General features: G+C 33.4%; 2 protein-coding genes, 1 long non-coding RNA gene and 1 other non-coding gene across 7 annotated transcripts; all 4 read right to left on the bottom strand.

Annotated features, from left to right (window-relative positions):
* Window positions 1-15,733: 15,733 nt before the first annotated feature.
* On the bottom strand, window positions 15,734-20,116 carry LOC139886509 (5-methyltetrahydropteroyltriglutamate--homocysteine methyltransferase-like). Its single transcript, XM_071870346.1, has 10 exons — window positions 19,630-20,116; window positions 18,749-19,102; window positions 18,546-18,633; window positions 18,333-18,460; window positions 17,788-18,179; window positions 17,513-17,676; window positions 17,334-17,414; window positions 17,072-17,238; window positions 16,870-16,975; window positions 15,734-16,789 (listed from the first exon to the last, which is right to left on the bottom strand). The coding sequence occupies exons 1-10, from the start codon at window positions 19,719-19,721 to the stop codon at window positions 15,968-15,970; spliced, it is 2,394 nt and encodes a 797-aa protein (XP_071726447.1). The 5' UTR covers window positions 19,722-20,116; the 3' UTR covers window positions 15,734-15,967.
* Window positions 20,117-21,115: 999 nt separating this feature from the next.
* LOC139886511 (uncharacterized) lies at window positions 21,116-32,350 on the bottom strand. Of its 4 annotated transcripts, none has more exons than XR_011772484.1 (10): window positions 32,164-32,350; window positions 31,476-31,532; window positions 31,257-31,315; window positions 31,071-31,155; window positions 23,778-24,326; window positions 23,583-23,697; window positions 23,223-23,297; window positions 22,267-22,387; window positions 21,726-21,968; window positions 21,116-21,601 (listed from the first exon to the last, which is right to left on the bottom strand). It is a non-coding gene; the product is annotated as an uncharacterized lncRNA (long non-coding RNA). The 4 variants fall into 4 exon arrangements; XR_011772487.1 differs by having other exon boundaries at window positions 21,726-21,757; XR_011772486.1 differs by lacking the exon at window positions 21,116-21,601 and having other exon boundaries at window positions 21,726-21,757; window positions 21,883-21,968.
* Window positions 32,351-37,362: 5,012 nt separating this feature from the next.
* On the bottom strand, window positions 37,363-37,469 carry LOC139887124 (small nucleolar RNA R71). The gene has a single exon (XR_011772968.1). It is a non-coding gene; the product is annotated as a small nucleolar RNA R71 (small nucleolar RNA).
* A 21,394-nt stretch (window positions 37,470-58,863) lies between these two features.
* LOC139865993 (quinolinate phosphoribosyltransferase [decarboxylating] 1a) lies at window positions 58,864-62,777 on the bottom strand. Its single transcript, XM_071854122.1, has 11 exons — window positions 62,707-62,777; window positions 62,462-62,563; window positions 62,193-62,359; window positions 61,794-61,927; window positions 61,637-61,700; window positions 61,459-61,541; window positions 60,891-60,974; window positions 60,650-60,802; window positions 60,401-60,577; window positions 60,252-60,319; window positions 58,864-59,162 (listed from the first exon to the last, which is right to left on the bottom strand). Exons 2-11 carry the CDS (start codon window positions 62,527-62,529, stop codon window positions 59,066-59,068), a joined length of 1,095 nt encoding a protein of 364 aa, XP_071710223.1. The 5' UTR covers window positions 62,530-62,563; window positions 62,707-62,777; the 3' UTR covers window positions 58,864-59,065.
* Between the last annotated feature and the right edge of the window lie 9,312 nt (window positions 62,778-72,089).

Here is a 72,089-nt window from a genome sequence, read left to right as displayed (position 1 = left end):
ATCCTTCTATGCAAAAGTACTTGCAGCTATTAAAGGAAACTGTAGCGCGGTTTGAGCATTTTGAGCTTGCGCAGGTGCCAAGAAGTCAAAACAAGAAAGCGGATGCTTTGAGCAAATTAGCCGCTTTAACTTTTTCGCATTTTCAAAAGCAAGTATGGGTCGAAGAATTACCAAGTAATTCGATAGAAAGTGACTTGATGGTCGCATCTGTTACAGAAGAATAGCCAAACTGGATGGAGTCAATAATAAAATATATCCACAGTAATATCTTTCCAGAGGATAGTCGTGAAGCTCGTTCAGTGCGAGAGCGGGCGCCAATGTATATCATTCAAGATGATATCTTATATCGCAAATCATACTGCGGACCAATGATGCGATGTGTTGGCCCAATCGAGGCAGAAATGATTGTAGAAGAAGTGCATAACGGTACTTGTGCACTGCATTCAGGTTACAAAACTATCGCAGCAAAAGTTATGCGGATGGGATAATTTTGGCCATCCCTATACCGCGATGTGGCGAAAATTGTTAAACGTTGTAAAAGTTGCCAAAGGCATGCTCCGCAGAACCGAATGCCGTGGCATGACATGATTCCTGTTAATTCGCCGTGGCCGTTTAATAAATGGGCTATCGATATTGTAGGGTCATTCCCTGCAGGGCCTGGCAATGTCAAATTCCTGATTGTCGCAATCGATTATTTTACTAAATGGGTTGAAGCTAAGGCGGTCCGCACTATTACTGGTGTGCAAGTGCAAAATTTTATTTGGGAGTACATTGTTTGCAAGTTTGGCATTCCGCGAGAATTGGTTAGCGATAACGGTGCACAAATAGCGAAAGATCCTTTTAAGACATGGTGCGCTGATTTAAATATAATACAAAACTTTACGTCAGTGGTGCACCCGCAAGCCAATGGATTGTGCGAAGTAACCAATCGCGATATTGTCAGCGGTATTAAAAAGAGGTTATGTGAAAGGAGAACTGGTTGGGTAGATGAATTACCCAATGTATTATGGGCACATCGCACTAATTTTAAAAAGAGTACAGGTGAAACACCTTTTAGTTTGGTGTATGGTTCTGAGGCAGTAATCCCCGCAGAAATTCTGGTACCAACGCATCGAATGGCTAACTTTGATGAAGAAGCAAATGATGCTGCGTTGAGCGAAAATCTCAATTTCATAGAAGAGCGGAGATTAATGGAGGCTATCAGAGAAGCGAATAATAAACAGCAAATCGCTAAATATTATAATAAAAGAGTGCGTGCTTTATCCTTCGCTATAGGTGAATGGGTGCTGCGAAATAATGAAGCAAGCAGGGCAGAAAAGCTTGACAAATTGGGTCCTAATTGGGAAGGCCCTTATCAGATTGTGGCAATTAATGCGGCAGGATCATATAAGCTCGCAGATATGGAAGGGCGAACTTTACCTAATGCATGGCATGCTGTTTTGTTAAAGCGATATTATGCATAGTTTTGCGGAAACTATCAGATATATATGTATAAAGTGTGAAATTGGATACAAGGCATATGGCTAATGTACTTATTAAGTGTTCTTGTTTTTAACTTTTTGCAAATCTTGATCACGCTTGTCGAAATTTTAAGTATAGTCACTTATAAAATTATGTGAATTGTTTACTTGCGAAATGCGAATAGTTATGAAATGTCTTACAATTTATTTCATATTTCTATAGTATCTTGCAGAGTTTAAAAAGCGAAGTGATGAAATTGCCCGCTTTAGCATACAAAATATTGCGAAAGGAATGTTATATCCTAAATATTTGATTTTGCCAATATTTAGATGCTTCGCAATGCTAATTAATAGCCTAAGTATCGTTTCGGTGGACTTAGAAGATTCATAACGTATACGCATATACGCATACAAATTGTTTCGCAAAAGTACGCGCTTATTATGTGCACAATAATAAGAGCTGGAAATTGCAAAGGACAAGTTTGTGTTATGAATATTGTTGATAAAAGCGTTATATAAATAAAGAGTACTCGCAAATAAATATGAAAAAATAAAAATTTCATTGATAACGGTGCAGAGATAGCTGCGCGCTAATGTCTACAATATTTTATTCTAGCTTAGACAAATCAAGATCAAAGATGTCTTTTAAAGTGGCATCATCTTGTTGACTTATTGCAGTAACTTTGTCGATTGGAATATCCGCTAAGCTTGCTTGTGCAGTAGCAGCTGCTTCGCGTGCATCTGCAATTGAACAAACGCGATCTCCAATGGCGGGAGGTAGTGGATCTGGTATGGTGCAATGTGGAGCAATTTCATCCAGAAACTCTACTCTCTCGCGCAGTCGTAAAGCAGCTGCATAAGTGGAAAACAGAACATTCACGGGACCTGAATTGAGAACCTTTTTAGCAAACTCCGGTAGGTGTTGGCGGAGTTGCGTGAACTCAAGCTTCGCGGAAGCTGCCGCGGCCACAGCGGTGTCTCTCTCTGCAGTAAGCCTTGAAACCTCCTCTTGCAATGAAGAGATTGTGGTTTCAAAATTCTTTTGTTTGTCAGCTACAGTAGACACCTGTAATTTCAATTCATCTACCGCGATTTTGGCCGCGGTAAGCTCGTAGAAGAGGTCAACACAGCGTTTCTCGCTGTTTTCAGCCTTGATCCTCTCAGCATTGTACTTTTGCTGTTCAGCTCCAAGCACATTGAAAAATTGTTCTTGCCGGCATATCATATCGTACGCCGATTTGAAGCACATATAGAAGTTTTGCACGAAACTGTTGTGCGCATCAAGCGCAGAAAGTTTGGAGAATTCGTGGCGAAGCTCACCGGGAATTGCTAATTTCATTTGCTGACGCTGATCCAGAGCAGCGCTAGCAGATGCATAGGTATAGCCGGATAGGCCGTCAATCCGCACTCCATAAGAATCAGGGGGAGTGCGGAGTAGCTCGGTGATTTGTGCCGCAGAATCTGGGCTAGGAAACACCGGGTTAAAGGGCGAGTCTCCTGCAAAAAATGCAAATGTTATATCAATAAACGTACATATTTCATAAAATGATATGCGCTAAACATGATTGATTCATACTAGTTTGCTGGCCTCCTTCATAATCCGTTATGACCTGATTATCGTATAAAGGAGTGCTTTGCTTGAGCTTCTTGCTCTGCGTTGATGGCGGTGTTTGAAATGGTCGTTTTGCAGAGCCTGTTTGTGATGACGGTGACTTTGTCGTCAAATCAACAAGGGGAATGGCCTGTTTCTCCTGTTTGATTTGATGACCGGAGGATGTCGCCGATTTAGCCTCCGGACTAGTTAGCAATTTGTTAATCAATGTCTTGGGGTCCACCTTGCGATCGACTTCGTCAATCTTCATTTCTAATTAAAGTGGAGAGGTTGTGATTGAAGAATTCGTAAGGGTTAAGCGTGAAGGTATGTAATTGCGAATTGTGGTGAGGAAAGCTGATGGAGAATTAAGTGATTATGAGGCACGATATATATAGGGGAAATAAGGACGGTAATTGATTGCGTTAATTAACCGTTGTGACAACTCAAACGGTAATATTGGCTGTAATGGATAAAAACGGTAACTTTTTCCTATAACGGTAACTAGGTTAATGCGAAATTCCTCAATGCGAATATTGGCTGCGATAACTGCGAATTTTTAGAGTTTATCATGATACATTTGTTTCGCAATATGTATCATAATAAACTGGGGGGACTTGATCATATACATAGCATTGTATATGTATATTTTATTGGCTAAATGTCAAAGGCAAAACTACGCGAATTATAATGCAAAGCTATGGAATATTCGCTGAAAGTAAGTACAGCGGTTATGTTTTCGCATTAATGCAAGACAGCGGTTTAATCCGCTGAGTTTTCGCGGATAGTTAATTAACTCGCAAACCGCGGATATTTCGAATCCTATAAATAGGGAGCTTGGCCTCTCATTTATAGGTTGTTGATTCTCTGTCATTTTGCCTAAGCCTTTGTAATTTCCACTTGTGATCTTGCCCAAGGGATTTTTACACCGCGCAAAGGTGAATTATGCTAATTAACAATCAAGACCGGGTCGGGGTGGTTGATCACTTGATAGTTAAAGTGAAAGACGATCATCGGGGCCCAAAATAATCATCAAACATTCCATCCTCCATTATAATCTTATTGCACTCAATCCGTAATTAAGTAACATCGCTAATTAAGGATTGATCAGTCTCCATAACAAGGACAACATCATATTCATTCGTTTATCCTCGACAAGTTATGTTGCTCCATACAACATATTCCAATGCATGTTATCAACAATTATAAACCCTAACTATGCATTACAACAATGATATATCATTTAGCACATCAGTAACTCAAGCATTAGTAGAAATAAGCAGTTATAACGCACACAATATTTTTGATAGATTAAACAATATTATACAATAATTAACATTAAAAGTTTGTAGTTTATCTCGTAATCAGTCATTGTTAATTGTATCGTCCTTCGAACGAATTTAGGAGTTTTGAAGTGATTTGGTGTGTTTGAACAATGTTTGGGTCGATTAGAGCACCAAATGGGTTGATTTATTGCTGTGTTTGAGTCTATAGGGTCCTTTGATGGTTCGATCGAGCGAAATATTGTCTGATCGAACAATATAGTGGTGGTTTCGATCGGAGGTTAGGGTTTGATCGTTTTGGTTTGAATTTTCTTAAAATGGCACGACATAACTGTAGTCTATATATTCAGCTGGGTTCGAAAAAAAGTTGTTCGAACCCAGAACACGAGAACGTGACACGTCTTTCGGCCACAACATCGTTTTTAGAGTTCGAAAATGCTTGCATGAGTTCGAACGAATGATGTAATCAAACAAATTTTTAAGAGTGTAAAAAGTAGTAAAAAATTAAAAAGGAAAAATATTTGAACTAATAACCCTTATAATTTAATTATAATTATAATTACGAACGATGAACGCGCATTTTTAAGTAATTTAGAAGCAATAGGCTTTTTTTGCAAGTTAAGGAGATAGGGACAATCGATGTAAATTTTAATAAATAAAAACGATTAGTGTAATTTCATAAAAACTACATAGACTAGACTATCAATGTGATTTTTAGGAGACAAGAACATTTGATATAATTTCATGTAAACTAGAAGGATTATCATCATTATGTCATTATTTAAATGTTAAAGAAGAGTCCTTTTTTGAACTTCAAACAAGAAGCAATATATTTTTTTATTATTATCTTTTTATTTTTATTTTTTTTGTAAAACTCCAATTATATAATAAAGTAAGAAAAAATTAGAAAAGTAAGCGGGAACTTTTTTTTTTCTTTTTTTTGGGAACGGCGATTTTTTGTCATCGGTATATCATTTACTTCAGCGACTCTCATCATTTGCAGGTAACACACACGTTCGGGCGAAAATCCGAACCTGATCGACGGTACCCGGGAATACATCCATTCGGGCAGTGATTCGGGTAGAGATCCGTGAACGAATCCGGTAAAACCTCCCTATAGGGTCAATATATACCAACATTATTGGTGTTCAATTGGTTTAAAGAAAATTATGTCATCCCCTAAGGATCAAACTCATGACCTCTTCATACCCCATGACACAAAGTACATGGGGAACCGTTCTGTTATGCCCGCAAGTTCTTTTATATTCTGACAAAGGCTTTAGAAGCAATCATCAAAAGAAGTACAGGTGACGAGCTGAGGATGATTTGGAACTTATAATCTTAACTCAAAGTGAGATAGATATGACCAAAATATAGAAGACGTACAAGCACATATATGGGATAGATTTAAGATACGCCATAACAGACAACGGTCCAATTGGGGACCTAAGAGACTTGCTCGATGTTTAACCGTGAAACCTAGTATCGATTGATGGTAAACTCTCTAAACTTGACATACATTCAACAAATATTCATACGATTATAGATTGATCCGTATTGCGAATAAATTTACGAGTATTAGAAAAGGATATTTTGTTACATACTCGAGTTTGATAATTATATAATAATAATAATAATGTTATTATTATCTTGGTTCATGAATGAACAATCAAAGAACCACAATGTCTTATTTTACATCAAGTGAATTGAGAAAAATACATAACGAACATTTAAATTCAAAACATCACAATTAAAGCCAAAACGACGATGATTGCCATGAGGACCTGATAGCTGAACTTGGTTGCGCTACTTGGCGCGGGTGCAGGCATCGCTCCTTCGACGTTGATGACCAACTTTTGGTTCATCTCAGCACAATGGTTAGCAACGCCACAAATGTACCACTTTTTACCCGGTAGCAACAAGGTCACGACATCATATCCAGATGTAAGGCCCGAGCCAGGGTCCGAAACGGTACAACTAGCGAAGTCGGTTGCGTTTACTTTGTTCACGTTGTGAACGCCTTGTGGGTACTTGAACACTAGATACAAAGAAAATTCATCATGTATAGAGTTGGAATATGTAATTAACTTACTGCCATTAATTAGAAAAAAAAATATATCCATTTACTTGTAGTCCTTGTAATTCTATTATGTACGAAATTTTTTCCCATAGTTTTATAAAGAGCAAACTCACACACTTCACATGAAATTATTTCATGTTTACCACAAGACTTAAACTCTTAATCTTTTAGTTGAAGAGCCATTTGGTATTTTCCAAACCTTTTAGCTAGGTTGCCGAGTAGAGCCGAGTTGAACTCGAGTTCGACTCGTCTAAAGTACAAAGAGCTTGAGTTCAACTATTATAGAAGCTCGAGATGGACTTGTTTATATTTATATACCTAATACTTAAAAGTATATAATTATAAATTATACTCTCTCCGTCCCATCTTAAGTGTCCACTGTTGACTTTTCAAAGTCGTTCTTTGTCAACTTTGACCGTAAATATTTTTAATTTTGCCATATAATATTTGATGGAAATTATATGAATGAATTGAGTTTTAAATGTGTTTTCATTCCATATAATTTTCATCAAATTTTATATGACACAAATAGAAATATTTAGGGTCAAAGTTGACAAAGAAAGACTTTAAAAAGTCAACAGTTGACACCTAAGAAGGGACGGAGGGAGTATCGTTGTAAAAATATTTTCTTGATCTCAAATAAAAAAAAAAGGTTCTAGCATTGAGAATTTTTATTGATTTTAAAACAAGTTTCACTTTCAGGTTTTTCATTTATATTCAAGGTAAGTTTGATAGAATTTAGTTAAGAAATACAGAGTAAATGATTGAGAGTTTTAATTTAGGTTGATTGAGAAGCTAAATGATATTCAAATGTTACTTTTTACAAATGAATAATTATAATTATTCTCAAACGAATATAAATGGTAAGATAGACAATTTTTTTTACCTAGAGTGTCTCCAACGTAGAAAACTTTGCCGTTGGTCCACGTTGTATAGTCGTAATTGGTTGTCCAACCTCGATCATCTCCCACAACATATTGAGTTGCCACAGTGGTCGACGGTAGTAACACTACAACTGAAATGGCCAAAGCAAGAACAATGTGGTTAAAAGTGGCCATCGTTTGTGTTTAAGATCTTGAAGATACAACTAACTGATAGAAATATATGTTTTTGGTTCTTGAGTTTGATAACTAAGATTATAAATTGTGTATTTATAATGATAAATGTTTCTTGGATATATCTACAATACTACTATGAGATTGTTATCCTCGGCAAATCAATTGCAATCATTTGGGGTTTTTTTCATTGTCGTGATTAGATTTTGCGGTACTAAAGGAAGATACCTAGATAACACAAGGCCTAAGTAGCCGAAACTTAATAATTAAAATTTAAAATAAAATGACAAAATCCGAGAATAATGTTATGTAGAAACGTAATAGACCAATAAGACCAAACGTAATAGAAACGTAATATATGGGCTTTTGTATCTGGTACGAAAAGAGGCTAGAAAATTATATTAGACCAATAAGACTTAAATTATTATTGTTATTACTATTTTTTTGCAAGAATTACAAAAACTTAACCATGGCCCCGTTTGACTCACGATGGTCAATAAGATTCTGACGAAATTTGAATTGAATTTAGACATAAAGCGTGTCTAAATTCAATTCCAATTTCGTCGGAATCTCATTGAATTTCGCGAGCCAAACGGCGGAGCCTAGAGAAAACACCTAACAAAACAATAACAAAAATAGCAGGCCTTGCAATCGGAAAACAAAACACAAAAGTCCAATAAAAAAATCATTATTTAGAAGCTAGTCAAGCCGAGAACAATTAAAAGCATTACAAGTACCACAAAGATCGACAAAACAAAACAACCATTGTTATTACTATTTGCAGCTTTTAACTCTGGTTGTGACGTGGAGGCAAATGATATATTTTGTTGATGAAAATGTGAGTTTTTGACTATGATATTAAAATATTATGGATTGAAGGTAAATAATGGTAAGTGTTAACGTTGAGTTAGTGAAAATGCTTGGGTGATATCGTAAAATATAATTGAAATTGAGAGGAGAAAAAATAAATTAAATAATATATATAAATGTGTTGCATTCTTATGGGCTGAAACAAATCAAACACCCTAATTTTCTTCCGTCAGAAAATTGACTGACGCCTCTTTTTCGTCACAATTAACGCCCCGTTTAAAGTGTCAAGGGCGTTATTATTCGTCCACCTCGGCAAATTGGGTGTGCGAAATTGTGAGTTACTTTGAGTTGTTTTTGGTCTTATCATCAAAGTATTTATTATTATTATTAATCATTCACAAAGTTGCTTCTCAGTTGAAGGGAGTGGTTAGTTGGATTTGATCAGAGGTGTAAACCAATCGAGTTTGATTAGGTTTTAGCTCGGTTCGTGTAATATTATACAACCTAGAACTTGGCCTACATTCAGACTGGGTTCAGGTCAAGTTCGGCTCGTTTATATATAGAAATTATTATTATTATATTATTTTAATATTAATATATGAGTAATTTATATAATAATAGGATTGTTAAACTCGCTAACTTGTTTGAGGTCTATAAAAGAAGTTTTAGTTCGAGCTCATTTAATAAACGATTTTCAAAATATGATCAAGCTCGAGCTTGAACTTGTTAAAGCTCGGCTTGAATCAATCTCTTAATTAGTCGAGCTCCAATAGCTCGCAAGTAGTTTGCAAGTTTAACATTTGTTCGTCTTAAGAGTTAAATTTCTATCACATTTGAATAAAGTGGAGTCCATCTCAAACTAATAACAGAGAATGCTCAAAAAACATGTGATCCAATGGTGTTTGAATTTGCGTTTTAAAAATCGATTATGTATTTTAATAAGCTATAATTAAATAATTAGTCGTAGCAAAACGTGTTATTTATTATTGATATGTGAATTTGATTATCCGGTTTGATAATGTAATAATTTTGTAAATTAGTTTTCAGGTGTCTGGAAAATCGATTAGTTGATGATTTGAAACATTGAATAATAAATAATTTGTCCATTCCTTTATTCGTGAAACATCAAAATAACCGATAACTAACCAACTTAAACCATCGACTGTTAACCGATCGAAAGCACCCCGATACGAAACGCGAGTCTTTTTTCCTCGTTAAAACATAACAATGATGTCTTTCTCTAGAATTTAAATCATTGAAGCGTATGCAATAGCCTTTAAGAAGTACACACCAACAATACGAACAAAAAAGCCCCAAGAACACAATTAAACAAAATACCATACTCATGAAAGATGGGACCAAATACAGATCCTAATCAAACACAGTTATTTCATCACTGTAGCATATGATATCTCCTCGTCACTCCCCTCCACGTGGACTACTTGACTCAAATTCCTCACTTGGCGCTTGCAAGAGCAGCACGGAGCTTCTTTGCGGCTGTAACCATGTTCTCGAGAGCGAGTTTGACCTCATTGTACTTACTGGTCTTAAGACCACAGTCGGGGTTCACTCACAAAATATTGGTCTCCAAAACCGCAAACATTTTGTTGACCCTGTCGTGGATTTCCTCCATTGATAGAATCCTTGGAGAGTGGATGTCATAGACACCAGGGCCGATACCAGCACCGTACTTGACTCCTTCACGAAACACGGACAAAAGCTTCTCATCAGATCGCGAGTTATTGATGGACATGACAACAGCATCCATGTTAATGATGGAGTGGATGATGTCATTGAAGTTGGAGTAGCACATGTGGGTGTGTATTTGGGTGGAGTCTTGAACACCGCCATTGGTGATTCTGAAAGAGTGAACAGCCTAGACGCCTAGTCTAAGTAAAAAGCATGTTCAGCTTTTCGTAGAGGCAAACCTTCTCTCAAAGCGACCTCGTCGATTTAAATAACAGTGATTTGCGCCTTTTTAAAAGTAGAGCTTATTTTAATTTCTAGAGCTTAAAATTTATGCTCCTCTTCCATAGCTTAAAAATGTAGAGCATAAAATTTCAGCTTCAGTTTCAAGCTAGTTTCATCGAAACACACCCTTAGAATGTATGATAATCATTATTACATATTGCAAGATATGTGATTGCATGAAACAATCAACAATGGTTTATTGGCGTCTTGACTGTCGTTTAGAGCCTAAATTGAATTCCGGACAGGATTAAAAACCTATGAAAATTTGATTCTACCATTTTCATGGCATCATAATTATATTTTTAATTTTATTTTACTATTTTTTTTTAAAAAAGTTTCCTACTTGTTAGTCGGAGATCCACTCAGAAGCAATCTCTCTATTCGTTGAATAGAGAGCGGGATGGCTTTCTCTACTTTTGAGAGTGTTTCACTCTTGGTGGAGAAATGACTTGTTTTTATTCTCGGATAGAAGAATCATTGTTTACATCTCACATCCTCATACACCACTCATGTGGTATTGAGTTTTGTTGTTGTTGTTGTAATCAACAACGGTTTACAAATAAAAGGTTTGGTGTAGGAAGTGTTATCACAAAGTATGGAAATTGTCTGATGATACTATGCAACCATGAACAACGGTTGTTTCATGGATCTAACCCTCACCTCACCTCACCTCAGTGAGAAACCAAATGGGATTGTAATTTTTTTTTTTTTTTTTTTTTTTTTTTTTTTTTACAAAGGGCATGTTTGGTAACAAAATTTTTGAAGGAGTTGTTTACCTTCAAAAACTATAAATCCTACAAATATATATCCTGTAGTTAATTTAGGCTTTCATTAAATTCATCACATACCACAACAAAAAGAAAGGAAGAAAAAAAAAAGTAAACACATCCATGGCATTTGATTAACATCGGATAAGTAAAATACCAAAACCAACTCCTCTCTTCTAATCCAAGATGCATGCATCCCCCATCGTCAACTTCAAGATTAGTAACGAGGAAGAAATCTATCTGCATATTCGCTCTCACTGCAATGAAATCATCGCCGTAGTCGATAATCAAAAAAAGTAAGTATAATCAGAAATTTTTTTAAAAAAAAAAAAAAAAGTATAATCAGAAATATATAAGAAAAGGTAGAAATAATAAAAACTGATTGAAAGAAAGAAAGAATACTCACTATCTCCTTAAATGAAAGTGTGCTTTTAGCCATTGTCGTCTACAATATTATATCAATTCGCAAGGATAACACAATTATGCAAGCAGGAAGGCAAGCTTTATATGTGTATTATGTAATTATGTAATGTAATAAAAATAGTTACCACAAAAGGTACCAAAAGAGTACAGTAGTAGAGTATAGTAAACTCACTTTTGTTTATCAAATAGAAGATGATAGTGATCGTATGTCAGTTTTAATATCTCAGGATTCCAATTATGGTTTACTTCTGCTACAATCAATCAAGTCAAGTTGTTATTAATAGCAAAATCCAAATATTAATTATTTATCAATTGGGATTAAATTATTAATTGAAGAAGAAGAAGAAGAAGAAGAAGAAGAAGAAGAAGAAGAAGAAGAAGAAGAAGAGAAGAGACGTACCTCTTTCCATTAAATATTTCAAGACTAATTCTCTCAACAATGGTCCATCAGTTGCTTCTATTTGTTTATCCCCATGTTTTATTATTATTATTATTATTATTATTATTATTATTATTATTATTATTATTATTTTAGCGAAAAAATAAGTATATTAGAAATAAAAGAGATACTTCACAAAGAAGTGAAGACACCAAATGCAACAAAAAGAACAATGTATGTGGGGGATACAATTGACTCATGCCCCATATTTTATTATGTTTTATTATGTCCTGGGAAGGTTTTACCGACCTATTCAGGACCCAGATCCGACCCGCCTGCTCCTCGAGATGGTTTAAGGTTCGGATCCCTGTAATATGGTTCGGGTTTCCTGCCCGAACTCGTGTGTATGTGCAAATGATGAGTGTCGTTGAAATAAATGATACGCTGATGCAAGCTTGCCGTTCAAAAAAAAAGTTGTTAAATAATACTCAGTAATAAATTCTTAAACCTCCTTTAATCAATTGGGATTAAATAATTAATTAATTAATTATTTAATAAATAATAATTTAATTTAATAAATGATATAATATAATGGGAGTTGATTCTCACATACTACTTTTTGATCAATGAACACTTAATTATCTTTTTTACCCTTAATTATACTTATAATAATAATATAAGTTCAACTACTTAGGAGCATAACTGTAATTTTATAAGAAAATTAATGTACATGAATAAAAAGTGGTGTAGAATACAGTAATAATAATAATAATAATAATAATAATAATAATAATAATAATAATAATAATAATAATAATAATAATAATAATAATAATAATAATAATAATAATAATAATATAATGATAAAAATGATAATGATAATAAAAATGATGCACCTTTTCTAGGGATTTTGTTAGGAGTTGGTTTCTTTGAATCATCATCATCATCAATTGCTGCTGTTATTCCTTAGTCATTTATTCCATCCAACATTTTTTCTTTTCTGCTACAATCAACCAATCAATTTGTTAATACATACAAAAATAAAGTCATAAACCATCTTTAATCAATCAAATGGGATTTGAATTGGTATATCAAAAAGACCGAAAAGAGAGTTTTCGGTCGTTCAAATAAATAAAAAAAAGAAAGAAAACTTAGGCCCTGTTTGTCTCGTGGAATTCCAAAGGAATTTGATGGAATTGGAATTGAATTCCTTAGACCGCTCCGTTTGGTTGACATAATTTGGAAGGAATTATATTCCTTGGAATCTTGAGATTCCTTCATCTATGGAATGTTCATTCCTTCAAGATGTTGATGGATTTGAATTCCTTTCAACATTGAATTTTTCGGGTCGCGACTCTAGAGCGCCTTTTTGGCGCTCATTTTCGAGGGAAGTTTTCAGGGAGCTATTCGGCGCGCGGTTTCGGGGCGCGTTTTCAGGGAGCATTTTCGACGCGCATTTTTGGGTCGCGTTTTGGGTTCGCGTTTCAGGGTCGCGTTTTCGGTCCGCATTTTCGGATCGCGTTTTTATGCCGCGTTATCGTGGCGCGTTTCGAGTCACGTTTTTGAGACGTTTATTCGCGGATCGGGTCACTTTTTTGGTGCGCGTTTTCGTGTCGCGTTTTCAAAGCGCGTTTAAGGAGCCGTCCGGAAACGCGCGTTTTCGCGGGCGTCCGGAAACGAGCGTTTTCGCAGGGCGACCGGACTCGCACGTTTTCGCAGGGCGTCCAACGCGTTTTCGCAGGGCGCCCCACCCGGAAACGTGCCTTTTCGCAGGGCGCCCGGAAACGCGCGTTTTCGCGGGCGTCCGGAAACGCGCGTTTTCGCGGGGCGCCCGGAAACGCGTTTTCGCGGGGCGCCCGGAAACGCGTTTTCGCGAGGCGCCCGGAAACGCGTATTTTCGCGGGCGCCCGGAAATGCGCGTTTTCGCGGGGAATCCGGAAACGCGCGTTTTCGCGGGGCGTCCGGAAACGCGCGTTATCGCGCGGCGCCCGGAAACGCGCGTTATCGCGCGGCGCCCGGAAACGCGCGTTTTCGCGGGGCGCCCGGAAAACGCGTTTTCGCGGGGCTCCCGGAAACGCGCCTTTTCGCGGGCGCCCGGAAACGCGCCTTTTCGCGGGCCGCCAGGAAACGCGCGTTTTCGCGGGCCGCCAGGAAACGCGCGTTTTCGCGGGCCGCCCGGAAACGCGCGTTTTCGCGGGCGCCGAAAACTTGCGTTTTCGCGGGTGCCCGGAAACGCACGTTTTCGCAGCGCGCCCGGAAACGCGCGTTTCTGGAACCCCTGCTGAAACGCGCGTTTTCGCAGGGCGTCCAGAAATGCGGATTTTCGGATCCCCAGCAAAAACGCACGTTTTCGCAGCGCGTCCGGAAAAACGCATTTTCGCAGCGCATACGAAACACGCGATCTCGCAGCGCCTCTGAAAATGCGCGATCTTGCAACGCGCCCGAAAACGCTCTTTTTCACAGCAGAAAACGCGCGTTTTCGACATGCGTTCTCAAATCGCGAATCTAAATTTTTATTTTATTTTTTGAAAAAGTGAGTCTGGAAATGAACACAAAATTTAAAAACTTAATTCTTTTTATAACTTTTTAATTATTTATAAAATGAAATTCAATTCCATTCCATATAAAATAGAACACATTTTTCACATTCTATGAAATTTATCAATTCCAATTCCTTCGAATTCCAATTCCTTTGACACATTTCATTCCATCCAAAAACATTCCACGAGTCAAACGGGGTCTTAATGTTTTGTGAAATCGATTTGATGTGTTTAGAAGAATTAAAGGAATGTACATGTCACTTGTGTCGATTTCCATAGGTGAAGAGTCTGTAAGGAACGATTTAGGGTTGGTGAATGACATAAGGTTGTTGAAGATGGTGACGTAAGATTGTGGCTGGAAATCGCTGGTCAGCTGAAAGACTCAAGGGCCAAGGCTAGGGTTTGTTTCTAATTGTGGGATGGCTTGTAAAAGAATTTCGGATATTGGGCTACGGAAGTTGTTGGGCTAAATTGGTTGTCTGGATGTAGATAATGATCATTTTGATCCAATTTGGTTGTCTGGGCCTTGTTTAGTCTTACACCCACGGATATAATTTTAAATAAAATTACAGTTGTTTACTAATATAACTAGTCCGGGTCAGGTCAGCGCAATGCGGCGGGAGTTTTCGGCCTGCGTGTTCATATTTAACGTAGATTTATGTATTTAGAGAAAGGAGAACGGGTCATGCGTTAATCGCCGTTGTAACTGTCATCGTCTTCAGTGTTTTTTAAAATATGTCCGGTTCGAACGTAGTTAGTTTTCTTTTGTTGATAAAATTATTTCGAGTCTAACGGTGCTGTCAAAAAAAATTAACTCGCAGTGAGGAGGAAGATATGGGCTGTCGTTGTGTCTAGCTTTTTTTAAAAAGTATCCGTTTTGAACGGGCTTTTTTTCGTTTTGTTCATAAAATTATTTCGAGTATGACTATGTTGTCGAAAAAATTTAACTCGCGGCGAGCGGGAAGATACGAGCTATCGTTGTGTCTATCGTTTAAAAAGTCCGTTTCGAACGTAGTTAGTCTGTTAATAAAAATATTTCGAGTTTAACGGTGTGGTCGATGGAATTTAACTCGAAGCGAGGAGGAAAATACGGACTGTTGAAGTGTTTGGGTGAAGTTTTTATTTTAATTGAGAGAATTTACGTTTTAACTCCCTGAAGTTTGGTGTAGGTTTTCTAAGTTGATTATAATTGAGGGGGTAAAAATGAAAATTGCAAGTGTGAAATGGCCTGGTTACTGTTGCCGTTTTTGCAATGAGGAATAAAACCCATGGGGTTATAGTATATAAAGTATTAATTAAGACCCATCAATATTCGATAATGTAGTACAACTTGTATATACTACTGAGTACTTATGTTAGGTTAATCTTCAAACATTAAAACAAAAAAATGATGTATTTCTCTAGAATTTGAATCGTTGAAGCCTTTAAGAAGTACACACCAATAATAAAAACAAAAAAAGCCCCAAGAACACAATTAAACAAACTACCATCCTCATGAAAGATGGGACCAAATACAAAACCTAATCAAACACAGTTATTTCATCACTGTAAACATATGAATTACCTCTTCATCACTCCCCTCCACGTGGACTACTTGACTCAAATTCCTCACTTGGCGCTTGCAAGAGCAGCACGGAGCTTCTTTGCGGCTGTAACCATGTTCTCAAGAGCGGGCTTAACCTCATTGTACTTACGGGTCTTAAGACCACAGTCAGGGTTCACCCACAAGATATTGGTCTCCAAAACCGCAAGCATTTTGTTGACCCTGTCATGGATTTCCTCCATTGATGGAATTCTTGGAGAGTGGATGTCGTAGACACCAGGGCCTATACCAGCAGCGTACTTCACACCTTCACGGAACACAGACAAAAGCTTCTCATCAGATCGCGAGTTCTCAATGGTGATGACGTCAGCATCCATGTTGATGATGGAGTGGATGATGTCATTGAAGTTGGAGTAGCACATGTGGGTATGGATTTGGGTTGAGTCCTGGACACCGACATTGGTGATTCTGAAAGAGTGAACAGCCCAGTCCAAGTAGAACGCATGCTCGGCTTTTCTTAGTGGCAAACCTTCTCTCAAAGCAGCCTCGTCGATTTGAATAACTGTAATTCCCGCCTTCTCAAGATCTTCAACTTCGTCCTTAATAGCCAAAGCGATTTGGTAGCAAGTTTCAAATCTGGGCTGGTCGTTACGGACAAAAGACCAGTTGAGAATGGTGACTGGACCGGTAAGCATACCCTTCATTGGTCGCTTGGTCATTTCTTGAGCCATGGTGGACCAGAAGACGGTCATGGCCTTGGGTCTGCTGACATCACCATAGATGATTGGTGGCTTCACACATCGAGAACCGTAAGATTGAACCCATCCGTTAGCAGTGAAGGCAAAACCGGACAACTGCTCACCGAAGTACTCAACCATATCGTTCCTCTTACAGCAATAAAATAACCATTAGCCTCGAATTTATTTGAATTTATTTATTATTTTTTAGGAAAAATATTAAAATGTACCTCTGGCTCTCCATGGACAAGCACATCAATGTCAAGTTCTTCTTGAAGTTGGACAACCTTGAAGATCTCCTCCTTGATCGCCTTGACGTACTCTTCCTCGGAGATCCTATACAGACATAAATTCATAAGAATGCAAGTTTTGCGATTTCATTAAAAAAAAAAAAAAAAAAAAAATTGTTTATTAATTTTTAGCATTACTCACTTCTTGGCCTTGTACTCACGACGGACTCTCCTGAGCTCGATGGTTTGTGGGAAAGAACCAATGGTGGTTGTTGGGAGGATTGGTAGGTTGAGCTTCTTCTGCTGGGCATCCAACCTGGCGCTCACGTTGGTTGCACGACGGTGGTCAGAACCCCTCAAAGCAGCAGCCTGAGAAACCGAACAAGTCAAGACTTTTGATCGTAAAAGCAAAAAAGTCGGCCCTTTCCTAACACCAATTAACAAATTGAACTTAATTGACTTACAGCCTTCTGGACGGATTCATTGTTCACTCTTGGGGAGCATTTCCTTGAGGCCTGGGCAGCAGCATTAGCAGCAAAGAACGCCTGAAAAGAAACATTCAGCATAATGAATCGGTATTATACTAGTGATCTAATATAGAAACGGATACATATACAAACACAAAGATAAATTAACTTGTTACCTCATCCTTTTGACCAGCAAGAGCCTTGGCCAAAGCAGAAACTTCAACGACCTTTTGGGCAGCAAATGCGAGCCATGATTTGATCTCGTCATCCAACTTAGTCTCGTTCACAAGATCAACAGCAGTGTGTTGAAGTGATGAGGAGGTAGACACGACAAGCTTATCTGCACAATTCACATTCATATCATAACCAACTCAAACTAGTTGTAGCAATAAACCAGCACTTGTATATTACATTATAATTAAATGTTACAATAAAAGATTATTCTAAATACCTTTGCCAACAATGGCCTCAAGGGACTCAAGAACAGCGAGTGATCCAGCAAGGTCGTTAGCCCAGATGTTCCTTCCATCAACAACTCCAGCGAACAGGTATTTGCCTGATGGGAAGCTGGTCTTGATTAAATCAAGAGTCTGCTCACCACGGACCAAATCAGAAGTGTAACCGCTAACTCCGGGAAGAGTGGTTAGGGTTTTGAATGCATCAGCGGGAATATCAGCGAAGTAGGTGGCAATAAGGACGTTAAGACCGGAGCAAGCTGGTTCAAGTGCTGTGTAAGCCTTGGTGAAAGCTTGCAATTGGTGGGCCTCAAGATCCTTAACAAGGGTAGCCTCATCGAATTGAATCCATGTTGCACCGGCTTCCTTCAACTCAGCAATAACTTCCCTGCAAAATTACACCCTTATCAGTTTCAAATTGGCCACAAAGATCCCAAACCCAAACTACCCATACAAAGAAAACCCAAACCCCGACCCAAACAACTCTAGTATAGTTCAAATTAAGGTTTAAAAAACAGTAAATTGTAAGTATGAATCTTACTTGTAAATGGGAAGGATCTTGTCAAGAAGGGATAGAAGATCAAAAGTCTTTTCAACACCCTTTGCAGGCTTAGATAGCAATAAGTAGCTAACTGGGCCAACAAATACTGGAACGGTATCGACTCCAAGCTGAAATAACAACAAATAGTTAGCAACCAACATAAGACTTCAATACGCATATCTAAATTCTTAAAATTCATATACAAACACATACAGCTTTAGCCTCCTTGTATTCATTCACAGCCTTGTGTGAAGCATATGAAAATGTAACTTCGGGGCCCAACTCTGGGACAATAAAATGGCTGCAGATTAAAAGACACAACACTTATTACTCATCCAACCCAATCGAATCACATTTTGATCAATATACACTGATAATTTGAAACATTAAGATCAACAAGCAAGTAACCAACTTACTAGTTGGTGTCGAACCACTTGGTCATTTCCATAGCAGGGACAGATGCATTTCCTCTGGCCATTGAAAAGTAAGTGTCGAAACCGATTTCCCCACCGTTCCAGTTGTACCTTGGTGGGACCGCACCGAGCATGGTGGTGGTGTCAAGAACTTGATCGTAGTACGAAAAAGTGTTGCTGGGAATATACTTGATACCAGCATCAGCCATCTGTTTCCAGATAGATGATCTGAGATCAGCAGCAACAGTCTGCAAATCCTCAGCACTGCTCTTACCATCCCAGAACGATTCAAGAGCGAATTTCAACTCTCTTTTGGGTCCCATACGGGGATAACCGACAATGTGAGATGCCATTGATCTATTCAACCACACCACAAACAAATTAATGAACTCGATCCTAAACCGTACATCTATAACTTGATCAGTTTAGATGATAATAAACGGTTGATGTGAGATGACATTGATCCGTTCAACGACAACTCATAGAGCTGAATAAACTTGATCTTAAACTGTATTCAACTTCAAAATGATTGATTTATAACAAACTAGTTGATTTGGATTGTAACAGAATACTTATGTTGTACAAATACAGATCAAATCAAGATACTCAATTCGATAAACTAAATATCTAATTAAATTACAGTATATTATTATTAAATTGTTTTCAGATTTCATAAGAGCAGTGCACCAACCCACCAACCATAAAAGGTATTTTTTTATTCACCAACCATGAAGGATGGTTGCTTGCATTACAAATAGTCATATTAGTCATACACAAATGATCAAATTAATCGAACATTTTGACTATAGTCAACTTCAATAACACCTAACTTTAATTTCACTAAAACAGTCTCAACAACCATACAAATATATATCATATCATACCTAATTGATAATCTAACTTTAGACATCTGAATCACGTTGTAGATTCTAGCTTTAACAGTGAAGCAGAGTCTAACTGATCCATACAAAATCATTCGATTTGTATTTAATAAAAATATGTTTGGATCTAAACGTAAAACCTAGATCCAATAATAGATCTACGTCTCACAAAACCCTAGCAACACCAGATCTTATCCTATGGTTTATATTTATCGAACATAAAAACGCCACATCATATCAGAAAAAAACAACAAACACATTTTCTTATTTCACATTTTTACTGAATTAATATTAATATTAATGTGAATAATTGAAATGTAATATAATAATCTACACTAGTATCAGGCTGCTAGCAGTGGGCCCTACCAAGCACTAATCAGAAAAAAGTTGGCATTATAGTGTGATAGGAAAATATATAGTTATATATAGATACATAGAAAATGAGGAATTGATTGAGATCACGGGCGAATTTATAACAGATCTAACGGTAACCAAGTTTAGCAGATTTTAAAAATTAATGATGATGATGATGATTGAAATGGAGGTCGGTAAACAGATCTAACGAAGTTGTAGGTATGAGATTATGAGGTGACGTGCGTACCTGTAAGGTTGCGAGATATAAGGATGATCCGAGTAGAATCGGGTCGGGTAAGATGGATAGATAAAGAGTAGAGGGAAGATAGAAAAGGTTGGGCACGAATCGGAATGAAGGGAGAAGAGGATTACTTATAGATGGAGCGGGGGTGGGTGAGATGATGATGATGGTCTATTTTTATCTCCTAGTTTAATTTCGTTAATTAAATCATTTTATTGATTAAATAACTAATTAACTTATTTATATATTAAATATTACTCTCTCCTTCCCAACGCCAAAATTTCCACATTTTTATTTTGGTATATCTCATTTTACGTGTCCACTTTGTGTTTCGACTATATAATTTTTTAAAGAGAAAATTTCTGATTGATGGAAAATAAAATTAATAAAATTTACTAAAACTATGTGCAAAAGTAAGTGAATACTTATAATATGATCGATGAATATATATATATATATATATATATATATATATATATATATATATATATATATATATTGAGAATACACAGAGATTCAAGGGTAGGAGAGGACCTATAGCACCATGTTCAATCTCCACTAAATTGAACTCAATCTGCACCAGATTGTACATAGTGTTATGGGTTCTCTCCCAACTTAAGTACTCTCTTGATCCTTTCACTATGTTATAGAGATGGCACCCGCGGGTCGCAGATGCGGATCCATTGGATTCATCGCCCGTACCCTCGGATTTTTTGTCAACCCGTCAACCCGCGGATCTTCATCATCGGATTTAATTTTGGATCCATCGCCGGTACTCGTGGATATACGGATTTACCCGCGGATCTTTTTCATAAATTAGTACTACATTTGTATCTAATTTTTTTTTTAAAAAGCTATTATAAAGATAAACAATATTTACAACGTATGATTCGCATTACATACAAACAGGCCTTTAAATTACATTTAGGCTAATATTGGAAAATGAAGAATGCAGAAAAGAGACTAAAACACGAGCCTAACACATTTTAATGACTTGACCAACCCCGGTTCTATTAGAAGCTACACCAATATAAGTTAAATTACTCAAAATACGTTATACTAGTAGTCTAGTACTACTTGCACGCATCAACCTACTGGAATTTAATAGTGATCGATCACCAAATTTCTATGTTATTGTTTGAAATTTTTTTAAAGTCAATGAAAATAAGAATAACTAGCCTTTAAGAGCTTGTGCGTTGCACGGAGGGCCCTATAAAGACCAAGTATAAGATTGGTAGAAACAGAATAAGTAGTAACTATATATATGTATGACCGTATCACTATTTTATGCAACATTTTGATCATTAGCTGGACCTTGTCATCATGTAATCCAGCATCCTCAAATGCTGAGAAAGCATCAGCAAACAGCACTTCAGCTCACTGAACAAGTTATTTTAACAACTAAAAAATTCCCATAAGAGATACGAACAACAAACAAACTGATACCAAACTCAAAAACAAACTTGAAAGAAATAATCAAGGCCATAAAAAGAGATAAAGATACCTTATAACTGTAATATGCAGCAGCATAGTCATCTGTTAATACCACACACGTCATCATGCGAATGTAATAAGGATATATCGTTATAGCAAATCATTTGGCTACAAACAATAAGGCTAAAACTCCGAAGGAACTTGTCCTCTGGAAGTGGAGGAATTACTTGAGTTTTTCTACAAAACCTCCTATCAACATCATAAATCGATTCAGGACTCCCAGGAACATACTTGGTATGCAGCTCCAGGTCCACTGTTGCACCACTTAGTTACATTACAACATATAAATTTAAAGGATTAACCTATTTACTTCTTTTGTGCAGTGACAAAGATCAGTGTTCCTTCAAGCGAAGGCGTACAACAACATGTAGTTGTAATGTATTCTAATGGTATGAAACAAATATAGACCAAATATTATTATGTTCAAAGGATTAATGTTATGTTCACCTGACGAAGACTGAGGCTGCCAGCACGGAAAGTTGTAGCAGCAAAAAGCAAGATATATATCTTTTGTACAATTTTTTTTTTTTAAAAAAAAAAAAAAAACTGACCTTAACATATGCAGCCTGAACAACGGATGAAAGCAAACCACAAACCTTTATATCGATAGGCAAACACTTTTCCCTCGAATCCATATTAACATCAAAATCAAACCATGATAACATCTGCAGCCTGAACAACTGATCAATGTAACGATACACGAAAAAGACAAAAATTTCATCATAATCCACCTAATAACATTCAGAAACACTGATAGATCACTCATTAAATAGTGAATTATGTAATTTTGCAAGTTCTTAGTCAGCGTATAGTTTATAATTTATTATATCATGTATATATTATCCTATCTTCACACAAAGTAAGCTAAAACAGATTCTAGGGCATGCATTCTATGTAACAATGATAATGTATCTAAACTTTACACAATTACATAATATTATTTATCAATAATTAGTATTAGTATTATGTATCAATTTATTATATCATGTATATATTATCCTATCTTCACACAAAGTAAGCTAAAACAGATCCAAGGGCATGCATTCTATGTAACAATGACAATGTATCTAATCTTTACACAATTACATAATATTATTTATCAATAATTAGTATTATTTATCAATTTATTATATCATGTATATATTATCCTATCTTCACACAAAGTAAGCTAAAACAGATCCTAGGGCATGCATTCTATGTAACAATGATAATGTATCTAATCTTTACACAATTACATAATATTATTTATCAATAATTAGTATTATTTATCAATATCAATAATTAGCATTAAGTGATTTAACAGGAGGTGTCAATGCTGATAAGTAGTAACTATATCAAATTCTATAACAACAAAAGTCAGCAAAAAAAGAAAGAAAGAAAACTAATGTTTCAAAAGGAGCAAAACTACAGAGTATTTCTTAAGTCATAAGGAGCAAACTAATTAGTGCATTAAACTTAAATAATGCAAGTACTAACGGCGAGTATTTCTTAAGTCAGATGAACTAACCGGTATTAAATGGCGATAATGGTTACTCGTATCGACGACGTGCTATGAAGCCCGCCCAGTTGCTCATTTAGCCACCTATAATGCCAACGTTCAACTTAGCAAATTTTGTGTGAAAACGAAAATGAAAGTGAACCTTTATGTGGGGGTTCTGCTCTTTAGGACATATTGTTGCAATCGTACCACAATATACCAATGCCAGAAACAAAAGCATCAATACTATTTTCTAAAAAAATCATCAATACTGCCATCTTAACCTTACCAAGTTTCCGGTCCAGTTGTTTCGTAATGAACCTTACCAAGTTGTTTTTACAAATAACAAAAATTGAAAAATAAAATAAATAAGATGCATAAAAAACAAACGGAGTATTTGTTGTCAACTGGAAATAATAACTACATAAAAAACTACTTTTGTGTCACTTGTAGCTTCTTCCTCCTCGTGACCGCTGTATTTTTTGTTTTCAACTGGAAATAATAACTACATAAAAAAACATGATTAAGTGTGCGCACACTGTTACACACATATATCAACCTCTTAAAGGTAGCTTTTTTAGAAACCTTTTTGAGATTATCGACTTCGGTAGCATAGTCGTGTTAGGGTTCACCATCACTGTGTTTATATAGCAAGTCAAGTCTTCAGTTAAATGCAAATTGTAAGTGATCACCGCAGGTCATCCTCTGAATCTGTAACAAAGTTAAATCGGTAACAAAGTACAGGTTTAATATGAAAATACCTATAATTAACTACAATCTCAATAAAAACACAAATAGAAAATAGAACAGACAACAACAGACATAAATAATTAAAAAAATATATTCGGGTATTCATACCTTCTTGGATAAATTATCCTTTGATTCAAGTGTATACATGAATATAAATGATAAAACAACAAAAGTATTGAAGTCGTGAGTCCACGTATTATTAAAGAAAATTGATAAAACAACAATTGACTATTATTTGTTATCCCCTAACCAAAAAAAAAAAAACAATTGACGACGACAACTATAAAGACCAAAAAATGATTAAAGAAAAAAAAGAACGACATAAAGTACGTCCCTGGAAGCAAAATCCGATGAACACCAATTGAAGATTCTTAATGCAGTTTCCTGAGATCAACATCTCAATTGTTGATTTTGTAACTGTGTTGCTGTTTAGCTAATTTTAGTTTTGGTGACTTTCTTCTTCCGATCTACTTCCATTATTTATCTGCTATTAGAATCATCCCGGTAATTTCATGTTTATTTATCTGCTATCAAAACTGTCTTTTACAGATCCATTATTATATTCATGTATGTGGATAAGGTAATGTTTGTACAGATCCAGATCTGATTCCTTTTTCTCTGATTAGTTCATTTCAATTCCTGTAAAATTCGTATTATTAAAATACAAATGAAATTAAGTTCGCACAATTTCCATTTCATCTTCTGCTAACTTTCATCCCCATTTCCAATTTCTTCTCACCAAATTCCCACCACCGTAAAACCACCCTAATCCACCCAACATCCACCACCAAAGTGTAAAAATGGAGTGTGTGAGAGAGAGTGAGAGGGGAGAGAGTGAGAGGAGAGAGAGTCATGCACACAGGTTTAGTACGACGGGGCAGAGAGATCGCGGAGAGGGAAAGCCTAGGGTTCCGACGACAACAAAGTTTTTCGGGCATCGTTTGACATCATTTATGTTCTTTAATTTCGGTGATCATTGGGCTATTTCTGATCTTTGGCGGGTCTTCAAGCAATTCGGCGATCTTAGGGACATCTACTTGGCAGGCAAACGACTAAGAAATGGACTCAAGTTCGCTTTTGCTAGGTTCCATGGTGTTGGAGATGAAGCACAGTTTCTTCGTCGACTAGAAAGCATAACGTTTGATTCAAGACCAATTAGGGTTTTTAGAGCTGTCAACCGTTCGCAAAACCCTGACTCAAATCGTTTCAATACCAGGCCTGTTTTTCAAGGCAACGGACCAAAAGGTAATACTGGTGGTGCTGTCTGGATACCAAAGGGGTCATCAAAGGTGGGCACTAGTCGTGGAGATGATTTTCCGGCTCTCAATGAGGTATTCGGTGAACCTAAATCTAGGTTATTCGGTGAACCTAAACCTCAGGAGGATTTAAGAACACTGCTGATCAAATCTAGATCGAGAAAGGCCTGGAAATCGGAAGAAGCTGAAAGGTTTCGTACGGTGGAGGTTGAAGATAACTCTCCATTGGTGGGGATGGAAGATTGTATTATTGTTGGTGAACTGAAAAACATTGGTCCACTTAACCTTATTACCACGATAGGGCTGGCTAACGGATACGATGGTATACATATTAAGTACATTGGTGGCCTACATGTGTTATTGATATGTGCTAACAGTGTTACGACCAAAAATATTGTATGTGATGCTAATTCGCCGGTGAAAAAGTGCTTTAATGAGTTAAAATTGTGGGATGGCCGTTCAGTCAATTCGGGTAGATTAACGTGGGTCGAGATCATAGGGGTTCCGTTTAAATATTGGTCTTGTAGTACCTTTAAATCAATTGCGGAGTGGTGGGGGCCAGCCCTGGATTTCAAGAATTGCAATATTATTCGTGGTAATCAAAATCTAATTTCGGGTAAAGTCTTGATTCATACTAAGAATGACGAACGCATCAATGGAATAGTAAAATTGGTCGCAGGCATCTGGTGCAAACATGTTGGTATTTCAGAATGTGATGATAAAATAGAACTTGATTTGGAAAATATTCCACAGTCGGATTGGGACAGCTCGGAAGATGAGGAAGAAATTCCGGATTCTTTGTCCGGTGATGACGCTTCCGATGAACTTGAAGATGGGGAGATTCGATCGGAAAAAGGTCAGGTGAATGGTGGCGGTCATGGCAGCTTACCATTGCAGGTGGAAGATGATGGGTCTTCCTGCATGGGAATTAAGCAACCTTTTGATAAAGATAATAATGATGATGCTTTTTTGTCCAATGTGCAAGAATCACCTATAGATGCAAATATCTCCAAGTCCAAGACTCCGGATACCAAGGTGAGGTCTGATGTCTCGAATAAAAAAGTAAATCCTGAGGGCTGTTATTCGGGTACTAGTGTTGGGTCAGCTCACTTCAACTTAAATGGGCTCAACTTTCATGTTGATAAATCTGGCCCAGTATCTCGTGATAATCCAGCAAAGGTGCTTAGTGTTGATGGGCCTATTAATCAAAATAAGTTTAATATCATTAGGTCGGCCGATCCAAGAGATAATGTGGTGATAGAGGATCTCGGTGATACCGATTGCTCATCGGATGAAGAAGAATGTAAAAGTCCAGTTAAGAACTACGGTGGTGACGGGGTGGAGAAGGCTAAGATTTCCGGTGATACATCCTCGTTGAATGTTATGGATACCGCTAACAACTATTTGCCTAAAAAAGCAAGTAAAGGGGTTGTTTATGCTTCTGATTCGTCCAATTGCTGCTGGAATTCCATCGGCAACTGGAAAGCTTCATCGAAAATTTTACATGCGAAAAAATCGACTAGGAAAGGGAAAGGCGTTGAGGATCCAAGTGGGATTAATTGTGTGACATGTGGTAGTAGAAGATCGAAACTGAGTAAGAAGCCATCGTCGTCTAGGAATAGCAAGAAGAAGGAGGTGAGCCAATTGATATCGGAAAACAGTATTGGAGTTGAGGAATTCGGCACCAATCTTGGTCTAAAATGGACCAAGAAAGATATGTAAGTGTCTTCTTTCTCTGTTCGTATCTTCTTTTTATTTATGAAGATTATTTCCTTAAACATTCGTGGGTTCGGGTCCGGGAAAGAAAGTAAGTTTGGTGATGTTAAAAGCTTATGTTTGGTCGAAAGGCCCTCTATTCTAGCATTTCAAGAAACTAAATGTCATAACCTTGTCGACAATTGGATATTCGGGCTTTGGGGTTCTAATGATTGTGGGTATGTTCAAAAAGAAATGATTGGTAAGTCGGGGGGACAATTAATAATTTGGGATAAAAACATCTTCGAGGTTTATAGTGAGCTAATTGGTGACTTTTTTATTGCTATACGGGGGAAATGGAAACAGTCGGGAAATGAATCGATTATTGTCAATGTGTACGGTCCGCATGATGACGCCAATAAATGTAAGTTTTGGGATTCGCTTGACAAGATCTTGTGTATTGATGGTGTGTCGTGGGTCATTTGTGGGGACTTTAATGAGGTTAGAGATAAGTCGGAAAGATTGAATTGTGAATTTTTTTATAACCGGGCTAGGAGGTTTAACGAGTTTATTGATAGAAATAGTTTAGTGGACATTCCTTTGGGTGGGAGGAAATTTACTAGGGTTAGTGATGATGGGTTGAAAATGAGTAAACTAGATAGATTCTTGGTTTCGGACGACTTTCTTAGCTTTTGGACCGATCTAAAAGTGGTGGCTTTAGATAGAACTGTATCGGATCATTGTCCTATTATGATGTCGGATGGTGAAGTGGATTTTGGGCCTAAACCGTTTAAAATCTTTGATGATTGGTTCGTGGTTGAGGGTATTGACAAGGTTATTGCCGATTCTTGGTCTGGTCCAATGGGGGGTAACCGGAAGGATTGCGTTTTTCGTAACAAGTTAAAAAGATTAAAAGGAGACCTTAAAGAATGGAGTAAAGTTCACTTTGGCAAGCTTGATTGTGAGATTGAGTCGGTTAAAAAGGTGGTAACGGATCTTGAAATGAAAGCAGAAGTAGGTAGTTTAAAGGATGAAGAGCGGACTAAATGGCTAAACTCAAGAAAAACATGGATGGAAAAGGAAAAAATCAAGACAGGGATGCTAAAACAGAAAGCTCGTGTTCGTTGGATGATCGATGGAGACGAAAACTCAAAATATTTTCATAATTCCTTAAAGAGGAAATATAATAAAAACAACATCCGGGGGATTAATGTTAATGGGTCTTGGTGTGAAAATCCTAATACAATCAAAGAAGTTGCTTTCAACCATTTTAAGAGCATATTCGAGGTACATAATTCGGATGGACCAAGCCTTGAAGGGCTTTTTTCTGAATTGATTACATCAGCGAACAACGAGCTCTTAGAAGCTCCTTTCACGGAAGGGGAAATTTGGGAATCGGTCAAATGTTGTGGTAGTTCGAAGGCCCCGGGACCGGATGGGTTCAACTTTGGTTTTTTCAAAAAGTTTTGGTCCATAATCAAAGATGATTTGGTAGGTGCTATCAACTGGTTTTGGGTTTTTGGCGAGTTTTCAAAGGGTTGCAATGCCTCTTTTGTTTCCCTTATTCCGAAGAAATCGGACCCGCTGAGTTTTAGTGATTATCGCCCGATTAGTCTTATTTGCAGTTATTATAAAATTATCGCGAAGATGTTGTCTTTGAGAATTTGTAAAGTGGTACCTAGTCTTGTAGGGAAGGAACAGAGTGCGTTTCTTGGGGGTAGATATATTCTAGACGGTGCGTTAGTTGCAAATGAAGTGGTCGAAGATCTTAAACGAAACAAAAAGCACGGCCTAATTTTTAAGGTAGACTTCGAGAAAGCCTTTGATTCGCTTAATTGGGATTATCTTCTTGAAGTGATGAAATGTATGGGGTTCGGTACCAAATGGTGTAAGTGGATTTCCTCGTGTCTTAAATCGGCTACAATCTCCATTCTCATAAACGGGTCTCCGACAAGTGAGTTTAATCTTAAAAGGGGCGTTCGCCAAGGTGATCCCTTATCACCTTTCCTTTTTATTATTGCAGCGGAGGGACTTAATATCCTAACGAAAAAGGCGGTTGAGAGAGGGATGTATAAAGGGGTGGAGGTGGGTAAAGATAAAGTCGTCATTTCTCATTTGCAATATGTGGATGATACGATTTTTTTTGGCGAATGGAGTAGACGTAATGCGCGAAATTTAATGTACTTGTTGGAATGTTTTGAACGGGCTTCGGGGTTGAAGGTTAATTATAATAAAAGTCAATTATTTGGGATAGGCATTAGTAATGATAACGTGGAAGCTCTTGCGTCTTGGTGTTCATGTCTTGCAGGTCGGTTGCCTTTCATGTATTTGGGTATTCCCGTGGGTAATAAGATGAAGAAATTGAATGATTGGTCCCCAGTGATCGAGAAATTTAACAAGAGGTTAGCGGACTGGAGAGCAAAAATGATTTCATTCGGTGGACGGTTAACTTTAGTTAAGTCGGTTCTCTCTAGCCTACCTCTCTATTACTTCTCGCTCTTTCGTGCCCCTACTTGTGTGCTAAATTCTCTCGAGAGTGTGAGACGGAAATTTTTTTGGGGCGGGACGGGTTCTAAATCTAAAATGTCATGGGTTAAGTGGGAAAAAATCCTTCTTCCTCACGAAGAAGGAGGTTTAAATATCATGTCCTTAAAAAGTAAAAATTTAGCTCTTCTTTGTAAGTGGTGGTGGAGGTTTAAAACCGAAACTAACACTTTGTGGGTCACCGTAATTCGTAGCATTTATGGTTCTAATGGAGGTCTTGTGCTTGGAAACGGGCTTGTCCGAAAACCAAACGCTAGCCTTTGGAATTCTATTTGTGTTGCAGGAAAACATGTGGACGGGTTAGGGATTTCTTTCTCTAAGTCTTTCTTACGCTTGCTCGGGGACGGGAAAAGCACCTCTTTTTGGAATGACATTTGGGTGGGGAACGCAAGCCTCAAAGACAAATTCAAAAGATTATACAGGCTCGAGATTGACAAAGATATCAACATCAGTAACAAAACCGAAGAATTTAAGGGAGATGGGCTCGGCAATTGGGCCTATCCACCTATGGGACGAACGAATAGTGAACTAATTGAATTGCGAGATACTGTTCGGAACTTGCAGCTGATCGAAGATAAAAAAGACTGTTGGAGCTGGAATCTCAATTCGAAGGGTACATATATGGTCAAGGACTGTTCGGTTCTAGTGGACAAAGTCATCCTACCACGTGCGGTTAATTCAATTGAGTCGTTGCGAAATGGTTTGGTTCCAAAAAAAGTAGAGGTGTTTATTTGGCGGGCGAGATTAGGTCGTATACCGGTAAGGTTCGAGTTAGATAAACGGGGCATCGATTTGAACAGCGTGAGATGTCCGATTTGTGATGGTGACATTGAGACGGTGGAACATATACTTTTTTCTTGTCAAATGGCCAAAGACATATGGGCGAAAGTCCTTAAATGGTGGGGGTATAATTCGGCTTTATTCGGGTATGAGGATATTTTTAATGGTACCTTCGGCTACGTAGCACATGATCACAAAAGGAACCAATGGCAAGCGGTTTGTTGGGTGGTTTGTTACATTATATGGAAGAATCGAAATGCAAAGGTGTTCAAGAATAAGCTCGAGACGGTCCCATCTTTATTTAGCGAGGTTCAAGTTCTTTCATATGATTGGATTTCACGACGTTGCAAGGATCATATTATGGATTGGCTTCAATGGTTCTCACAACCTTAGTTTCTCTCTTTTGTTAGTTGCAATCTTTGCAATTAGCTTAGGGCGGTGTAATTTGTTTTCTCTATTTCTTTCGTGATGTATTGTGTTGTTAAGGTTGCCCAGTCAACCATGTACTATTCGTGATTGTTTAATATAAGTCTTTCTTGCTTTTCAAAAAAAAAAATGCAGTTTCCTGAGATAAATAGAAATTACAAAATAACTTATCCCATTTGAACCCCAATTCATTCAGTAAACAGCAAAAATATTATAGAAAACAAATCGATCAAAATACGAATAGATTATATAAGCTAAAATCATATAAGCTAAAATCAGAGACTTTATTTAAATAGCAAAAATCAGAGACTTTATTTAAACAGCAAAAATCGATGAAAATACAAATAAATGTTGAATAACTTTATAACACCATTATAAATTAATACGGTATATATGTAAAAATATAGTAACATTCTTAGGAACTTGCCTGATGTGGTGTTTTTCAAGGTAGGAAGTCTTTATGAATCTCCTTCTAGTTAGTATTATACTTCATTAACCCTTGAGCTAATAATCTGCATGGTTATGTTCATATTCAGACTTAACATTTGTAAAAGATTTCACAAACTATTGTAACAAAAACTTCAAAACACCAAATGATGAACATCATACTTACATGATAAAACCATATGAAACACATAGGACTTTAACTGTAATATGATTGCTCAACAGAAACTATAAAGAAATAGAGAAGAAAAATGAGAAATATGAATTAAATATCTCGTTGTATAAGTGTTATTTAAAAAACTAAGGTATGTGCAGATTAGAACAGACACATGTGTAGAAACATGTGTATTCAACATTTAGAGAATGAACATTTTTATACTAATTATACCTCTGAAGTGAAATTACCAAACACGATGTGTAGAAAACTTCATACTGTTCCTGAAACCTATTGTGATAAAAATCATATTAGTTCAAACATAAAATTTAATTACAGCTCTCAAATATCCATTCAAGAGTTTAATCAAACAGTTTGTGTGCAGAAAAAATATCATCATTCAATCAATACATGTATACCTCAAACATACCTTATAAACATCAAATCACAACAACAGATGCTAAAATAAAACAATTCAACCATCTTAGAACAAATTATATCATAAATAAAATAAGATGATTATTTCCAAAATCTAACAAATAACGTAAACACTTGTAGTAAATATACGAAGACTAATGAATATCTACATAATTAAACATAATAAGTAAATGGATCTCAAAAATTGAAACTATCAACTAATCCTACTAACAAACCCATTTTATTTCACTTGCTTATTAGAAAAAAGTTTAAAATTTTGTAAAACATGAAACCTATAGCCTTCAAGTTCATATGATTGTAGGCAAAATAAATAAAAATTATCAACATCAATATGATTGAGCATTACAAACGCAATATTAGAATCTAAAAGAACTAACTCAAGCATAAATGAAAAAAATAAAGAACTGTAAAAATCGCAAACGTTTCCCATATAAACAATATGAATCGTTATTTGTGAAAAGAAAAACAGAAATTAAAGCCTTACCTTTCGCATATAGTTGTCGATCATCGACGAAATTGGCATCTAATCTCTGTAACCGGTTGATTGTATTCAACAAATTGAGTCTGAAATTATGGTATGTGAGTGGCGATGAAAGGAATTCGAATTTTTCTGCTGAATCGAAGAAGAACACGGAGGACAGGGGGGTGGGTGAAGCGGATTAGGGTTTTTGTGTAATATTTTGATAGGTTTTTTTTTTCCATTAAAAACTGAGATGCTAACCAGGACACGTGGCGTTTGATTAGGATAGTTAATGTGGATTAATCCAGATTAACATGTGAATTACCATAATTAATGGGTGATTAGTTGAGTGACACCTAGGATTAACCCTTGTACTTTATATGATGTAATAGATAGATAGATAGATGTAAGGATCCGCGGATATTTAATGGATATTTAACGGGTATATCAGATCCGCGGATCAGATTTTACCCGCAACAGATGTAATACATCCATCACCCGCCCGTGACCCGCTAGCGGGTACAAGATGAAATCCATCGCCCACCCGCGGGTAAAGATTTTTGATTTTATCCGTCCATCACGAGCGCGGTTACCGGCGGATCTCGGATTTTTTAAGATCCATTGCCATCCCTATGTTATATATTTATATTATCATATAAATCTTCAAAATGAAAATATAATAAATAATGATTATTCAAGTTTTAAAAAAATCAAAAATTAAAGAAAACATTTCTGAGCCCCTCATGATGATTTCATTCAAATAATTAATTATTTTTAATAAAAATATCAACATGTTAATTGTATATAAAGCATTATGTACAAATTTACGATAAAATACCCTCACGGCTATAAGTACAATTTTTTAAGCATTATATACAACGTTATGGTAAAACACACCATGATCATATGTACAATATTTTAAACATTATGTACAACCTTATGATAAAATACTCTCATGACCATATGTACAAACTTTAAAACAAATTGTACAATGATAATGCTAAAAACGAACATATATTTCATAGCATTATTCCTTAAGAAAGACAAGCTTTTAGTTGCAACTGTTCTATTTACAAGTGATATTCGTTTAAATAATAAAAGGTGAAGATAAAAGACAGATTCGACGAATTGAAGACGCAAACGACCAAAAAAACTCAAAAGTACAAAATACAATCAATTAGGTTCCAATTATTGATAAGAAACGTCTCAAAATTACAAGAGTACAAGATTCAAAACGTAAAGTACAAGATATTAAATTGTACGCAAGGACGTTCGAAAATCCGGAACCGGGACCAGAGTCAACTCTCAACGCTCGACGCAACGGACTAAAAATTACAAGTTAACTATGCACATAAATAAAATATAATATTTAAATAATTCTTATAATTATTTATATATTATATTATTATTTATAAACGTCGGCAAGAAAGAAAACAAAGAAATGTGACTTCTCCCAGCTGACCATGCGATCGCATGGCCTGGAGCGATCGCATGGCTCTGAAATCCAGCCCAGGTCCTATAAATTCAACGCGTTTTGGCCAAAATAAACACATCTTTCTTCTCTTCATCATACGTAAACTATATATATATATATATATATATATATATATATATATATATATATATATATATATATATATATATATATATATATATATTTTAATTTTAATTTTAATTTTAATTTCTAATAATAAGGGTGTGTTAGCGAATGTTGTAAGGGTGTAAGTCGAAATTCTGTCCGTGTAACGCTACGCTATTTTTAATCATTGTATGTTATGTTCAACCTTTTTACATTAATGTCTCGTAGCTAAGTTATTATTATGCTTATTTAATCCGAAGTAATCATGATGTTGGGCTAATTACTAAAATTGGGTAATTGGGCTTTGTACCATAATTGGGGTTTGGACAAAAGAACGACACTTGTGGAAATTAGACTATGGGCTATTAATGGGCTTTATATTTGTTTAACTAAATGATAGTTTGTTAATGTTAATATAAATATTTACAATTGGACGTCCCTATAAATAACCATATACACTCAATCGGACACGATGGGCGGGATATTTATATGTACGAATAATCGTTCATTTAACCGGACACGAGAATGGATTAATAGCCACTAGAATTATTAAAACATGGGTGAAATTATGTACAAGGACACTTGGCATAATTGATAACAAAGTATTAAAACCTTGAGTTACACTCAGTCGACATCCTGGTGTAATTATTAAACAAAGTATTAAAATCTTGTTACAGTTTAAGTCCCCAATTAGTTGGAATATTGAAACTTTGGGTATAAGGATAATTTGACGAGGACACTCGCACTTTATATTTATGACTGATGGACTGTTATGGACAAAAACCAGACGGACATATAAAATAATCCAGGACAAAGGACAATTAACCCATGGGCATAAAACTAAAATCAACACGTCAAACATCATGATTACAGAAGTTTAAATAAGCATAATTCTTTTATTTCATATTTAATTTCCTTTATTTTATATTTAATTGCACTTCTAATTATCGCATTTTTATTGTTATTGTATTTAATTGCACTTTTAATTATCGTACTTTTAATTATCGCAAGTTTATTTTATCGCACTTTTATTATTCGCAATTTCATTATCGTTATTTACTTTACGCTTTAAATTAAGTCTTTTATTTATTTAATATTTTACATTTTATTTTAACTGCAACTAAAGTTTTAAAATCGACAAACCGGTCATTAAATGGTAAAAACCCCCCTTTATAATAATAATATTACTTATATATATATATTTGTATTTTTATAAAAGTAAACTAATATAGCGTTAAGCTTTGTTTAAAGATTTTCCCTGTGGAACGAACCGGACTTACTAAAAACTATACTACTGTACGATTAGGTACACTGCCTATAAGTGTTGTAGCAAGGTTTAAGTATATCCATTCTATAAATAAATAAATATCTTGTGTAAAATTGTATCGTATTTAATAGTATTTCCTTGTAAAATTTAATAGTATTTTATACCCCTTAGCTTTAACTATTAAGTATTTTTGGCGCCGCTGCCGGGGAACGCCGAAGCGAAACGCCACACACATAAAAAAAAATATTTTTATTTTTAGTACGCTTTTATAAAAATACATTTTAAATATTCGAAAATATAAAAAAAAAAAAAAAATATAAATATTTTTAAGAGTTTGTAAGTTATATAAAAGTTTGTTTATCTTTATTTTATAAAAATATAAGTTTTATTTAATTTATAAATATATTTTACAGCAAAAACAGAAAATAAAAAAAAAAAATATATATATATATATATATATATATATATATATATATATATATATATATATATATTAAAACTCGAGTCTGGTACTGTAGCAGCCCACTCTGTGGCCCGAAACCCTAGCCCATGCGATCGCATGGCCGGGTAGCTTAGGACTCATGCGATCGCATGAGCCCGTCTGACACGCCACAGTTGACTGCAGCCTGCATTAATTACGGATAATTATTATTATTATTATATTTAAACCCTAATTAGGGTTATATATTATATAATTTAATTTAGTGTTATTTATTTAATTTGTATTTTTAGTTTAATTAGTTTATTTAAATTGTAAAATTAATAGTTTTATAAAATAATAATATAAAAATAATATTTTTATAAAAATTGTACTTTTTACAACTTTTAGTATATTTTTATATTTTATCCCTTTTTAATTGTTTTAGCGTAACTTTTGTATTTTTCGCTCGTATTTAGTTTTAATTCATAGTTTTTGCCATAGTTATTTTTATTTCTAGATTTTTAGGCTTTGCCGTAAAATCCCTTAAGTGCTTTTTCTTTAGACTAAGATTTAGGTACTTTAGAATTTTGCGACGCCTTTTTAAGTTTTAGTACCTTTTTAAGTTATTTCCATTTGGGATATAGTTTTACTTGTAAGCTTTAAGACGCAACTTTTAGTTTTAAATTTTTAGTTCCTTTTTAAGTTTAGACGCGCTATTTTCTTATTTCTCGACACCTTTTACCTATGTATCAATTATCATTCCAATTAGTAATCTCAATTTGCGATTATAATTTTAAGTTAGTGGTAGTAATAAGGTTGGGTTAGGCGAATGTTTTAAAGTTTTATAAGTCACTCTTTTTATTTCTTATTTTTCAACACCTTTTACAATTTTTCTTTTCTTTTTCGACCTTTTTCCGACGCACTCTTTTTCTTTCTTATTTCTCGCTATTCTAGTTTTTAGGACATAGATTTTTATTCTACTTCTTATCTAAATTTCTTAAAATTACGAAAATTTATTTTAAGTGGTTAAATTGATAGACATCAAAATTTTCTGGTTCGTAGTAATAGTTGGATTTGTACGTAGACCGGGTTATTAGAGTCAAACATTCCTCAATTATATTGAGACCAAACGAATCCTGCCCCTCTGCTGCATCTTTTGGCTATTCGAAACGTGGGCAAAATCAGAAAAGTCTATTGATTGGATAACTTATATAATTTTTCTTTCCTTTTAAAAACTAATAGGATATTCAGTGAATGCACCGAGCAAGACGTTCACCACCTTTTGTACGTTCACCACCTGTAACTAGATCAAGACATTTAGCAAATATTACCGCCGTTGATTTTTCTTTAGAATCGTCATCCAGTCGACCAAGTACTCCAGTTCAAATTTCCGATAATCCATTTTTTGAACCCGACCTCACAATTGAGAATCCGGAGAATATTCAGGGACGATTCATAGATCCTGAACCATTAAATTTTTCTCCGGAACCACCAATCATTCAAACAGAGATTGTTGAGGAACGAACCATTAAATCAGAATCCTCCAGTGATTCCGATTCAACAAATTCAATTATGGAGAAACTGGAACCTTTAAGTATGGAAGACCGAATGAGAGCTAAACGCACTGGCCAAGGTCACGCAATTACTCATCCAGACATTAATGCGCCAGATTATGAAATCAAAGGACAAATTCTACACATGGTGACTAATCAATGCCAATTTAGTGGTGCGCCGAAGGAAGATCCAAATGAACATCTTCGTACCTTTAATAGGATCTGCACACTATTTAAAATAAGAGAAGTTGAGGATGAACAGATATATCTCATGTTATTTCCCTAGAATTTAAAGGGAGAAGCCAAAGATTGGTTGGAATCGTTACCTGAAGGGGCGATCGATACATGGGATGTTTTAGTTGAAAATTTTCTTAAACAATTCTTTCCGGCATCTAAAGCCGTAAGACTTCAAGGAGAAATTGTTACTTTTACACAGAAGCCAAATGAAACTCTATATGAGGCGTGGACAAGATTTGGAAAGTTATTAAGAGGATGTCCGCAACATGGTTTAGATACCTGTCTAATAGTACAAATATTCTACCAAGGATGCGACATCGCTACAAGGAAAGACATAGATATAGCAGTTGGTGGTTCCATTATGAAGAAAACCGAAACTGATGCTTACAAAATTATTAATAACACTGCTTCCCACTCACATGAGTGGCACCAAGAAAAAGATATCGTTAGATCATCTAAAGCAGCTAGAGCCGATTCTAGCCATGACTTAGATTCCATTTCCGCAAAGATAGATGCTGTCGAGAGACGAATGAAAAAGATGACTAAAGATATTCACTCAATACGAATTAGTTGTGAGCAGTGTGGAGGACCACATATGACAAAAGATTGTCTCAGTATTGAACTAACAATGGAACAAAGAGAGAATATTTCACACATAAACCAAAGGCCTGGAAATAATTATCAGAATAATTATCAACCGCCAAGACCTATTTACAATCAAAATCAGAACTATAACCGAAATATTCCATACAACAACCAACAAGGTCCTAGCAATCAACAAGTATCCAACAATACTTACAATCAGCAATGTAACGACCCGGAAATTTCCGACCAAATTTAAACCTTAAACTCTATATGTTTCCGACACGATAAGCAAAAACCCTAATGTTGAGTCTAGAAAGTCTGAAATCTATATTTGGATGATTAGTTACCCTTTTGACCAAGCCTGATGATTCACTAACATTTATGTGCGTATACGATATATATTTATTATTTGATAACGATAACAAAGTATTAGATATGTAATATTTAGGTTTGGATATAAGAATAATATATTTATCGGCGAGAGTAAAAGATATTAGAATTTTATAAGTATTTGAAACTGTTTTGTCAAACTATTAACGAGTCTTTTTAATAAAACAAAGGTTTCAACGATATCTTAAAAATCGGAATTTTTCTAGAAACCTTTTGTCAAACGGTAAATGATAATGGTTCGGGATTTTAATAAAAATAAATATTTAAATAAAGTGTGTTTATTAAATATACATTTTGTATTTTATAAAATAATTACATATAGTATTTAACTAAATATAAAAGCGTTTTGATTTAAATATGTTTTGATAAATATCAAGACCACAATTTATATAAGTAAATGACCACAACACTCAAAAGATTATGATACATTTTGAGTGGGTTAGTTTTCCATAAATTTTAATCTAATTTTTAATAAAGGTACGAGTCACGGAACGTAAAGTGTTAATGTTCTTGATATACGAAACTTTGTTTGGAAAACTGGAACCGGGACTTTAGTCATGTGACAAGGTAAAAGTAATTTTTGTAAAAATTTTATTTTTACCCTTAACATAAATATAATATATTATTTAATTAATTATTAAAATTAAATATATTAAAATATAAATAAATTACATCGGATCCTTTATGAAAAGTGGGAGACAGCTGTCGCGGGCTATGTTTTCCAGTTTTCGCCTATAAATTCCAAATGCACTCTGATCTGTTTGACATCTATCCCTCTCTCTCTCGTACCTATCTATATCTATAAAACTAATATATATTTTTTTCCTCTAAGTTACAAACACACTACGTAGTATCAATCTTATTTTCAAGATTATATTATTATTATTATTATTATTATTATTATTATTATTATTATTATTAAAATTAAGATTAAGATTAATATTATTATTAATCTAGAATTTGGAGTATCACTAATACTAAAATTTTATGACGGGGTTCTGCCCAAATGTTTCAAAAATGGTGCCATGAGTGGGATAGAATTAAGGAGATTATGGGATATAACTATGGAAATTATGGGTATGGATCGGGGGTTTTGCTCGTGAGTCAACTAGTGTTTATCGTCTTCGGAGTGTTTATATATCTATCCTACAATATTGAATCGCAATATTGATACGTGAGCACTCTAAACTTAATTTTTATTTACTTTTAGTGTGTCCCTGACTAGTGCTCGAGAATTTAGGATCAAGCATGTTTATTTACTTATTTTTGTCAAAATATTCATTAGGATAGAATCTGAATTAGCTACTCCTGCGGTTAAGATAAGATATATGAATTATATGTTTTTGGAAAGGTGGCGAAAAACTATAAACTTTTCATTTAGATGTCAAATGGATTCGACGGACGGATTTAAAGTTATAGCCAATTGAACTTCTGTACAAATTTTTAAAAATGAATATTTTTATTTTTACGTCGTCGTTAAAATCGTTATTATTATTTGATTATTATTATTATTTATTATTATCAAAATATTATTATGATTATTATTATCTAAAAACATTTAATATTTTAATCCAAAAACTATTAAATTACCATTTGATCATTATTATTGTCAACTTATAATTCTTATTATTATTAACATAAAAGTTATAATTTTTAACAAAAGTATTATTTTTTTTAATGAAAATATTAATATTATTATTATTATGATTATGATTATCATTATTAAAACAAATAATATTTTTATTAAAAATTATCAAATTATTATATTTGATCAATAAAACTGTTAAATTATTATTATTAATATATTTATTAGAAGTATTATTTTAATGAAATTATTATTTAGTAATTTATCATTTTGGTATTTTTTTTATAAAGTTTATTTAACAATAAATAAGTTATATTATTTACTAAATGAATTTTGACGATATTTAACTATATTTAATCATGCATAAAATTTTTGAAAATCATTTTAAGTTAAACCGATTTTTATTAACTTTTACATTTTAGTCTCGAGCATTAGGATTGAGGTACACTGTAAATTGACTTTATTTGTTAAATAGATGTTAACCAATATATAAATATATATAATTAATTAGGTTCGTGAATCGAAGGCCAACCTTATAAGTTACAAATGGTGTTATATGTATTTTTACTACAAAATACATTAGGTAAGTATATAGTCCCTTTTAAACTCTAAATATTTTTGGGCTGAGAATACATGCGCTGTTTTTATAAATGATTTACGTTATGGACACAAGTGATCAAAAATAAATTCTACGTTGAGTTGTACCATGGCATATCTCTTTATACTTGGTAACTGCTAATTACGTGAGGAGCGTAAACGCGAATCCTGTTGATAGATCTATCGGGCTGACATCCCCAACCGGGCTGGACGACCAGCATTTAACGGTTGCACAGTACTTCGTTTCGTTACTACACTTTGGTACGGTGTAGGGTTTATTTAAGAGTATGCTGCTGTGGCTTTTAGTTAAGTATGGTTACCAAGTGCTCAACGTCTTTTCATACACGAGGAGTGTATTATGTATAAACTTTAAATCTTGTGGTCCGTGGATTGTTATAACGCTGCTAGCATCAAACCTATATATCTCACCAACTTTATGTTGACATTTTAAAGCATGTTATTCTCAGGTACGAATTAAGTCTTCCGCTGTGCATTAGCTCATATTAAGGATACTAGTTGGGACCATTTAAGCCATGATACAAGAACGTTGCATTCGAGTCATTGAAGATCATTAAAGACTATTATTAAGTAAACGACAGATTAGGTCATTTGGATATTGTGAAATATTAGACGAACATATCAATTTTTGATGTAATGATAGATTGCCTTTTAAATGCAACGTTTGTAAAATGTATCATATAGAGGTCAAGTACCTCGCGATGTTATCAACTGTTGTAACTCGTTTGTAATCAATATGGACATCGTCTGGATGATTAGTTTCGGATTCTTACAAGCAAAGACCTAATTTTCAAAACAAACCACCACAACCCGATGATAAAAATCCGAATTTAGAAGATATGATGACAAAGCTAGTTAAAACTCAAACGCAGTTTTTCACATCTCAAAAATAAACCAATGAACAAAATGCTCAAGCATTTAGAAATCAACAAGCTTCTATTCAAAACCTGGAACAAGAAGTAAGTAACCTAGCAAGGTTAATAGGTGAAAGAAAACCGAGAAATTTACCTAGTGATACAAATGATAACCCCCGGAATGAAACAGCTAAAGCTATTACCACAATAAGTGGTACAACACTTAAACCACCTGAAATACCTGTAACTTCTGATGAAGCTATTCCTACTCCACAAGAACCACAACCTGAACAAGGTAAGGAAAAAGAACCGGTAGTTGAAAAGGTTAATTAAGATAACACAGTTAAGGCTAAACCTTATGTTAAACCATACCAACCACCACTTCCTTACCCGAGTAAAATGAAGAAAGAGAAACTTGAAGCCGAGCAATCCAAATTCTTGGATATGTTTAAACAAATAAATGTAAATCTTCCTTTCATTGATGTGATTTCAGGAATGCCTAGATATGCTAAATTCTTGAATGATCTAATCTCAAATAGAAAGAAAATGGAAGAACTCTCGGCTGTTACTATGAATGCTAATCGTTCAGCAGTGCTGTTGAATAAGATACCAGAAAAATTATCTGATCCAGGAAGTTTCACAATTCCATGTTTTCTGGGTAGTCTTAGTTCAATAGAAGCATTGGCAGACTTAGGTGCTAGTATAAATTTAATGCCGTTTTCACTATACACTAAACTAGACCTTGGAGAATTGAAACCAACAAGAATAAGCATACAACTAGCCGATCGATCAATAAAATATCCTAGAGGGATAATGGAGAATATGCTAGTTAAAGTTGGTACTTTAGTATTTCCAGTAGATTTTGTTGTTCTGGACATAGAAGAAGATTCTAAAGTTCCTCTCATATTAGGAAGACCATTCTTAAACACGGCTAAAGCAATGATAGACGTGTTCGGTAAGAAATTGACCCTAAGTATAGAGGACGAGAGTGTTACCTTTTCAGTTGATAGAGCAATGCAACAACCACAATCTGCAGATGATACATGTTATTATATTCAAACTATAGATGCACATGCAGAATTATTAGAAGAATTTCCAGAATTACAAGGAACAGGAGAATGTTCTTTAGGAGAAGGAACTGAACCAATTGATGAAGTTGAAATGTTAGCTACACTTATAGCTAATGGATATGAACCAACAACAGAAGAAATTCAAATGCTAAAAGAAGAAGACAGATATCGATATAAATCATCGATAGAAGAACCTCCGAAATTAGAGTTAAAGCCACTTCCAAACCATTTGGAATACTCTTATTTACATGGTGAATCTGAATTACCCGTAATAATATCGTCTTCTCTTACTGAAAATGAGAAATCACAACTCATTTATGTGTTGAAAGCTCATAAACCAGCCATTGCATGGAAGATTCATGATATTAAAGGAATAAGTCCTTCGTATTGCACACATAAAATCTTTATGGAAGAAGGTCATAAAACGTATGTGCAACGCCAACGAAGACTAAATCCGAATATGCAAGATGTAGTTAAGAAAGAAATTATTAAACTGCTAGACGCAGGTCTAATTTATCCAATTTCTGATAGTCCATGGGTAAGCCCAGTTCAATGCGTACCTAAGAAGGGTGGCATGACTGTCATTACAAATGAGAAAAATGAGCTTATTCCTACTAGGACTGTAACAGGATGGCGTGTATGTATTGATTATAGAAAATTAAATGACGCCACCAGAAAAGATCACTTTCCCTTACCTTTCATTAATCAAATGTTGGAAAGATTAGCCGGAAATAGTTATTATTGTTTTCTAGATGGATTTTCCGGATATTTTCAAATTCCAATAGCACCTGAAGATCAAGAGAAAACCACGTTCACGTGCCCTTATGGTACTTTTGCTTACAAACGCATGCCATTTGGACTTTGCAACGCCCCTTCAACCTTTCAAAGGTGTATGATGGCGATTTTTCACGACATGATAGAAGAATGCATGGAAGTTTTCATGGATGACTTTTCAGTCTTCGGTGATACATTTGAAACATGTCTAGCTAATCTTGAACGAATGCTTATTAGATGCGAACAATCAAATCTAGTTCTTAATTGGGAGAAATGCCATTTTATGGTTAAAGAAGGCATCATTCTTGGTCATAAAATTTCAAAAGAAGGAATTGAAGTGGATAGAGCTAAAGTAGATGTAATTGCTAAACTTCCACATCCCACCAATGTTAGAGGAGTTAGAATTTTCTAGGGCATGCCGGTTTTTACCGACGTTTCATAAAAGATTTTTCTAAAATTGCCACTCCTATGAATAAACTCCTAGAAAAGGATGCTCCATTCATCTTTTCAGATGAATGTATCAAATCTTTTAATATTCTTAAAGAAAAACTTACTAATGCGCCGATCATGATAACACCAAATTGGAATCTACCATTTGAACTAATGTGCGATGCAAGTGATTTTGCAATGGGAGCCGTTTTAGGACAAAGGATTGAAAAACGATTTCAACCTATATATTATGCTAGTAAGATGTTACAAGGAGCACAAACAAATTACACAACTACTGAAAAAGAACTCCTTGCTATTGTCTTTGCTTTTGACAAATTTCGTTCATATCTCGTTCTAGCTAAAACGGTGGTCTATACCGACCATTCTGCTCTTAGATACCTATTTTCGAAACAAGATGCTAAACCAAGATTAATCCGTTGGATCTTACTCTTACAAGAGTTCGATATTGAAATCCGAGATAAAAGAGGAGCAGAAAATCTCGCCGCTGATCATCTTTCTCATCTTGAAAATCCCGAATTAGAAGTTCTAAATGAATCGGCCATACAAGACAATTTTCTTGATGAATATCTATTGAAGATAGATTATAATGAAATTCCATGGTTTGCAGACTATGCAAACTACTTAGTTTGTGGATTCCTTGAAAAAGGATTATCTTACCAAAAACGAAAGAAATTCTTCAGTGATATAAAACACTATTTCTGGGAAGATCCACATTTGTTTAAAAGTTGTCCAGATGGAATAATACGCCGATGTGTATTCGGAGATGAAGCTAGTAAAATTTTAAACCATTGTCACACAGGACCAACAGGAGGGCATTATGGGCCTCAACTAACAGCAAGAAAAGTTTACGATGCTGGCTTCTATTGGCCTACAATTTACAAAGACGCACACCTTCTTTGCAAATCCTGTGATGCTTGTCAAAGGGCCGAAAAAATAAGTCAACGTGATGAAATGCCACAAAATGTCATCCAAGTATGTGAAGTATTTGAAATTTGGGGTATTGACTTTATGGGTCCATTTCCAAAATCTCATAATAATATCTATATTCTCGTAGCCATTGATTATGTATCTAAATGGGCGGAAGCACAAGCTTTCCCAACTAACGATGCACGAGTTGTAGTTAACTTTTTAAAACGTCTTTTTGCACGGTTTGGAACACCGAAAGCTTTAATAAGTGATCGGGGTACTCATTTCTGTAATAATCAACTTGAGAAAGTTCTCAAAAGATATGGAGTAACTCATAAAATCTCCACTGCATATCATCCACAAATAAGTGGACAAGTTGAAAATACCAATCGAGCTTTAAAACGTATTCTAGAGAAAACCGTAGGATCAAATCTGAAGGAATGGTCCATTAAATTGGAGGATGCACTCTGGGCTTTTAGAACAGCCTACAAAACTCCAATTGGAACCACACCTTTTAGACTTGTTTATGGAAAAGCATGTCATCTTCCAGTAGAAATTGAACACAAAGCATTTTGGGCTTTGAAGACATGTAATCTTGATATACATGAAGCTGGACGTCTACGATTAAGTCAACTAAACGAATTAGAAGAGTTAAGACATGAAGCATACGAAAATTCATTAATCTATAAAGAAAGAACGAAGAAATGGCATGATAAAAGAATCAGAAGTTTAAAAGAATTTAAAGAAGGAGACAGAGTTCTTCTTTTCAATTCACGATTCAAGCTATTTCCTGGAAAATTGAAATCAAGATGGTCTGGACCATTCATAGTCAAAAGAGTTTTCCCATACGGAACAATAGAATTAATAAATTCAAATGGGATTGAATTTAAAGTTAATGGTCACAGAGTTAAATACTACATAGATAGTCTGATGGAATTCGACAATGAAGTTAATCACAATTTCGATACCACAGCTAACTAAGTATGGGGAGAATCAAGTCTTTAAAGGATAATATGTATTTCTGTTAGAGTTAGATTGTCTGTTTTCGTGTAGTTCTCGAAAATGGAACCCGAATGGTCTTTCCCTAGCAGACCCTAAAGAACTAGTCTTCTCCCCCCATTCTGAATTTTTATTTTTTTTTAGGTTTTTACGAAATGAAGACTGCCTGTGAACTAAACCATGGTCTAATGCTACACGCTTTGATCACTAAACGTAATAATGACACACTACCGAGTGAAATAGTATCAGTAATCAGAGAAAGATTGGACGGAGCAAGAAAAGAATCCAGATGCGAAGATAATAAGTTACAATTTGGTAAAGGAAAATCAAAATCCGCAGCAAAAAGAAGAGCATGACACCTAGAAAGATGTCACAAATGCGGAAAATGGTCACATGGAGGTAAATGTTCAAATAATCAAACCTATTCAAATACCGAATTTGTTACTTTATGCAGAGACGGACCGTTCATATGTTTAGAAGAAAAAACACTGAATGCTCGAGGTTACGCCTATGTAGCCATGGAAAACCAATTAAACCGACTATCTTATGAATGGGATAGATCATATAACTAAGAATACTATCTCACAGGTAAGTCTGTACAGTTTTTTATTTTTATTTTTAACCTTTTGATAATAAACGCTAATTTGTTCGCTATAAAGTATTAAATTGGTATTAAATAAAATTAGGTTTGGCGACCGAAATTATTGATATCATTCAAAAATTTATTACATCACTGCGAAATTTAACGTTTATTCTTAAGGTATAATTATCTTTAATCAATCAACCCAAAATATTTCAAAAATTCGTCATGAGTTAAATTAGGTCATGGAACCGAAATTACTTTACCGAAAAGAGGGGCGTATATTTTTGATAATATTTGATTGATTAAAGTGGGATAAAAAGCCAAAAGGATTTTTAATTTTATTTTTACCATGTTTTTAAAATGAACATATAAATCTTAAATTAATATTGTAAACTTTGTAAAAATAATATATTTAAAATTGTAAATATTTGAAAAATATAATTTAAGTTTGGTGTGATTTTATAATATGAATTTTTAAATTAAGTTTGGTGTGAATTTTTAATTTTTATTATATGAATTCTTAATTTTATGCATTTTAAATTTAAGTTTGGTGTGAATTTAAAAACAAAAATTTACTTTATTTCACTAAGTTAAAAATATGATTTTTAAAATTCGTCGTGAGTTGAAGACTAGGTCTTTGAACCGAAATTGCTTTACCCGAGGGAGGGACGAGAACTTTTATTATCATTATTTTTAATCTTATTGAATTAAAGTATGCCCAAAACACTAAAAAAAACCCAAAAAAAAAAAATCTTTACTTTTAAAAACGCGCTTTGAATTGACAAATTTTAAAATTTTGTCGAGGGACAGACTAGGACAACGATCCGAAACGCCCTCGCTCCTAAAGGAAAACAAAATTTTTAAAATTTAATTAATTATAAGTTTTATAAAGTATAAGGTTTTATAAAAAAAAAAATAAAAAAAAACTGAAATCACTGTAGCCGGCACCCCATGCGATCGCATGGGGTTTGCACTTGGAACCCATGCGATCGCATGGGGACCAAATGCAGGCCAGAAACAAATAGACAGCGGGTTCTGTCTCAACACAAACACACGCATACATTCACGAAAATACCTCAAATCTTCACCAAATTTCGCCATTTTTCACCGTAATTCGTCATTTTTCTTGCTCTAATCATGCCTAGATTCTCATTCTTCAGCAAATTGGTAAAAATTACACCCCTAAACTCTATAAATTCCTAGTTTTTGTGATAATTACCAATTTTTTACCTAATGCAATTTTGTTAATTTCTAGTGTAATTAGTGTTAAATTGTTAGTATTTTATGCATGTATAACCTAGATTGATGCTATTTAACATGATTTGAAGCCAAAAACTTCAAAAATTTTAGAAATCTAGGGTTTGTGTTCTTGAGCAATTTGGGGCTTTTGATATAAACAGGTTATGGCCGATTTTTGTCATGAATTATTGCTAAATTGAGTAGTGTAACATGTTTAGATAGTTAAATGATCCAAACATTGATCCTAAACATGATTTTTGGAGATTAAAGTGGATTTTTTAAGTTCAAAATTCATGAACTTGATTAATTTGATGTAATTGCCATTTGAGACTTGTTTAATTATTAGTAATGACTATTTTGACATGTTATTTGAGTTAAATGCTTATGAATTTTGTATACATTTTCATATGTGCTTATTTGAAAAGTGTAGAATTGTGAAAAATTGTGACAATGTGTATAAGTTTAATTTTGATTTAACATGTTATAGTGATTATTTTAAGTTTTTATTTTGCTAACACTAATGCATATTTGGATGCACAAATTTTGTGTTTAATGTGTTTTGCAGAAAGCCGATACTGGAGGTTCAGGAGCATCATCATCTAGACGACCAGCACCAGCACCAGAACTAGAACCAGAAATGCAACACGAACAACAACCACAACAAGAACCACAACAACAGCCTGATCAGCACATACCTTATTATGATCCGGTACAGTTTGTTGATGAATTCATAGTATTCCCAATGAGGCCGCCAGTAGAATTCCCAACGATTCCTGAGCACACTCTGCATCCTAATCTGAGATTTGATAGGAGATGGAGAGATTACGAAACATATCAAAGGAACAAATTCAAATTGGTAACAAAAAATGTAGAGGTGCCAAGGGTAATCGATTGGGCCCCTTTGGAAACGGTCCATCTAGCTGACCGTGTTAGACAGCTTTTAGTTCAAAGGTATGGCAGTTCTTCTTTTACAGATTGGGAACGTCTTTTCACCATTCGTAGACCTGTATATAAGGAATGGTGTGTTGAGTTGATGAGTACTGTATCACTTGATACAAATATAGTTAGAATAGATGATAGAAGATTTCTTAGGTTTATCCTTGGCGGTAGGATGTACAGAATGTCCATGCTGGACATGGCCAGGGCCTTACAGATATATACTCCTGGTGAGTTGCTATTACCCGATTGTACAAATTTGATTCATTATGGTGAAAGGGTAGATAGTAACTTTGACGCTGACGCCATTTGGAGGCGTATGTCACATTTTGATGTTTTTACATGAGCAGGAGGACACTCCTATACACATATTGACAGAGCCGAGCTTCGTATTATTCATAGATTTTTGGCTAACTCGATTACACAAAGAGGTCATAATAAAGAAAAAATTACCTTATATGATTTATTCTACCTAAAGTGTATTCGGGATCCTAGAAGCTTTGTCAATATCCCTTACTGTGTTGCTTTTTATTTATCTAAAATGGTAGAGGGAATGCAGGACGGGAGTATAATAGGAGGAGGTATTTTTGTTACTCTCATTGGAGAGTATTTAGGTGTTGATAGGAACCAAGGGGGTCCATTACAGCTTTGTAGAGAACAGGTTGAGCCCTTAGGATTGAAAGTTTATGTGGGTGCTAAGGTATTGAAAAGTAGACGTAACCAGGCAGTACCCTATGAGGGATCTCATCCTCAGGTAGAGAGAGGCTCAGACGAGAAAATGGAGGAGGCGGAAGACATTAGGGATGTCTTTCGAGATGCTATTCTTGACGTCCACTTTCATATAGATGAGGAAGCAATGACGAATGCGGCCAGACATAGTATGTATGAGCAGTGGAACTCCGAGCGAGTATACGAGGATTATAGGCGACACCAACACGATAGCTGGTTAGTTCATCAGCACCAAATCATGAACCAGCTATCATATCAGGTACCAAATAATTACGTACCTACTCGACCTGCTCATTTTTCGCCACACAACCCCGATATCCGACCACCTTTTAACCGGTATGACTATAACCAAGCCTATCAAAACACCTATAACCAACAATGGAACCCACCTGACGAGATGAACTGGAACCCATATCCAGACTGATTTAGTTCCATTTGGTTATTTATATGATTTTTATGTTTTTATCTTTTTACTTATTCATGTTTAAACTTATGTTATTGAATATACTTATGTAATCTTTATCATTTTTATTATTATTGTGTACTAATATTTCACATTTAGGATTTGAAAGTGGGATATTAAGTCCCATTTCAAATTGTCATGCATGTTTATATTTGTATGTATGTATATGGTAAATTGTACAAAACAGGGTAAAACAGCGATTTTCAAAGACTGGCATTAAGTTCAGCAAAAGCTACTAATTTTGACGACAAGATAAATGTGATGTAACAACAGACGAAATGAACAAATGATATGCACCATTTATCATTCAGTAACCAAACGCCAATATGTTTAGAAACTTTGATAAAATTTAATCATTTTTACGCTAATCACCCTCAATAATTTAAATTGTTACTGATTTCTTGCAAATGAGGGCATTGCAAGATCTTAAGTGTGGGAAGGGGTTAAATTCTTTCGGATTTTTAAAATTTTTATCTTAAACACTTGGTTACCATTAAAAATACTAGTAACGTAGTAGTTGTATTAGAATCTAGTGCTCTCTGATGATAAAGAACAGCCCTAGTGTTATATACTGACTACCTAATTCTAGTAAAAATTTTCAAAATTTTCAATTAAATGAACTCAAAATCATGTTTATACATATTTATGAACGATAAAACTAGGTGTTAACACCGAAATTATTGTTACCTCAGAAAGGACATAAATTGAGAAACAAACCAAAATGTTAAAATTCATTTAAAAAGGAATAGAGGACAATAAAAAGGAAAATAAAAGCCAAGTGTGGGAAAAATTACCAAGTTATCTTAAACATATGTCACATATTTCTGTAACAAATAACTGAAAATACTTTTGCTTTGGACTAAACTAAACTATTTTACCCGATGAAAGAAAAGAAGAGATGGATCTACACGATGAATCAATTCCATCATTAAAAGGAAGTAAAGTCTTTCGAAAAAGAAACGGGCTTCCTGATTTAGGTCAGGAAGTTGTCGTCCAGACCAGCTGTAGGTTGACGAAAAATCTAGAAAAGTCATCACTAAAATCAGCAGGAAATCCACGGACCTCAGCATTAAACAGGGTTGCCAAGTGGTCAGATTTATCCTAACCATGAGAAGGATTTATCTCGTACAATGGGGGACACCGTGTAAATTAGCTTGATAAGACTAATGAATCAGATCCCCAGAAAGGATAATCTCCTTAAAGATTAAAAATCAGCTTTTAAGCCTGATATTACTCAATCCTAGAGATTGACCTTAAAAATTGAGAATTCAAACTCATGGAATTCAATGATATCTAAACTCGAGCTTGAACGAGAAAATATTTTGATCAAATTATAAACCGATTTGTTTTCTGAAAACCCATTTTCAATGCGTTCATTACCATTGAACGTAAAATCCTAGGAATTCACCTGGAATTCATTAGGTCATCTGAACCAAATCGGGTGTCAACCGTAAGAACGGTGGTTGCATAGCATGGTTAAAGACAGGACCTTGTGCCAGACCAGAAAATTATAAGGGTGAGCTTTACTATTGCTCCTACCAAGGATAGTAATTGCATCCGACGCGTTATAGACCATAATTAAAAACATGTCAGGGGACATTGCCTTAACAGTTGCTTGTTCAACGCTTTCCTTTACAACCGGACGGTAGTTTATCGAAAGGTAATATACGGAGCAAGTATACTGGACGTGTTGCTTTCCCAATACAAGGTTAGCAAGTGGGTGACACAAAATCATAAGTTTTGAGCTAAAATTTTCAAATATGAAACCCACAAAACCCACACAAATAATTTGCAAACACCGGTGAAGAGTTATTCCGGAAAACTTATCTAGGGTAAAAACTAGATTTAATTTTCAAAAGATCAAATGTTTTCATAAAGATCCAATTTCCTTAAAGGATCTAAATTTTATAGTCATGTGGGACTGTAAACCACATCGTTACTACCATTGTTTATACCGCCGTATTGAAATCACTGATGTACAAAGTGTGAAGAATAAAGAAGTGATTCTAGTATTTCAAGACTATATTGCTTGAGGACAAGCAACGCTCAAGTGTGGGAATATTTGATAATGCTAAAAATAAACATATATTTCATAGAATTATTCCTCAAGAAAGATAAGCTTTTAGTTGCAACTGTTCTATTTACAAGTGATATTCGTTTAAATAATAAAAGGTGAAGATAAAAGACAGATTCGACGAATTGAAGACGCAAACGACCAAAAAGCTCAAAAGTACAAAATACAATCAATTAGGTTCCAATTATTGATAAGAAACGTCTCAAAATTACAAGAGTACAAGATTCAAAACGCAAAGTACAAGATATTAAATTGTACGCAAGGACGTTCGAAAATCCGGAACCGGGACCAGAGTCAACTCTCAACGCTCGACGCAACGGACTAAAAATTACAAGTTAACTATGCACATAAATAAAATATAATATTTAAATAATTCTTATAATTATTTATATATTATATTATTATTTATAAACGTCGGCAAGAAAGAAAACAAAGAAATGTGACTTCTCCCAGCTGGCCATGCGATCGCATGGCCTGGAGGCACAAAAGCCATGCGATCGCATGGCTCTGAAATCCAGCCCAGGTCCTATAAATTCAACGCGTTTTGGCCAAAATAAACACATCTTTCTTCTCTTCATCATACGTAAAGTATATATATATATATATATATATTTTAATTTTAATTTTAATTTTAATTTTAATTTCTAATAATAAGGGTGTGTTAGCGAATGTTGTAAGGGTGTAAGTCGAAATTCTGTCCGTGTAACGCTACGCTATTTTTAATCATTGTAAGTTATGTTCAACCTTTTTACATTAATGTCTCGTAGCTAAGTTATTATTATGCTTATTTAATCCGAAGTAATCATGATGTTGGGCTAATTACTAAAATTGGGTAATTGGACTTTGTACCATAATTGGGGTTTGGACAAAAGAACGACACTTGTGGAAATTAGACTATGGGCTATTAATGGGCTTTATATTTGTTTAACTAAATGATAGTTTGTTAATGTTAATATAAAGATTTACAATTGGACATCCCTATAAATAACCATATACACTCAATCGGACACGATGGGCGGGATATTTATATGTACGAATAATCGTTCATTTAACCGGACACGGGAATGGATTAATAGCCACTAGAATTATTAAAACAGGGGTGAAATTATGTACAAGGACACTTGGCATAATTGATAACAAAGTATTAAAACCTTGGGTTACACTCAGTCGACATCCTGGTGTAATTATTAAACAAAGTATTAAAATCTTGTTACAGTTTAAGTCCCCAATTAGTTGGAATATTTAAACTTCGGGTATAAGGATAATTTGACGAGGACACTCGCACTTTATATTTATGACTGATGGACTGTTATGGACAAAAATCAGACGGACATATTAAATAATCCAGGACAAAGGACAATTAACCCATGGGCATAAAACTAAAATCAACACGTCAAACATCATGATTACGGAAGTTTAAATAAGCATAATTCTTTTATTTCATATTTAATTTCCTTTATTTTATATTTAATTGCACTTCTAATTATCGCATTTTTATTGTTATTGTATTTAATTGCACTTTTAACTATCGTACTTTTAATTATCGCAAGTTTATTTTATCGCACTTTTATTATTCGCAATTTCATTATCGTTATTTACTTTACGCTTTAAATTAAGTCTTTTATTTATTTAATATTTTACATTTTATTTTAACTGCAACTAAAGTTTTAAAATCGACAAACCGGTCATTAAACGGTAAAAACCCCCCTTTATAATAATAATATTACTTATATATATATATTTGTATTTTTATAAAAGTAAACTAATATAGCGTTAAGCTTTGTTTAAAGATTTTCCCTGTGGAACGAACCGGACTTACTAAAAACTATACTACTGTACGATTAGGTACACTGCCTATAAGTGTTGTAGCAAGGTTTAAGTATATCCATTCTATAAATAAATAAATATCTTGTGTAAAATTGTATCGTATTTAATAGTATTTCCTTGTAAAATTTAATAGTATTTTATACCCCTTAGCTTTAACTATTATACAATCTTTCACAAAACACCTCATGAACACATGTACAAACTTTGAAGCATATTGTACAACCTTCATATAATAATTGTACTTTATTTTGGTTTTTTAGAAAAATTAAAGTGGCTTTTATTATCAGTAATAATTATTATTAAAAAAATAATAACTCAATTTTAGAGCAAACTTTGTTATTATATTATTATTATTATTATTATTATTATTATTATTATTATTATTATTATTATTATTATTCAAATATGGGTTCTTTTTACGAATTAATTACGTTACATATGTATGCGAAATACATGTCTCAATAAAATATTGTAATTTTATTACAAGAAAAATATTAATTGTGATGAAAATTGGAAGAGACTAGTGGGAGAATAAATGTAGTTCATTTATTCTGACCAAGTTAAGTATATCAAAATGTTTGTAAAAACCACGACAAGTTTTTTAATCGGAATCTGTGGTTCCACGGGTCATTAAACTAAATGACTTTAGCATTTACGTTCACTTAATGCATATAACGTATCATTAAAGTGTTTCGTTTAAACAAACCCGTGATTCTACGTGTCATCTCACTAGAGTGTGTGTGTGTGTGTGTGTGTATTAATTTTATTTGATTTTTAACTGCAAGTTTTATTTTGGACATCAATTTGGAATCACCCAGGGAAACTAAACCACCCACACGTTCATCTTCTGTAGTTGTATAACTCGCCTTCAACTACTGTCCTGGAAGAAACCCGGACCAATTCGAAGGCATGGCCGGTAAAACCTCACTCCCTGCTGCCCCACACGAAACGAAAGGCGACATGGGTAGATACTTCAGGTCTGGGATAACATTGAGTGCAATGTTGTAGCCCAGCAGAGTTCGACTCCTGAACTCTCGCTAAGAGAGACAGACCACTACCAGTTGAGCTACAATTCAATGTTCTTTAACTGCAAGTTTTAGGTAGTTGTTAACGTGTATAAATTCATTATTCATTATACACAACAATTGTATTATAAATTGTAATTAACATTTATTAGAGTGCTTAAAGTAATTTTTTTTACATATAATAACGGTCTTAAAGAATCTCGTTAAAAAAATTAGTTACACAATTAAATAGATACGGAGTATTACCTTCAATCTGTTGCATGTTGACCTTCAATCTATATGCAGATTGACCTTCAATCTGCAACAAATTGAAACACTTAAAAATACACGAAATGATTAAAGCAAACATGTTATTATTGATTGAACTCAATATGTGTACAAATTGAACTCAATCTGTGTACACAGATGGAGTTCATCTACCAAATGCACCTACTCAATCAAATGTACAGATTCTTAATCAATTGAATTAATGTTTGAAATTGATGTTACCTTGTTCTAATAGCAGCGACTAGAAGATTTGGTGAAGCATTATCGATCAAAACATAAGCAAAAGGCAAAAATCGATGATGAACATCTTCAAACCTTGACCTTCGATTCTGAAATGAATCGTGGAATTAGAACTTGTTTTGATGCATCACGAAGCTGAAACAAGAATTCAGGAGCTCGAATTTGTGATTAATTTGATTTGAGAACACATAGATCGATCCAGCGATGAATACCTTTTTGGTTCTCTCGGTTCTCTCCTATAGAGAGTTCGCTCCAGATCCCTTTACTATATATATATATATTCATTTAGAAAATTATCTACAGTAATTATCAATTGAGCCATCTATTTTGACTTTTAAAATCAGCTTTATTTAATCAGATATATAGTAATAGTTATGAAGTATAACATAAATTGAAGGTTGGAGGAGTGGTTTAGTGCCCATATTAATGACTGAGGGTTCAAGGTTAGTCTTTCTACCCCATTCTATTTTTATTATGATTACATTATATTCGATCATTTTTACCCATTTATCCCCTTACTTTATTTTTTTATATTTTTTTTATAAACCCACCTTTCTTTATTTTTAAATTTAACATTTCTTACCATTTTTATATGACTTATTTATTTTATATTTCATCATTTTTTTAAATATTTTATTTAAAAACTATTATATTGCTTTTTCTTTCCTCTTTTATTATTATTACATTTTTTCCCTACCTTTTTACCCATTTATTCCCTTACTTTTAACTTTTGATAATTCACTTTCTTAATATATTTTTGCTAATTCATTCTTTCTACTTCTATTCTTTTATTTTTAATTTTTTTTACATTTAACATTTCTTACAATTTTTATATGACTTATTTTATTTTATATTATATATTCTATTTAAAAAAATTTTATTTTGCTTTTTTTTCTTTCTCTTTTTCGTTATAATTTTTTGTTATACTCCCACACTTTATTAATTAATAATAAAAATATTCATATTATGTTGATTTTTACTATTTTAATTATTCATTTGAAACATATTTTTTCTATGATTTTGTTAAGGTCATTAACAATTAAATATTTAATTTAAACCATAAATTGTGTACAATGAAAAGCTGACTAACTATTATGTTATATATATATATATATATATATATATATATATATATATATATATATATATATATATATATATATATATAATAAGGGGTCCGCAGCCGCATCGCGCGGCTGGCTTTAAAACTAGTTATTTTTCATTCAATAAAGGAATTATAACAATATTCAATGTGTGTATTGTATGTATAAACTATTGAGTGTGAGTTTAAGTTATTGAGCAAAATATTTCTTGTACTAACGTGCGAACTATTAGTATACATATGTTTATATTATATATTAAAAGATGGAATAATAATTTGACATGATATAAGAAAGTTAATACTTTTTTTTTTTTTTTGGCTAAAGACGAAAAACTTAAAGAACATGTGATTTTTACCAATGGTGAAAGCACCCTTCAAGAAAAAAAAATACATCTTGAACCGAACATCGCCTCTCCCAAAGAAAGCAAAGCAAACTAACAACTAACACTGAAAGACGCTAAAGATATCTTGGGACGAGCCGACTCCAAACAAAACCTAAAAACAAATCACCAAACAAACATAGAGCTCACGACAAATTACCCAAACAATCAAATGCCAACAAACAACATAAACCGGCATACAAAACAATTACCACGCTAAGAAGCCGCCATGCTCGCCTTCTTGACTCGAAGCTCCGGCCTACCAAACTTATCCTCGACATGTTTAAAAGTGACCACCTTATGTAGTCGTTGCGAGCCACAACCACAGAACCTCGAAGCACCTTTGATGACCCCGTATGTTGCCCAAAAAGAGAACTCGAAACTGAGCTAACACCAGCCTCACCATCTTCACAGCCCACGTCTTTATCCCATGAACCGAAAACAAGCTCGCCTATCCCTTTGTGAAAAACGTCAGATCCATCTTTCACGATCTTTTTCTTCTTCTAATAATTCCTTTTAGTACTTGCAATATATTCGAAAGTTACCTTGTGTGATGACATGTCAACATTAAATTAATATGATGATGTTATAATTTAGGGGGATGATTCTAACACACATTTTTTTGATCCTCACACACCTATTTTAACCTTTTACTCTTCTAATAATACTCCATTTCTTTAAATTGGTGTGTGATGATTAAAAAAATGTGTGTGAGAATCACCCCATATAATTTAATTTAATTATTTTTATATTAAATTAGTTTGTGATGATGTGTTAACATTAAAATGATTTGATAATGTTATAATTTAATTTAATTATTTTTATATTAAATTAGTTTGTTAAAATATTTTACAATCTCTTAGTAGCTAAATTAAATTTCTAGTTGATCCGCTCATTTTACATTTAAAATTTATATGTCAGGAAACGATTAATCTAATTTTTATACTTTGGGTATATTTGACAAAAGTAGCTGGTAACTTTTTGTTTGTAGCTGATAGGTTTTATTTGATAGCTAGTAGCTGTTAATATTTTAGAAATATTTTGGTGTTTGGTATAGTATTTGAATATGTTAAATAAATAATAAAATGTCAAAAGATTAACGCTAATTCTAGTAGTTTTTAGTTTTTTGTCTTTGTTTAAACTGTTTAAGCTCCTTTAACCAAACAGAATTTTATTAAAAATGAATTTTTTTCATGAAAGTTAAAAAAAATTGCGTCGTTGGTCCCCAAACTTTGTATCAAATAATACGGGTAACCTTTATTTTGACTCCGTTAACTTTGATTTATCCATTCGTTACATGGTTGACCCTGAAATTAACTGGTGTTCAACCCTATTTTCATTACACGAAAATTCAAGTTATTGCGTGTAGTTTTAAGCTTCTTTTTCCTTTCACAAATCCACATGGATATATTTTGTTCTTAGTTTCTTATTTGTGCATATGAAGTACTAAATGTTTTTTAATTTGGATATTTAGTTTTTATTTCTTTTATATTAATGTTTTACTAAACTTTAGTGGTGAACTATGACTAATTTGCATTTGATTAAATGCTTGTGAGAGTCAATTTTGGATATGAATAAGCCATTATATCGTTTTCTATATATCATTTTAGATCTCAACCAATTGTTTACGTTCAAGGTAACTTTTGTACAAGTTTTTTAGGGTGTCCTAGATACACCGTGTAAATTAGAGCCAAAAATATTCATCTTCCGAGTAAACCAACAAACCGCATAACTTGTAATATTTTTAATCAACTTGCAACTTGCTTAATTTTCATTGTTATCTGTGTCTCTATTTATAGATTGATAATCTGAAACGCAAGACAAAATGTCTCCAAATAAGACAATTCGAGGCTCCCAATATGACAATTCGGGGCTCCCACAACGAAACTGCACTAGAGAGCCCCGAAACAGAACTCGAGTGGCACATACGAATAAACCACTTATTTGAATATCTCAAGTGTATTTGTCTTTCAATCTGCATCTGCAGATCTTATTATGTTGTCTTCGCGTCCGCACACGTTTTTACTGCTGCTTTTTTTAAGACATAAGATAAAATACTGCAAACTCACAAACTTAGACTAATCATCAATTCACCATGGCAATCATATACAAAGAACCCGCCCAAAACGCAGCACCAATCCAAACTGCAGAAACTCATAAACAAGAAATATAAAAACAGACGCACCTCAAGACTATAACATCAAGAAGAAAATGGCCTATCAACAAGCAGACCCTATAAATTAATTTTATGGAATATTTAATTAAAGTTATAATTTCTTGATCAAAAACCTATTTGTTGGGACACCAAAATACATACGCTGCAGTCCACACAACAGGCTTCCCAAATATATCTACGGACTCGTTATACGTTTGATGTTAAGAAACATGACACCCATATATTCACTCAAACTAATAATGTCCAGATTGGACTTCATACATCTAATTTAACCATTTAACTTTACAAATTACAATACATACTACATAGCAACATACTGGAGAAAAATGTGCATAATCATGATTGACAATACATAGTGTCCCTATGAATGCCTAAATACTTTCCACAAGGTAGAAATATGATCAAATCAGAAGCGATTTAAACTTTTTTATGATTTAAAAAAAAGGTAAAGTTTGTGATTGTGATGAGCATGCTCTATGACCTTATTGCTCAATAATTTTCTACTATCAAGTAGAGAAAACATATTATTATGAGTATGAAATAAAAAAAAAAAAAAAAAAAAAAACTTCCAGAATGAGACAAACTCTGTATCGTAAATAACTAAGCGCGTTTTGTTCGCCTTCCAACTTTAAGTGCTAGCTCTGTATCAATTTTCAGGGATATGTCTAGTGCTTTCACCGAGTGAGTTAGCGCTCCACTGCGTACAAGTATAAATAAATCACATAATAAAGACATGAGGCCTTCACACTAGTTGAGTAGTTGTCAATTATAGTTTCTAAACTTTTCGACGGTATACGTCGAGGTTGAAAAAGGTGCGAGACCGAGACAAGTCAGTCAAGGCTTTGAAAGGTCGAGTCGGTCAAGACGGCGTCAAGATAGACGTTGATCAACGTTGACTTTTAAATATCAATATATTAAACATAAATATTTCAAACATAAATATTAAAAAAAAAAAAAAGCCGTCGCCGTCGACGACGACAACAACAACAACAACAAAACCCAATACCACGACGACGACAACAACAACAAAACCTAATACCACATAAGTGGTGTATGGGGAGGTGAGATGTAGACAATCCTTCCCCTATCCGAGAATAAAGACAAGTCGTTTCTCCACCACTCAGAGTGAAACACTCTCAAAAGTAGAGAAAGTCATCCCTTTCTCTATTCGACGAATAGAGATTGCTTCCGAGTAGACCTCCGGCCAATAAGTAGGAAGAAAAAAAATTAAAAAATTTAAAATAAAATTGAGACGCCATGAAAATGGTAAAAATCAAATTTCCATGGGTTTTAAATCCTGCCTGAAATTTACTTTAAGCTCTAAGAGTCAGTCAAGTCGCCAATAAATCGCCAATAAATATTTAAAAAATAAATGATTTACAAATAAGATGTAGTGTAATGTAATTTAAATAAAATATATGTTTTTTATAATGTTTTCTATAGTTATAGTGTATCTATTGATTTATCTTTAAAGAATACTATTTAAGTCGGTGTTTTTCCCAACAAGTTTTAAAATGGGCTTCGGTTTTTCGTTTACACTAGAACAAGACCAGACAAAAATTCGACTTTTATCTGACGTTGATCTACTTTGACCCGACTTTTTCAGCTTTGACCTGACTTTTTAACATTAACCGACTAATTAGACGTTATTGGGCGAAACGGGACGGGCTAGTCACCAAACCACCGCAACGCCCGCCGCAACCACCGTTTGAAACCATGGTATACATGATCAATTTAGTACATAGGACCTTCACCTTTAAAACGCTAATTTAAAACCCATTCTTACCTGGATATGTATGTCACTCCCGTTTGCCCAATCTTGTGTACCGTTTCCAACGTCACATTTCCAGAAGCCTGTTACCATAGATCATATATTGTCATTAAGGTTTAACCATAGTATTTTAAGCCATCAAAAACTGCGCATTTGAGTTCTACCTCAGTCTCAAACTTTCCGTTTATCAACTGAACAGCTTCTTTAAGCATGGATACATCGATATCTCCATCGGGCTGAGGCACAACCATATTATCCAACATTATCCTGCTTAACAATGTCTTATTTTGGGAAGCATAGTGCAGGACCTCGTGAATTTCTTCAAATGTCCTAGTCTCAATCTGTTCATAAAAGCAATATTAAACCAAAATAGCTTCAAAAGTAGCGATTTTGAAGACATTATTAATCATTACCTCAACACCCATTTGAAGGTTATTTTTCTCTAAATATAGGTCAATGGATTTAAGAGCATTCGAAACACCGCCAGCTACGGATATATGATTGTCTTTTATCATTACCATGTCGAATAAACCCATCCTGTGATTCTGGCCGCCACCTATCAGTACCTGCAAGCAAAGAAACACGCGTGTTACGATAAAAAAAGATTAGGATCTATGTAACGAGAAGGTTGCAAAGGAAAAAAGTGAACTACACCGCCCATTTATCCACTAAACGCAACGCTGGAGCAGTTTTCCTTGTTTCCAATATGCATGCAGGGCGAGCAGCATCTGCCATGGCCTATGACAAAGAGTTATTAATGCCAGTGCACACTTTGTATATTTTAGAAAATGATATTTAATCATCAACATAAGCGTCACACTCCTTTAAAACTCGGAAAACGGTCAAAATCGGTCATAACTCGGTAAAATCTGTCAAAGTCAAACTTAGGGGCTGTTACTTTTTTCTGAACTAAGCTTTGTTTCCGTTTGGCTCCTAATGGGAAGGGGTGTCGGATTTTATGTCTCCTAGAAACGGACCAATTTTTAGACTGACAAAGAAACAACAATTTTACTTACTAAACAGATCATTAAGTGAAAAGTAAACAGGCCCAGTGAACATCCGAGTACTCCCCGAGTTGCCGAGTACTTTTTAAAAAGTCCCGACCGACCGAATACTCCCCGAATAGCGATTATTGCAACCTTGACTACACACACCTTTACTAAGTTTTAGGATGTGAATGTCAAACCATTAATAGTTAACTTCCAAATAAAAGTAGGCACACCTTTGTTAGTGTGGCTATGCCACTCATCCTCTGCATAAAATTAAGGACGACCCGTTCGGCAAGGACGATGCTGTGTGCCCTTCCTAAATGTGAACAAAGACGAACACCAACACATTTGATAAATCAAATTTAAATAACTACTAATCATTTTTCATATTAAGTTTAAAGAATTTCTCACCATACACTTTGCCAAACTTCAATCCTTTTGTAACGTAATCTCCGTCCTTCTTATACCATTCCACCTGAAACCATTTGGACATAAAAAGAACGAACAATATTCAGAACATTAACATACAATCATACATTTTGATAGAATATATTTAGTTTATCAATACCTTTAGAGTAGGATCAACTTCACTAAATATCATTTCAGCAAGTGCAATCCCTGCAACAATTCCATCATCCTTTGCCAGAAAATAAGCTTCAACTTCCATTTCAGTTGGCATGATAGCCAAACAAGTGACATCACCTACATTAATTTTCAATAGCTTTAACAATATTACTAAAACGTCGACAACAATTAAACCTAATTAGGGAATTCGGGAAATCACTCAAAGAGCTAGCCTATTGAAAACTTTCAAATCAACCAATAGTCTTTGTAAATTTAGTAAATCTACTATATTTAAGGAACAAATAGGCCAACCTTTTGACAAAAATTACAACTTTAATGTACATAGGTATTAAATAATAAAACTACAACATTTGAATGACTACATTATCAACAAAAATCAAACCTTTATCTCCAGCATCTTCAGAAAGGGCTAGTTTAATGACACCCTTTAAATCATAAGTTGGGTGCACAGGAGGAGGCTTCACAATAATCGAATCAACCGAAATTGCATTCTTAATATTTGCATTTGTTGCTGCCATTTTAACAATTAATCTGTTCCTAGAGCAAAACCTACATCACCCAACAAATAAAAACATAACCTTTATACATATATCTATATCTATATATAATTAATGAAAAGGATTACAAATTTTTAAATCAATGCAATCAAACCTTGAAACCCCTGAAAGTAAACTAGTAGTAGATGGTGTAATTAAGTGAGAACTAGAGACTGCAAACATTTGTTGATATCTCCCTTTTATTTCCCTGCAAGTACTAAAAAGAATAAAGTTGGATTAACTTTACTGAATGTTTTAGTATCAATATCAGCCATCAAGAAACGTACAATAAAACACAAAATTCATAATAAAGTTGCAAATTTGAAATCGCTATGAATTGTTGGTTGCGGAATCACTAACCTGAAGAAAGAATTGGTCTGATTTAGGTCTAAACTAATGAAGTGTTTAATGTTTTACTACTATTCTCTTATTCTCTTATGATTGACTTTTTGAGCGCGTGTGGTTTTCGGCGCGGTGTGGTGTAAGTTTTCTTTCTATTGATAGTGGAAGTGGAATCGGTTAGGGACGGGTCGGATTGTTCCTTATCGGTTTCTTTCTATTGGTATTGGAAGATCCAAGTGGAATCTGGTCGGTTCGAATTGTTCCCCGATATGAGATATATGATACTCCCTCGATTCCACTATAATTATTAAAGTCTTTCTTTATCAGTTTTAATCATAAATATTTTTATTTGCTTTATCTATCTATCTATCTATCTATCTATCTATCTATCTATAGTTAATATTAAATTGCTAAAATGATAATGTCATTATTAGGCTAATTGCTTTGTTAAGAAAAAATGAAAAAGAAAAAGAAAAAAAAATCTAAGCATGGTAGGTGATGTCATTAATTTAAATAATTTTGAATTAAAATTAAATCTTATTAATTAATTATTATTCTTATTAAACCTTGTTAATAATTATTTTAATTATTAAAATTAAATAATTTTGAATTATTTTGAATTGAGTACGAGAAGGTATAAAAGCTATGCATATAAAAGCTATGCAGAAGGAAACCAATTCTAAATTTATATTTTGATTTACACTTTTAAAATAAAATGACAACCAATATCGTCTCTTTTGATTAAATGTGGATTGTTTAATATGCATTTTAGGTGTTTGATGAAATGTTCAGCTGACGAGTTTCTTAGTCGGACTCTGTGATTCCACGGGTCATTAAACTAAATAACTTTAGCAATTTACTTTCACTTAATACCTAAAACATATTATTAAACTATTTCGTTTAAACAAACTCGTAGTTCCACGAGTAATTTTACTAGTATATTATTATTTGATAAAATTTATATAAATAAAATCGCATTATAATATCAAGTAATTCATATAAATTCGATCAAATATTATATGACACAAATAAAAATATTAACGGTCAAAGTTAACATATAAAGACTTTGAAAGTCAAATGTGAACATTTATAGTGGAACGGTGGTAGTTGTGATGACCCGAAAATTTCCGATCAAATTTAAACTTTAATCTTTATATGTTTCCGACACGATAAGCAAAATCTGTAATGTTGAGTCTCGAAAGTTTTGAAATCTATATTCATGTAATCAATTACCCTTTGACTAGGCTCGACGATTCACGAACCATTGCGTGTAAGTAAGTATGTAAATAAATATATATTAAAGATTTAATAAATTATATAATTGATAGATATGATATAATAAATGATAATATAGTATATCTAATTACAAGTTAAAAATTTAAAATTTGCTATATTAATATTATTATCATTTTATTTTATAATCACTATTAGTCTTATTAATATTAATAGTATAATTTTGATAAAAATTTTATTTATATTTATATTATTATTATATTTCTATTATTACTATTATTAGTAGTAGTACTCTTATTACAATTAGTAATATTTTCAGATCTGTTAACAGAGTTATATTATTTAGTAATAATACAAAATTTAATACAGAACTTAATAGGATATATACATACAAGTATATATACAGATAATACGGTGCATAGATATAAGAAATACAGATTTATATACCTAATTATATACACAGATATAGATAAAAATATGTATATACGAATATATACACTTGCATACGTATTCAGTTAGATATCGTTATCAAGCTGAGTGAAATTTTGTTTATGTGTCTTCAAAAAAAAAAAATTGATTACAATATCAATTCCAATCCGATTAAAGGCAAAGTCAGTACAAATCAGTATCGAGCTTATTTGTTTTCTTCTTCAGCGTATCCTTCTGTCAATGTAATTGTCTCAATTTTGTTACACGTCCATATCAAATTACAATACAAACAAATAAGATTTTTGCATCAACTATTCGAATCCTATCTACATACAATTCTATTCTCACAATGTATCGAAGAAATTAAAAAGGAACAAAACACTAAAACTCGTCATTACCTCTGCTCTTCACCTATTGTCAATCAACTGTTGCTCATCATTCGAACCCACACAATCACCACTTCATCATCTTTGTAATCACCAACGGTGATCACCCTTTTGAAACTCGATAATATCATCGCCACTTTTAAATCAACAATCATGAAACCACCGCTTCCTTCTTGTGCTTTTCTTTTAAATGAAACCTTTATCACCACCAAAACCCATCCTCTCATGTTTCTATTTTAAATCATCAAAAACCATCACCAATCACACATCGGCTTATTCCTTTTGTTTCTGTTCAAGACCCATTAAATCACCACCATGAACTTACCCTACAAAAACCCATCACCTTTGTGGAAGATCATCACCACCTTTCGTGTTTCTCTTCACGACTACAACTATCAAACCTTGTGAAAACTAAAACGCCTTCTTGTTGTCATGATCAAACACCAACCATCACCTTTGTCATCTCTACTACAGCCTGAATATTACGAGTTCCACTCTCAATCGAACCAAACAACTCCAAAACCCAACAAACTTGCTCGAATTCTTTCCTACTTCCTGCTTCATTTCAAACAGCAAGAGACTGTGAATCTGTTCTATTAGAAATCGTGACCACAGCATATCGATGTTATGTATATAAGGACGATGATGAGATAAAGTGTACTCTTTTGTTTATCCTCAATCTCAAACGTTATTTATACAAAGAATATGGTAATATTCCAACAACCCACTCATATCTCCTTTATTGAATATTTTCGTATATGATTAAGCTTTCACCATCGATTTTCTTTCTTTTCTTATTATTACACTCTCCAATTGTTAGTTAATAAAATGGTGGACCATGTCTAGTGGAACTAACAACAAATATAGTAAATGGAGGGACCTATGACAATTCAATTACACTGAAAGTCTAATTGATGATCAGCATATATATTTATTTTTTTACCCGAAGTGCTCGATGGACCCCTTGGGTTAAGATGCTGAAATGATTAAGTTGAAAATGAGAATTTTGATGGGAAAATGGTGGGGACAGGCAGATACCAGTTCATGTGTATCCACGTACAAAAGAAACCGAATTCTTTATTGATTTGCGGTTGGACTCATGAGTTTATTTACTAAGTTTGGGCCACGTTGATTGTTTTTTCAGTTGGGCTGTTAGGATTCTGATTCTTTGGGCCGTGAATTTAGTCACCACGAACAAAACCCACCATATTTCTGTGTTATCGATTCTGTGAAAGAGAAGAAAACAAGGAGACAGAGAACAAATCGATTTATATATATATAGGGTGTTATAATTTCAGAAAAACTGTAACAGCGTGGTGGTTTGTGGTGTTGTTGAGTTAGCTAGAGGTCTTGGGTTCGAGTCCCTCTTGAGGCAGTTTCTTTTTAGGCTTTTTTCCCTTGAAGGTAGTTCATTTAATTTTAGTTTTATTCATTTTCATTAATATTATTATTATTATTGTTAATATTATTATTATTATTATTATTATTATTATTATTATTATTATTATTATTATTGTTATTATTAATAATATAGGAATTATTATTAATATTGTAATTACAAGTATTATTATTATTATTATTATTAATTATTATGAATATTATTATTATTATTATTATTATTATTATTATTATTATTATTACTATCATTAAGTACTAGAATTATAATTATTATTAGTAATATTACGTTTATGTATTACGAACATTAGTTATTTGAATTATCATCATTACTACTACAAGTATTAGTAACATTTATAAATTTTATTATTATTATTAACAAAAGTATTATTGATTAAGATTACCACTAGTAAAAGATTGTTATAATAATTATTATTATTATCAGGTATTAGGCATTATTCTAAAAATTGTTATTTTCATTACCATTACTATTAAATTATTCATTTCATTAAAAACTGCTAATATTATCATTATTGTGAGATTCATTATAAAAACTATCGTTAATATTATCATTCTTAATATTATTATTATTATTATTATTATTATTATTATTATTACTATTATTATTATTATTATTATTAAATATTAGTACTATCATTATTATTATTGTTATCACTTAAAATATTATCTTAAAATACTACTTTAACAAATGAATTATATTTATATAAATATATATAATACATATCACATAACAAAAATTTAAATATCTTTTATTGTACAAAATGAATATATGAAACATATATAAATATATATTAAATATATATTTAATATAAAAAGGATATAACTAATAAAATTATAAATATATTTGTTCGATTACCATTATGTATATTAATAAATATACAAATGATATAGGTTCGTGAATCCGAGGCCAACCCTATACTTGTTCAATGTCGTTCTATGTATTTTTACTACAAAATACATTAGGTGAGTTCATTTGCTCCCTTTTTACTCTTTACATTTTTGGGACTGAGAATATATGCGCTGTTTTTACAACTGCTTTATTAAATGCTTTTGAAATATATTTTGAACTGCGAATATATGAAATGTTTTTATAAATGTTTGACGAGATAGACACAAGCAAAACATTCCTCGAATGAATTATTGTGCAGATAGAAGTTCTGCGGATTATTATTGAATTATGTGGACATGATAATTGCCACCATTGAATTATGTGGATATGATAATTGCCACCATTGAATTATGTGGACATGATAATTGCCACCAGTTGATGTGAATGTTATATATCGAGAGAATGATTTTATACACAGGTTATGTGTATGTTATTTTTATGCACAAGATATGTGTACGGTTACTATGATTTATGAAAATGGTTTCGTACACTAGAAATATGTACTATATTTAAAAGATATAGCATGTACATTACAGGTGGGTATAGGATTCGGGCCCATTTGTACCATGCAGCATTTAAATTTTGTGGTCTATCAAAATGATGAATTTTATTGTTTTAAGATAACCCTATGAACTCACCAACCTTTTGGTTGACACTTGAAAGCATGTTTATTCTCAGGTATGAAAGAAATCTTCCGCTGTGCATTTGGTCATTTTAAGGACATTACTTGTAGTCGATCATCGCTCTGAGATCAAATGTTGATGACTTCGTCCAAATGGATTAGGACGGGGCATTTCAGTAGTATTATATTTAGATAGATATAGAATATAGAATAGGTTATTTGATTATAGATATAAAGAGGAGAAAGGAGGTAGAAGTTGGAAAATTTGAAAAATCTTGCGATTCTTAGAGTTGATTACCTTCGGCTATGATTTCAGGTGGCGTTGTTATGTCGGAACCCCCTTTTGTTACTTTTGATGCGATGATGTCTAATATAATGACCGAGTCCGGAAGGGTTGGTGTCATTGCAATTAATCCGATGTGGTGTCTAACATTTCGACTAAAGTTAAGAAATTGAAGAGAAGGCAAAGGCGTAGAGGTGCCAAGATGGAGAAGTTCTCAGAATTTATCAAGTATGTGTGAGAATTTTTCATCTTTTCGTGTGGTTTTTGTGCCGCGATGAAGATGGTTGTTGTTAATACGTATTTCCCTACTAGAGAGTAGGTATATACGTACTAGTGCAAAGTAGAATGAACCATGTGAGGAGTAGTTTGCCAATTGACGTTTACCCTCGGGACGAATCCCTGCATAACTATTGATTTTACATAATTGATATACATAACTATTGATTTTATGTACATTATATATAACATGTACAAATATTAAATATTCAACATATGTTGTTATATATATATATATATATATATATATATATATATATATATATATATATATATATATATATATATATCATATAATCATTAAATATTACATGATTAATAATTGGTAAAACAAATATATTATATGTAAATACATAGTATATATTAGATAATCATCAGGTATTACATAAATAATAAAATGTAATATTAACAAAGTAAATTTGATTATAAATTAAAATCTAGTTGTTGGTATAATATAAATATTATTTTTATTATCATTATTAATACGAATATCAATATTTGTGTTATTACTTTTATGGTTGTAAACATTAAACGTCTAATAAGTTTAAGGTTAGGATTCTCAAAATAAAGGTTCTAAAAATAAATAAATATTAGTATAAGAATGATTAAAATTGTCTTTCTTATTTAAATTAATTATCATCATTACTTTTAATACTTTTATCATTAATTTTATTATTACTAGTGTCATTTTGATGTTAATAATATTATTAATTCTATTATTACTATCCTTTGTATTTTAAATATTAATATGTATTATTATTATTTAATATGTATTATTATTATTATTCTTTAATATTAAATATTAATTTTATATAATATAACCACAGATATATTCTTTTACGCTATGGAATTATTATCTATCATTATCAGTGTTTTTATTTTTCTTCTCTTTATGTTTACTTGTGTGTATTTTGTCGACTTCATCTCCTCATAATTCAATCAATCGAAATCACGTTACCAGACTCCAATCATCCAAATGCTTCACCTCTATTCTCATTTATCGAGCAGCTACAACATTTCTTTTATCAAATTAATTCAACAGAAAATAAAAATAAAAGAGGTACGTACCCCTGTTTCAACCCTTTTTTCAAATTAATCGATTTTGTAACAAATTTCAAATTGTGTTAATGCTGTTTTGTTAGTAATTTGCTAAACAAACTTTTTGTAAAACCTCAATCTTCAATTTTACATAATGAGTTCGAATTTGAAGGTCAAACTTTCGATTTCAAAAAGTCAACAAATCTGTTCTTAGAAAAATTCGATTTTTCTGTTATGTTTTCAGTTCAATTGATGTCTCCAATAGTTTATATATATGTTTAGCAGACTATCTCCTGTTATACTCTTTTTCAATAACGAATTCAAACTCGAAAATCATATATATATATTTTTTTGTTCGTCGCTGCACAGCAAGTTTATGATTTTCATTTTTATTTTTTTTATTCATTCAATTACTGATATATATGTTTTGAATCAATTTTTAATCCTAACACTATTTATCAAATTCAATTTAGTTAAATTTGATTTTAATACGGTTTAATTTTGATGATGGTGAAGAAGACTAGTGACAGAATAATATTAGTGTATATATAAAATCAAGTGTAGTATAAATTAGAAAAATGTCATGGCTTGGATGGTTGAGTGTTGGTGACGGGTTTTGAGAGGTCTCGGGTTCAATCCTCACTTGGAGCATTTTTTTTTAAAATGGACTTTCCAAAGGTAGTTTTCAAATTATTATTATTATTATTATTATTATTATTATTATTATTATTATTATTATTATTATTATTATTATTATTATTATTATTATTATTATTATTATTATTGTTATTATTATTATTGTTATTGTTATTGTTATTGTTATTGTTATTAGTTATTAATGTTATTATTAGTAAGTATTACTAATATTGTTATTAGTATTGTTAAGTTAACTATTATGATTACTAACATACTAAAATTTATTAAATATTAGTAATATCGTTATAATTACAATTGTTAGTATTATTATTATCATTGTTGTAAGTATTATTATATTACCACTATTATTATTAAGATAGTTATTATAATTAGTATCATTATTATTATCATTATTATTATTATCTCTAATATTGTATTAATATTAAATTATAATTATTACTGTTATTTCTACTATTAATATTATTATTTTTACTAACATAAAGTATTATCATTAATATCATCATCATTTTTATTAATATGATTATCACTACCATTATATTGAAATTATCTTTTATCAAAAATTAACATTTTAATAAAATTATTATAATTATTAAAATTTCATTTAGATTAGTATTATTGTTATGAACAATATTACATATAACAAACTATATATTTTTTTATATAATACTAAAACATAAATAAAAATATATAGATATATTAATATAACTAAATGAATAAATATTAAATTATTTTCATTGTTTATATATACAAAATAGATATGTAACATATAATTTAAGTTATAATACATATAAACAAAGTATATGTATAAAATAAAAATTAATATTAAAATCATATAACTACAAATACATAAATGTTATATAATTAATAAATGAGATTATGAGTTTTCTATTATAAGTTTTAATAGATATACAATTGATATAGGTTCGTGAATCCGAGGCCAACCCTGCAGTGTTCAATATAGTCATATGTATTTTTACTACAAAATACATTTGGTGAGTTTCATTTGCTCCCTTTTTACTCATTACATTTTTGGGCTGAGAATACATGCAAATGCTTTATTAACTGTTTTACAATATTTATATGCGTGAGTTTCATTACTCCCTTTTTAAATGCTTTTGCAATATATATTTTTGGGACTGAGAATACATGCGATGCTTTTATAACTGTTTTACGAAATAGACACAAGTAATCGAAATTACGTTCTATGGTTGAATGATCGAAACTGAATATGCCCCCTTTTAGTCTGGTAATCTAAGAATTAGGGAACAGACACCCTAATTGACGCGAACTCTAAAGATAGATCTATTGGGCCCAACAAGCCCCATCCAAAGTACAGGATGCTTTAGTACTTCGAAATTTATATCATGTCCGAAGAAGGATCCCAGAATGATAGGGATATTCTTATATGCATATTGTGAATGTCGGTTACCAGGTGTTCAATCCATATGAATGATATTTTTGTCTCTATGCATGAGACGTATGTTTTATGAGAAATGGAAATATGAAATCTTGTGGTCTATTAAAATTATGAAATGATTATTTATGATAAACTAATGAACTCACCAACCTTTTGGTTGACACTTTTAAAGCATGTTTATTCTCATGTATGAAAGAAATCTTTCGCTATGCATTAGCTCATATTAGAGACATTACTTGGAGTCATTCATGGCATATTTTAAAAGACGTTGCATTCGAGTCGTTGAGTTCATCAAGATTATTATTAAGTCAATTATAGTTAGATGTATTATGAAATGGTATGCATGCCGTCAACTTTCGATGTAATGAAAGATTGTCTTTTCAAAAACGAATGCAATGTTTGTAAATGTATCATATAGAAGTCAAGTACCTCGCGATGTAATCAACTGTTGTGAATCATTTATAATCAATATGGACTTCGTCCGGATGGATTAGGACGGGTCTTCACAGTTGGTATTAGAGCGGTGGTCTTAGTGAACCAGGTCTTGCATTAGTGTGTCTACCTAATAGTCGTTAGGATGCATTAGTAAGTCTGAACTTCGACCGTGTCTGCATGTCAAAAGTTTTGCTTATCATTTTTGTCGGGAATCATCTGTTTATCATCCTTAGGAAATTACATGCTTATCATTCTTAGTCTAGACATATCTTACTGCAATGATTGCATGAATAGTGTATAGTCAAAAATTCGTATCTTAG

This window comes from Rutidosis leptorrhynchoides, chromosome 1 (assembly GCF_046630445.1).
Source record: "Rutidosis leptorrhynchoides isolate AG116_Rl617_1_P2 chromosome 1, CSIRO_AGI_Rlap_v1, whole genome shotgun sequence".
Taxonomy (NCBI): Eukaryota; Viridiplantae; Streptophyta; class Magnoliopsida; order Asterales; family Asteraceae; genus Rutidosis; species Rutidosis leptorrhynchoides.
This window is presented reverse-complemented; position numbering and strand designations above follow the sequence as displayed.

What these genes read in the sequence shown, in the direction of transcription:
- LOC139886509 (XM_071870346.1), bottom strand. Translation starts at nt 19,721, where the DNA reads ATGATTTTGTATGGATCAGTTAGACTCTGCTTCACTGTTAAAGCTAGA. An exon ending in TTGCTGGTCAAAAGGATGAG is followed by an intron (nt 17,415 to 17,512) that starts GTAACAAGTTAA and finishes GTTTCTTTTCAG; the next exon opens with GCGTTCTTTGCTGCTAATGC. An exon ending in ATGAATCCGTCCAGAAGGCT is followed by an intron (nt 17,239 to 17,333) that starts GTAAGTCAATTA and finishes TCGGTTTCTCAG; the next exon opens with GCTGCTGCTTTGAGGGGTTC.
- LOC139865993 (XM_071854122.1), bottom strand. Translation starts at nt 62,529, where the DNA reads ATGTTTGCAGTCTCTAGTTCTCACTTAATTACACCATCTACTACTAGT. An exon ending in AAGTTGATCCTACTCTAAAG is followed by an intron (nt 61,701 to 61,793) that starts GTATTGATAAAC and finishes AAATGGTTTCAG; the next exon opens with GTGGAATGGTATAAGAAGGA. An exon ending in ACGGAAAGTTTGAGACTGAG is followed by an intron (nt 60,320 to 60,400) that starts GTAGAACTCAAA and finishes CTATGGTAACAG; the next exon opens with GCTTCTGGAAATGTGACGTT.